Consider the following 63685-nt stretch of genomic DNA (forward strand, 5'->3'; position numbering starts at 1 on the left):
TACTGCTGTAAAATCTTCAGTAGTTTGATTGTCACGGTCATTGGTTTTTGAGTTGTTGAAGAAGCATTGTTTCTGGTTAAAGTCGCAGGAACCCTAATGTAGTGTCTGAAGTGGGGGGGTTTATGAGAGGACTATTGGCCAATGTTATTATCATTTATTAAGTACACTTCAATACATATTTTGTTAAGGTCCCAAATTGTCTTCTAGAGCTAGTAAGCCCAGATATTGTCTAAAAGTAGGACACTGAGTATTGAATTTATTCCACATGACATCAACTAATAGAGCAGAACACACACACACGCGCACAAACACACACAGCCAGAACTAGGTCTTCGATTCCAGCTGAATGATCCCAGAGCAGTGATAGATGAATGGTTTGAATTGAGGTCCAGTGTTAAGTCAGTGCTTGGCCACGTGCAGTGACACAGAAAATATGTCATTCTAGTAGCCGTTTGTTCTGTTTGTCCTTACCTCCCCCTCCTACCGAAGGGCTGTAGGGGCCCGCTGCCCCTGAATGTGATGGGCTGATCATAACACGAAAGGCCAATTCCTATTCCTGTAATGTCCACTATCATCCGTAATACATAACGTTGTTTAGGTCTTGTTCTTACAAACGGTTGATTTACAGTGCAACCACTTCCTTTGCCTGAAGCATGAATCATTCACAGGTTCCTCCGCTGGGTAAACCATCATCATCGTCAAACAAAAAGATGATGGATCGGTGGGTGGATGGGGGGTGAGGTGAAGATGTAGATGGCTGTGGTGGCTGTGTCCGTCTTTATGCAGCCTGTCAGTGTGTCTGGTGATGTGACCGCAGCCAGTTCCTCTGAACAGAAGCCATTGTGCTGCTGCAGAGTGTGAGACTGGGAGAGGAGCTCGCTCTCACAGGCACATTTGCACAAAAAGGGAATGCAGCTTGAAAGGCTGTGCAGCGGTATTGAAGTGTGTGAGAAAAAGGGCATGGGGTTCACCGTTTGTGACACTGTGTGGTTCAACGCAGTTTTATGGTTATGTGTTGAGTGTGGGCTGCTGGCTTTGGGAGATAGGAGAAGATGGAGTCCCTATTTTTAGTGTTTTTTGCTTTTGTGTCATCAACACGTGTGTTTTTATGTGGTTATGCAGGCAGGCTTGCAATGCTTTACAATTTGTTCAAATCACTCTGATCCCAAACCATCATGCATACAAGCATCAGTGTCGTGTGCAGCGACGTTGATCATCATAGCAACACGATACTGTATTATGGTAGATTAATTAATGCTTCAAACCAGGAAGAATACATTAGAAAATCAATTAATTTGGTGTAATCAGCTGTACTGATGCATGCATAGGCTTCAAACGCTCAAGCACTCAGTTTTTTGTCTCGTGCCATCACAAGGAAACTGGCAAACTCGTGTAGAAAGCATGTATTTGAAAAGTCAGCTTTCTAAGAACGTTGACTTTAAATGTTGTCTTTGTTTGTGTGGCACATTGCAAAATCTTTATGTCCTGGGGACTCGCGCTGTGAAAATGTTCCATTGTTCAGTAGCTGACGGCAACAGAAGAAGAAATGGTGGTACAAGGTTTCTGCGGGGCACAGATGAAGACTGACAGAGTAGAAATGGCCACACAGAAACAAATGGACGCACACAAACGATGGTGAGCAAACACGACAGACTCCAACCCCCACCCCTCCTGACCCTCACCCTTCATTTCCATTTCTATGGTTCGCTCCCATCAGCAGAGGGGCTGCTGCGGCACTGTGACACCCGGTGAATGAACTGTTGGAGCCCACTCGTCTTACCCATTCCTGAACCCATCGACAGGCTTATATAACAGGCCCACTTTCATACCCACTGCTAATAGCATCAACATTGTGGCCATTCAAGCAGCAAAATGGAAAGATAGGAGTAATACAGACAACAAGATGGGAGAGAAAAACAGAGGGGAGAGGAGAGAGATATAACTGAAATGTGCTGGAGAATCAGAGGAAAATAAGGTGTTGGTTTGAGAGATAGTGTCACGTTGAGTATATGGAGACGAAGAAGTCCACCTGCGTACTGAAGAGGAGAGGGAAGACAAGGGGAAGAAGCAGAGTTACTGGGAGGAATGGTTGTAAGTAGAGGAGATAAAGAAAGGAAAGCAAACTCTTCTGAGAAATGTTCTTTTCATCTAACGCAGTAAGTCTGTTTAGTCATCTCTAAGGAAAGCCAGCAGTGTCCAAACAAACACAATAACTACAGGGGTTTCCCCAAAGCATGGGAACTCCCATTGGAGAATTCGGATTAAAACATTTTACAAATCAAATTATGAAAATCAGGCAAACAAAAGTATAGATACAAAAGATTAAAAAACACAAGATAAAAAGACAATTATACATATTGTAGAAAACAAGACATAAGTCTGTATAAAAGCTTCTTTAAAAAGATGATTTTTGAAAAGGAATTTAAAGTTGTTTCTGATTCTGTTTCCTGACATAAGCTGACAACTGAAATGATGACTGAGCATATCATGTTTACGTTTTTCACCCCTACTATTTTTTGCGAACAGTAGGATATGAAGTTAGGGATAAGCATGTCTGCTGCACAGATGTGACCTGAAAATAGCAAAGTACATAGTAGTGCCGTCCCAATATCAGATTTACAACACAAATATATAATTATATCATTTACATTCACCCTTTACTTTGTTTTGTGTGAACTGAAAGAAACCAAAATGATTTAAGAGTTGCTCGTTTGTTTTGTAGTTGTTATAATTACCATGTGTATTTTTGAACATGATGGAGGGTGGAGGTTGTGGTGTTCACATTTACAGTAAATGAGCCACTTTAACATCCATACAGGAACAGAAGGATTTATTAACGAACTAACACTTCTAATGGAAAACACTGTACTCACACTGATTAGCCTAATTAACTTATTGGCAAAGTTTGCTTATGTCAATTTGTTGTTTGTTTGTTATAGATTAGGTCACGCCCAGATGTGCAGGAGCTGCGCCAGTGGCAGAAAGAACTGAGAGAGAACCGTGACATCGCCAAAACTGTCGCGCAGTTCTGGGCCCAACGAGAGAGCCGAGGTAAGAGCGAACACACACACACACACAAACACACACACACTCACACGGTATCACTGAATGCCAGGCTCTCAGGCAACACAATACTATTGATCTTTTATTTTCCCATGGTGCCAAACAGCTGTTGATAGGCAGGCAGGATGCCAGAACACGTCAGAATCCACACAGACAGGCTTTAAAGCAATAGATATTACCCCATACAGCACTATACACAGTATACACAGTATACACAGTATACACAGACACGTATATCAGCTGGTGCACAGTACAGTCTCAAGCACTCGCACGTATAAACTGCAGATACAGTATTCATCCAAACGAGACTTTGAAGTTAAAGCAGAGCGATAAGGAGAGCAGTGACACAGAGAGAGAGAATGAGGGCAGAGAATAAGAAGGAGACGGGGAGAGTGAGTCGCAGAAAGACTGAGAAGATTGAAAGTGAAGTAGAGAAAAGCAAATGTCTGCAGGGCGCAGGGTGTGTGTGAGTGATGGAGAGATAGAGGATACAGGACATGTGAAGAATTAGAGGAGATACAGACAGAGCAAAGAGGGATCAAGATGAAGACAGAGATGTGGTGTGTGTGTGTGTGTGTGTGTGTGTGTGTGTGTGTGTGTGTGTGTGTGTGTGTGTGTGTGTGTGTGTGTGTGTGTGTGTGTGTGTGTGGGTGTGTGTGTGTGGTGTGTGTGTGTGTGTGTGTGTGTGTGTGTGTGTGTGTGTGTGTGGTGTGTGTGTGTGTGTGTGTGTGTGTGTGTGTGTGTGTGTGTGTGTGTGTGTGTGTGTGTGTGTGTGTGTGTGTGTGTGTGTGTGTGTGTGTGTGTGTGTGTGTGTGTGTGTGTGTGTGTGTGGTATGCACACATGAAGGACAAAGCAGAGCAGCTGAGAATGCAGGCCCATGTCCAGTTTGACTGAAGAGTGATTTATCTTTGACCTTGTATACACACACACACACAAACACACACTTTGGTACACTGTACACATGATTGCCATCAGAAAGTCCTCCTCCTGATTCTTGAGGTTAACAGATACTGTTTTGATGCTGATTTTAGCTCGAAGGATGGCATTGTGGGTCAAGCACTTGGAAATATCTTAACAACTATTGGATGGATGTGATTAAATGTTTTTGCCTCAAGCACCACAATGAGGTTTGATTTATGACTAACACCGGCAAAAGGAATGACATTTCCCTCAGCTGTACTTTGTGGTTTGTGCTAATTAGCTAATGTTAACATACTCCGCTTAAAGGATGAACATGGTCAACGTTATACCTCTTAAACATGAATATACTGTATAAGCATATAATGCTAGCATTAGCATTGCTAACATGTTTTCCACACATGCCATCTATTGTAACAATGTAACTCCATGTGTTCTGAAAGTGCATGAAAACTAGTTAGCAAGTGGACTTCTCCAGCCGAGCAATTACACTATGAGAGGGAGCAGAGTGGCTCAAACAGCAAAGTTGTGGGCCATACAAACCAACACACATATTGAAAAACAACAAACTCCATGTAGAGTTGTAAACTTGTTTTATCTTACTTTTGTTACATGACATAGAAACTTAATTAATTTCCGATAGGTAAGTTATGTTACAAACATACTTGTTTAAACCCAAACCCTGATCTTTTTGTTTATCTGACCAAGTAGTATTGCTGCCAAAACTCTGCACTTCACTGCAACGCTCGAGAATGGGAATGCACAAAAAATAACAATATAAGGTAATAGTTGTAAGATATCACACGACCAGTTGTATGAGGAATTGTGATGTAAACCGAGTGGGACTGTACTCTGGTGTTAATACTTTGAGAGTTTGCCACTACCAGAAACAACGTTCACACTAAAGTTGTTATATGACTCGTGCATCCAAAAATATTTATTAAGGGTGCTTCAAATGAATGTGCATACAGCCTAGAGGATGATGAACAGACACTCCAACCTGCACACTAACGCCATGTGTCGCTATCAGCACCTCTGTTTTTGTCACCCACAAACAATGACACCGCCATAAACACAGGTTTCTTCCACGCTGACACATTCCTCACAACAAAGGCGCTCTCTGCACTGCTGCGCTGTGCTGCTGCCGCTTACTGAGCTATGTCCTGCTGCACCACTGCTGCTGACCTTACATTTTTGCAGGGGGCCTGGGGATGTTTGTGTTTGTAAGAGAATGTATGAGTTGAAAAGAGAGTCTGCCCAGACCGTCGTGAACAGAACTGATCCCTTCAACAGAATCTGAAATGGATGAGAGAAAGAAATAGAAATGTGTGAGCTAGCGGAGGAATTTGGTGCTGAAGTTGCAGTTTGTTTGCTGGTTTTGCCTGTTGTTGTTTGTAATGATGCAAGCACTACCCCTCAGCACTGAGATGATATGACCCATGTTTGGGATGGAGGCTGTGGTACATGGGGGGTGAGTGAGTGAGTGAGAGAATTATTTACTGTATAGATGTTCTTTAAGTCGATATAGCAACAGCTGCACTCGTCTCATTTGACCCGAGGAGACCAGCAAGCGATACCTCTTCTGTCATTTCACATTTCACAGTCTGTAATCAGAATTAGTCAGAGACAGAAAGGAAAACAAAAGGGGGAAAGAGCAAAGTAACCCAGAGAGCAGACACATGGTGAGACCTCAAGGTCGGAGGTCACGGCTCATTGGGCAGGTGCAGCTCTCAACAACTCATGAATCACTGAATGACTGTCCTTGACTTGAAGCCTGACGTACCATCAGTCCTAGCTAACAGAGTTGTTAGCTAGCAGAGTATTTAGCCAGCCTCTGAAATCCCCTTTTTACCTCTTGGTAAAAGTTATAATTTCAAGGTCCCCTATTAAACTATTTTTCATCAATATATTATAGCTCTCAGATATATACAAAACATGTCTCTGAAGTGTTTTGCTCAAAATACCAAACAGATCATGCATTGTAGCATCCCATAATCCTCTCTGTTTCAGCCCTGTTTCAAAAGTGCTGATTCTCTGTCTGTTACTATAGATGAAAATAAGGAGCCACTCCCAACGCCCCTCTGCGAGATATTTGGTTAAAAAAAACACAATGATCCAGTAGGAGGAGATTCAGGTGATAAGGGGGGGGGGGGTTACCTTGTTGGTTATTGGCTAATGGTTACATAAGACAAAAAACCTTTATGACATCATAAAGTGGCTAAAATCTGATCAGCTCATTTTCAGACAGGTTTTTAATGGATCAGGACAAAAAGTGAGCGAATCTTTTTTCCTGAAACGTTCAGAATCTCTTTGCACAGAGGGGACACATGTTTATTTATAAAAGACATGAAAAAGTGGATTTTGCATAACAGGTTAATGTTAATAATAATAAAATTACAGTTATATTAATGTTCCAGTTACATTTTACCTTTGCATTTTTCAGTAACTAATATTTGTTATGCCTTCACACACCAGAGTATTGTACTTAATAAAGAAAAGAGGCTTACAGTACAATTAGATTTCTAAAAATAGTGGTGTAAACCATTCATGATGCTATTAAGCCGTGATATAAGCACAGTGCAGAGCGGCGGCCATTAGCGCGACCAGTTGGGAACTTGGAGAGACTCGCATGCACTCTTCTTATGGGCTGCACACTCGCAACGTCAATGTAAACAAAGCACAATAACTCAAAATACCCCACACACAGGTAGCCATTGCTCCACGGTGTCTTTACATGTGTTTATGGAACCTTTAAGGATGCATTTCTTCTTTGTCTCCAGTTGGCTCTGCAATGACAAATCTTCCGGGAAGCCCCCAGCCCGGCGACTCAGATGTGTCCATCCAGGTGGTTTCCCCCACCCCGCAGAGCACCGTGGTCCACACCCCCACCCCCCAGATGACCCCTGATGGCATCGAGTGGCTGACCCCCAGCCTGCGCGGTGCGGAGAAGATGGCCTCCTCAACAGTGACCGATTTCCTGGCTGTGTCCATGCATGGTGAAAAATCCCTGACTGCACCTCCCTTTAACTAGAAACATGAACAACGTGGACTGGTGGCATTGTTAACTGAAATGATTAGCTCTGTGAACAAGGCTTTCCTGGTGATTAAAAGCTATAAACCTCTGTTAGGCTGACGTCAAACCGAGCGAAGTGATCATTGAAACAAGCCATTAAAAAACGACTGTAACCAATTGGACACACTGTGCAGAGATTTATGGTCAGAGGTTCGTGTCTAATTAGTTGATTGCTTTCATTGCCTTTTCGATGGATCACTTCCATTCACAAGTTGTTTTAACAGATTAACCACATGTAGTACGGTTCACATATTATTACGGTCGGGAGAGAAGTCTCTTGTAACAGACTTCATATTGTGTCCCAGCACCTCTAGCTGATAGCTCACTGGAAGATAATCACATAGCATTTCCTTGACTTGTCATTTCCTTTTTCATTTGCAATACATAAAACTGCACAAAAGAAGTTATAGCGTTTCCATTCAAGCCAGGAATTGAGGCCAGAGTGAAAGGTGAGTCAGTGTTTAGAGCAGCACTTTTCTATCCTGTTTATCAGGAAAGGAAATGACCCTGTCAGGGAAACGGAGAATAAAAAAAAGAGGGTGGGCGATTGACAGTTGTCGTACAGAGCAGATAGTCCTTACTGTTTCACAAGCAATAATTGCCCTGTTTTTTATCTCCTGACACACCTCTAACACCTCTGGTTTTAATTAGTTTATTTGTTTTTCTAGATGTAGCTAAAGGTTAAACATTTAGCATTTTGCCACTGATGACGCCATCACCTTTAGCAGACCTTTTTTATCCCTGGTAGCATTCAAACGCCATCTTAAATGTCACATATGAGCCATGGAAAGTTCATGAAATCCGATTAGAATAAAAATTCAGGATGAAAAAGACTGCTGCTCAACTGCATTTTTTAAATCTCCTTCATGGCAACTTAAAAGGCATTTTTTGACACACATCAGGAGGAGACATTATAATCTGATGAGTGAACAAAGTGCACTCCTGGCATATTTCCATCATGCACCTGAGAGGATACTTGTGGCTTCCCCTCCAGTGTCTCTGCAGAGCAGCGAGGCGGTGACCTCCTGATGGACGGATTTCCTGACCATCCCAGTCACTGATGCACACCGCCTCACACCGAGGCATGAGGAGGGTCATGTATCTCCCTCTGCAGGTATGTGGATGCCTGGGAGACAGCTGCCTCTGGGTAAAGTGATAAAACAGTCCATTTCATTCTGGGGTTATCTGATAGTGCAGCCAGCTCCAAGGAGTCTGGCAGCACTTTGCCCGACTGAAACTGGATCACACAGCAGCAGGAGGGATCGGGCACCAGACTGTCAGAGCCTGGAAACAACTGAAAACAACTGGCTCCGGGCTGCCATTTCTGGCTTTAGGTGGAAGCGTAGAATGAAACGTAGTTACACACAGTGTATTCCTGAGTGGGCTTAAAATGTATACACTGATTAGAGCTGCAAAGATTATTCAACTAATCAGTTGTTGGATGACAGAAAAAAATATGACTGCTTTGACAATCGATACCTGCTTTTTCTCTATTATTATAAACTAAAAACATTAAAGTTGTGCCCCAGACAGCTAAACAACGAGCTAGACCTCACTTTTAAGCCGAGGAGAGCTGCAGATTCAGGCGATGATTCGCTCTCCTCTCACATTTCAACTGGCTTATATGAAACATATTTATTATGGCAGCTTCAAAGAAAATGTTTGACATGTTTTAGGGAAATGTGTTTATTACTTACTGTTCTACTGAGAGTCAGTGATATTTTATTACTTATATTATTGAATTTTGATAACATTCGAATTGTTGACAGTGGTTTCAACTTTCTCATTTAAGCTCTAACTGTTAGTAAAAGTAAAAGTATTTCATAAATACATGACTTATCCCTTAAATATTAAACGATGACATTTATTTATTTTTAAATCTTTAAAGGACTTTTGTTTGGATGTTTCATTTATGTATGGGGGTTTTGATTTAAAAATGAATAAATACAATGTTTTTTTATGACATGGTTTATCCAACATGGAGCACTGCCAAATTCATTGACCACCTTGTTCTTTTAATAACATAAATAACACATCTTTAGCAAAAAAATGCATTTGGATTTCTTTAGAAAAAACAAATATGTGACGATTTGTTTACTGTATCACTCTCATTTGAGCTCTTTTTCCACACTGTTCATAATTATCATATATGGCAACACATAAACACCTGGAAAAGAAAAAAAAACACAACAGCCAGTTAAAAGTTAACTACAAACATGACACTTTTATTGAACTTATTTTTTTCCTGATTCAATTACAGAAACAAGTTAACTGTTTTTTTTTTCTAATTAGAGGAATCAAGTTCTATACATAGGCATGCTGCGTCACCGCACAGTCACAGCTGTGAAAACCAATATCACCCCTGTCAGCTGCCCCGCTGGAACAGTCTGAAGGCAAGACAAATCAGGAGAGGACAGGCAAGGACAAGTCAAACCCAGGATGAGTGTTCAGTGGGCTGCCCAGGGATGACAAACTTAACATATAGAGGTTTTGTGCAAATTTCACCACAGTCTATTTGATTTTAAACACAGAGACGATACCAGTCAGAAGATTCTCTTTTTTTCCCCCTCTAGACTTCAAACTAACAAGGAAGTTATTATTAGGTCCAGTAGAGATGGCATTTTGTTCCTTTTGGGGGAATCATACTATTTTGGACCATTTCCCCTGACTTTAATCTTTTTGCTTCTCAAGAGCCAGCTCTCTTTAGTGTTTAAGAAAGCACAGACATTAAATGTGTCATCTGATATACACTGAAATTATGATTGCTGTCACATGACCTTTACATAAATAGAGTTAGTATTCAAAAGTACGTCTGAGAAAGGTCTTACATGTAGAAATGGTGATAAGCATGCACAGATAGGTAGTCGACAAGTGCAAAATCTACAAAGTCACATGGTATTATTGTTTTTTTTTGTTTTTTTTGTACTCCACATTGAGTGAAAACAACAAGAACTAACACCTCCCCCCTCCGCTCTTAATGTTGAGAGTTTTATCTTGTTACTGCTGACCATCCAAAACCCTGAGGATAGTTCTTCTTCATGAGCTAAGACGCAGGGTGGGCCCGAACAGAGCCTGAAGGAGCAGGACACGCTCTCTTTGGGCATGGAGCTGGCCTGCTGGGACCAATCCCATTTTAGAATAGCCAGTGGGTAAGACCTAGCCTACAGCAGCAGTCTGGGGTGTACCCTTTGGCTTTTCCTAGTCGAGGGTTGATCTACTGTAACACCAAGGGTCACCAAATTAGATTTTTCAGCACCCTTTTTTTTATTGATTATCCTCAACATATTCATATTGCAGAATAAGTCATTGTTTACTGCATGAAGTGCCAAAAATATTCACAGCCATAGTCATTTTTCTAAAAAAAATAAGTATGTTTATATCCCTGTAACTGTTACAGTGAAGAGAGGACTTGACTGAGAATATTGCAGGAGGTACAACTGACATAAATCCCTTTATATGACAACTCATCATTTCCATGAACATTAATTAAACAAAAAATAAAGCATATCTATTTTATGGCAAAATATTTCCAAAATGCTAGCTTTTAAAAAGACACCAGCAAGAGAGAAATCAAAGCATATAGTGAAACAACAACCAAATGTATGAACAACTAAGCAAACCAGTTTTAAAAAAAATACCTCAGATAAAAAAAGGTTTGCAGTAGTCAGTTCTCAAGGGGTCACATGACACTGGTGTCTAAACTTAGGCTACAGTTATAATGTAATGAAAAGAAAAAGTAAACAAGCAAGCAAAGCTTTGCAGCACTACTATGTACACAGCGTCTCTGGTGAAGAGAGAGAGCCGGTGTCGTGATGAAGGAAAGGGCGTGAAACGAAGACTCCGGTGAAACCAGAGTCCTTCTTGGCACGGGGCTACACTCGAACTATAGCCGACCACAGGGAGACAGGAGGAGGAGGAGGAGGAGGAGACGGAGACGCTTCACCAGATAAAGAAGACAACCACATAGAGCAGAGCAGCATGGTCGCCCGCACAAACACACACAGTCAGACCAGGGAGCCATTTTCTCACACAGATCTTGCAGATGTCGCATAAACTCCCCTCGGACCGTCCTTGCTATCTCCTTCCTCCTCGCTCCCATCCCCCTTCTTCCTATTCTTATATTTGATATCTTTCTCTTTCTACCTTGAACTGTAAATCTGATCTTTCTCAGGCTCTAGGATATCTCCACACACCAGCCACAGCTCCATTTATCCCCCATCACTGACATTTTTGACATCTGCATCAGTGTTGTTCCTGTAGTTTTGTGCCACACTGGGATGTTGTGTGGAGGGATATTTAGCACCAGAAAGCAACCTTGACTTCTTGAAATTCCCCCCTGCCAAACCCGGACACTCATAAAATCATACATACGCACACATAAACACAGATAGAGGAGATTAAGTACAGGGCAACGCTTCACTTCCTCGCTCCGTTTCCTGCTAATATAAAGTGACAGTTTCTCCTGGCTGGTTCAAAAGCGCCAGTGGCCACCGGAGATGTGGGAGAGCAGCACACAGCAGTCTGACCTAGATTCAGGAAGCAGTGCCTCTCCACCAATGACTGACGCCCTCCTCGCCCAATCAGAATCCACGCTACTCCATGTAACACAGTTCAGAAGCAGCTTGCGCCCCCTCTGTTCAGGTGCTTCGGGCTGCTTTAGCCGTGAGCTTGTGTTCGGGCTTTACAGTTTGTTTCACATTTGGCAAAGTGTCCATGCAGGTGGGAGGATGAGGCAAGGGTTAGAAGAGTTACGTGTTGTATTCACAGACAGTGCAGTGAGACCGGAAACGGAGATAGAGAAGGAGGAAGAAGAAGTGTTCACTGAAGGATAACAGCCTGGAGAGGGGAGGTTTATCGGAGCGGTGGAGTTGAGATGTAGGGAATACACACACTCTTGTTCCTCTCATACACTCCACATACACACCCACAGAGGCTAAATTATTTGAAAGCAGGTGGTGCTCGAGCTGTACAGTTGCCCATGTGCTCTGTCTTAACCTACACTGTGGATGAATGGAGGACAGGGCCAAATGTTTCCACGTGAGCGCCAGCATTTTGAGGAGCAGCAGAAAAGACATCCTGACTGACAGGAAGAGAGAGAGAGAGAGAGAGCAGGAAAAGGCGCTAGATTTCACAGTTTTTCAAGGATGCTTACAGTGCTGTATAGTCTCAGTAGAGCAAATCAAAGAAAAAGAATACTGCATGTTGATATTTTCAAATCTAAGTCAGCGTGTGCGTTTTGCTACTTGCTGCCACATTTCAAGTTTCTGAACCCTTCTATGGAGATTTGTGTGCTGGAAGAGCTTTAGCTCTGTCCTCCATACCCTGCTATTTCTCAGTCTCACACACACTCATACAACAGTAAAATGGCACGCAGTCAGTGTTTAAGTCTGTACACAGAGGGAAAGGGCCCTGTAGGAATCCAATTCAACCAGTCGGGGCCCCTCATCCAGGACCCCTCCCTCCTCACCCTCTCCACCCTCCTCTTCATTTTCTACCAAACATCTTCTTTCGGATCCTCTCCCTCACCACAGCTGCCTCCCCGTGTAGGTAGGAGGGGCAGAGGGCACCTGTGGAGGGAAACATTCAGTTTGTAAATGAAACAATATTTGTAATGTATTCACAATCACATAATGCATCTTAACCCACACATGCACGCACATTTTATTCATGCTTCCACACATACTTTCCTACAAACTCGGTTTAGGCTAATTAATAGATAAGAAGACCCATACCTCTCTTAATGTTAGTATGCTGAATATAAACAGCTGGTTAGCTTAGCTTAGCTCAGCACAAAGACCAGAAACTGTGTGTGCTAGGTGTTTATTGTTACTTGTGGACAGAGCTGGGTTTTCTGTTTAAAGCTACTTTCGTGCTTTGTGCCAAGCTAGGTATTTATCTTGTCATCTAACCCAACTCAATGTAACACGATTAGACTTTTATTCACCGTGGATCCTACACTCTCTTCTATTTTATTATCTGCTTCAATCTTTTAAATGTCCATTAGATTTTTAAATTGCTACTTTAAAAGCTGGATTTCTCATTAAATATATGTTATGCCTTATGCAGAGCACTTCCCTTTTAGTAGAAAGCATGCTATATAGTTAAATAGACTTTGGAATGAATGAACGAAATGACATTTTATGCAAAGCATCTCGAGGAAAAGTCTTTGTGCTCCCTTTTGTTGCTTAAATGAGATCTGCAATCTCTAGAAATAGTGGCTTCAAATGATCTTTGAGTCAAGAGAGAGTGTTGCTTCAGCATTTTTATCCATCAGTGGTGTGTTCTGCTGTTGTCCTTCATTTATTATACCGTGACTAGAAATAAGTTCATCTGTGCCAGACATAGCGCGCATTCATCCTGCATACCGAAGAGTGTGACAGGCCGGCTGACAGTCGCATCACTCAGTGGACAAACAGCAATGTGGCTTGTTGACACACAAATGGAACCTCTCTCACACTCACCCACACACAATTCAATGTCAGATGAGTGACCATTTGTGACGAAACCGTCCATGCATGTGCTCACAAAATCCATCAAACGCAGGTGCATGGCCATGCATCCGACATTCTGATAATGCACACACACATACTCACACCTTTCCCTCATTCCTGTGCAATGAAGTACGGTCTGGAACGCACAAATGTGCATGCAGTCGTGTCGGCGTGGTCGAATGAGAGAGCGGCGTGTAAGCGGCGTGTACCTGAGACTGGGAGGATGTACTCACCGCTCCCCCGTTCAGGATCATGGTCATCTCGGTGGGTTGGTAGACATTGCTGCGGAAAGGAGCGCTGGGCCTGGGTCCCGTGTTGCTGTTGTGTGGAACTGCGGGACCCCCAGTCCTCAAGCCTGGCATGGAACAGAGGGAGAGGTGAATAGAGATAACTTACTGCGACTCACTTGAAAAAAGAGACACTTGCTGTGTAACCCTGCACCACAAATTCTTCCTCCGGTATCTTTTCTAGCCACGCAAGCAGAAATGTTCTGGTGTTCTATTACTCATTTTGGCCTACATTCAACCTACAGCCTGTCTGCACATATTACACCTGTCCTCTCTCAGATATTAGATTGTACTGTACCTGCAGCGTTCTCATCGCTGTATCCGTAGCCTTGGTTCTCCACAAACTGCCTGTGAGAGAGCGGGATGTCTTCGTCGAAGCTGGTCTCTCTCATTCGTGTTGAGTTCTGGGAGGTGTCAAAGTAATCTGGTGCAGTGGGCTGTGGAGGGGATCTCAGGCAGATGTGGGCTTCAGGAATGGCGTGGAAGATGAGCAGCAGCCAGCCCTGAGCAACCAGAGCAATGGCCAGGGCCGGGTCATTCCACTCTGGGGACCTACCCAGCCATTCAATGCCGTGCAGATAGAAGCCCACCCAGGCCACCCACAGCAGCAGCGACAGCAGGCAGGTCACCACCAGCCAGATGGCATTGCAGCGCCACTGACTTGTCTTCCCGCACAGGGCCAGGCAGGCGGCAGTGAGCGCGGCCAGAAGAAGGGCTAACACGTAGCTGCAGGCTAACGAGAAGTCCATCGGCAGGTACTCACAGGCAGGTCGTCCCTCCCTTAGCACCGTGAGAAGTAGCCACTCGGCGGCGATGATGCCCTGCACGGCGGTCAAACCCAGAGCGAGGCCTGTTAGGGCGCAGCCGCCAGGGCTCCGGCGCTCAAGGCCAATCCTGCGCAAGCGGACGCCCTGCACCAGCAAGCAGGAGAAGCAGAGGGCGAACAGGACACCCCACAGGGCCCTTTGGAGCAAACATAAAGACTCGTCCTGCTCGATCAGGTAAGCAAAGCTCAGGCCGAACAAGCCCAGGATGCCGAGCAGCAGCAGGAGGATGGGCCCGACGCCACTGCGCTTCTCAGCTTCACCGATGGTGTGTAAGCGGCACAGCAGGATCAGGGCTAGCAAGAAGGCCGTCAGCACCCCCCCAGCAGCCACTGCCTCCACCGCCACACCCCATATGGAGTCCAGGTCACAGAGGAGGGTGTATGGACGAACAAGGCCCCAGCCGCAGCCTGTTGGGAGAGCCTCAGAGTCCTCCGAGTCCTGACCGATGGCACGCTGGGCGACAGTCAGAAGAAGCAGGAGGAGGACCGGGAGGAACGCCATCTCTGAGAGACCAGAAGATAGAGGGAGACCAAGAAGGAGAGAGGAGACAAAAGAGGGGAAAGTGAAAGACAATGAGTCATTCTGGTTATAAATGTAACAGAGCTGAGCAGTCAGTCATTCCCACAGTAATCATCTGCATGCGAGTGACAATGCAGACAATCAGCCACGGCTGGGTTTAAGAAGGTAAACAATAGACTTAATGCAGGGTGGAAGCCTATACACACACACACACACACACACACACACACCACACACACACACACACACACACACACACACACACACACACACGTACACACACACGTACACACACACACTCTCACACGGGCACACACACAGAAACACACACACACACACACACACACACACACACACACACACGTACACACACACGTACACACACACACTCTCACACGGGCACACACACAGAAACACACACACATCCTGTTTCATGAGTTGTATCCGATAATCCTGTCATTTGAAAGCTTTCAACTTTTGTTGTTGAAATAAACAACATAGACATGTCAGAAATGAAGCCTAGATAAGATGCCTTCAGTTCCTTCACAGAGAAGTGAGGTTGTGTCCGAGCACCTGCAGTGCTTCTGAAGAGAGTTGCAGATGTATTATTTGTCCAGCTCAAGGCACTGACAGGGAAGCTGCAGCATCATGCATATTTGTATGAACAGAAAACAAGATACAGAGGAGGGAAGTGGTGTGTACAAGCAGTTCTACTCACTATCAGGGATCTCTTGCATGCAGCAAGGCATGAGACAGCGCATAATAAACTGCACACGAATACACAGCGCCTCAAGCACAAGAAAAAACACTTGAGTACTTTTTTTGTGTCCCGGTGTAAAAAACAGCAGCACTCGGTGAGCGAAATCAATGCTGTCTCAGTCTACTTATTCCTTTATTCATCACAACTGTCAGACAGAAGCAGCCACACAACTACACATTCCCTATTTTCATCGAGGTCTGTGCTGGGATGATCAGTGCTGCTGTTTCACCTGACAAGCTGTGTTTTTTGAGAGGTTGAGCAGTGTTTGAAGCCCCCCTTGGAGCCGCACACACATCATTTTGCCAGGTTACTGTCAACTGTCTCGCCACTACATCGCTAAGCCTTCAGAAATACTTTCCAAGTTGCCTCATACATAAGTACGTCAAACAATCTGCTCTTACAAAGAACACACACACTGTTCTAGTTGATTTATGCTTGGAGCTCTACTTTGGATTGTTTATTTCAGGTCTAGTTTTGACATTAAAAATCTCCTGGGGTCCACAAATAGACTGTACCACAATATTTACATACCACATAAAGGACACTGTAAATCCCAGGCGTCATATTCTCTCTCCTTTGCAGTAAGTCAGGGAGAGTTACATAGTCGAGACGGCAGGGGATAGGTAGATTTAAATACACACCAGCCAGAGATACAGGTCACACAGTCCTTCCAGCATGTAGTTAACTAAATGGGCCAGACAGTGAGAAAGCAACAGGCCCCTAGACACTCTGATTGATTTCATCATGAGGAAAATAGGGACAAATGTGAAAGGAATTCTGGTGACTTTGCAGCAAGTATACTAAGACCACCTGCTTTTGATTGTATGATTTGTCCGTTTTCTACTGTTAACAGAAACAGCTACAAGTCTCTTTACCAATCAAGGTTGAGCATATATTGTCATAGATTAAACTGCCCAACAGTTAAGAATGTAAAGATGAAGCGAAACAAAATAAACTACTTACTTGAACAAATGTATCATTTGTAAGTCATTTAAAACCAAATGCATTACATTTCTAGTTCTCCAACTTTTCAAAGGGAATGATTTATTGCATTGTGTGTCTTAAAGGTGGGGTAGGTAAGTTTGAGAAACCGGCTCGAGATACACTTTTTGTTATATTACATGGAATGCTCTTAACATCCCGATAGCAATGAATATCTTAAGTGCTTTGACAAAAAATCCATAAAAAAAATGTCATCTGTGGAAGCAGTAGTACTGTAAAAAGCACGAAGCCGGCCCGGCTAAAATAACTGGATGGCCTACCTGCCTGTCAGCCTTCCATCTGTGCACAAACTTATCTCGTGCCCTCATTGGTCGTGTGCGCGTTCGTGTGTGTTGGAGGAGGGGCTCTGTAAGGAAGTGGCAGATTTTTTCCGGCTGTGTATTTTCAAATTCTCGTGCACTCGAGCTGGTTTCTCCAAAATTATCTACCCCACCTTTAAGGGATAAAAGTCTGAAAAATGTTGAGGTTTTTGACAGTTGGTTAGACAAAAAAAGCATTTAAAAGGTACCACTTGATGCTAATGGCAATTATAGATTTTCTGAAGTAACACAAACCAGACAATTAATGACTAAATCGTGAAAAGTATCTGGATACGAATCCATAACTTCAATAAAAATGTGTTGCAGCCCTGTATTACATTCTTTGAAATAAGCTCAACCAACTCAAACTGTAATAATATTGTGATTATATAACTGTCACAGCCATTTTTCTGCAACGAGTAAAAGAGCTGGACCATCGGCCTCTCTTGTTTTTAAATAACATTATAAGCGAGTTAACTCTTATCTTTTATATTACATTACTTAGCATTTAGCTGACGCTTTTAACCAAAGTGGTGTATTACAATAGTGCAATAAACCATAAAGATATCTTGGATAATTTATGTTCACAGATGGGCTACGGCAATTTTCGATCCCAATTTCCTGCATCGCTGGAACTCATTTTATTTACATGCTTTTGATGCATCCGTCCTAATATTCAAATTAAACATATATTTTTAGGGCAGCGATTGTTTACAACTTGGGAAGAATCATTATTCATTTCTGTGAGACTCCAGGGGGCATAACAGTGAGATGAATGTGTGTATATATCTGTGTTTCTTGCATATTCATGTGTTTTGAGCTTTCATGTATCCTTCAGGGATTAACACTGCAAATTCCACCTCACACCTCATTACAAAAATGATTCGCTCCTTCGTTTCCTTCCGTTGTTTCAGCCTGTTATTTCCAGTCATCTCCTTTCCGCCTTTTTACATCAGCTCACTGCCGCTGGTTATTATTGGTCCACATTAACATCAATCAGTGCTTTCAGAGGGATGAGTCACCAAAACACACGCACACAAAAACACACAGAGCCTTTCACAAACACACAAACCTTTACTCTTACTTTCAGAACAGCACAAGAGCCCAAAAGCAGACACACTCATCCTGATAAATGTCATGTTGTTTTTCTCGTGATTGCCATAGTTGCGCCCTATCTCAAAATAACAGGAATACAACAAAAGGGAAAGGAGACAAAGAGATAAACCTCAACAAGTCGTGCAGACTGCTCCTCCTCTGCCTGTTGTTGTGGCACTTCTCTTGTTGTCTTCTTTGTTACACTTCCCAATGACAGGAGACACAGTGACAGGAGAGTGTGTCCTGCTCACCACTTTTTCATTCACTCACCCTCTCATCCAGTCACTCCCTCTTGGTTGCTCTTTGAGTGGGACTTGGCAGACCATGGTGAGCTGAAGGATGCACACAGAGGGCCACACGCACACTAACACATCTTACAAACATGCATGACACACAGTACATAACACACCTACAGTACACATGCCACACACACTATATGAGTCATGTGGAAAGAGAGCGAGAGAAACGGCCTTCCGCTTTGTGAAGCACAGAGGATGCGGCCGCCGTCTCATCCTCCCTCCCATCTTTCTAGACATGTTTCTCTCTCTGTCAGTCCCTCTCCATGCAGCCATTTCTGTCCTCCCCTCCATTTAAAATCTTCTATTCTGCCCGGATTTCAATGCCACCTCTTCTCTGGAGCAGCCATCGCGGTCTCATCTCTCTGCTACATTTGAAGATGTGCTGTGAAAGATGTGCTCTTTCCACATTTTCCTTCTTCTTTCACCCCCCCACCATTTAATCGCAAAACACACCCTCTTCCTTCCATTTTGGCTTCTCCTTCTTCCCTCCTTGTGCCCCTTCCTCCTCCCTCCCTCCCTCCCTCCCTCACCCTTGCCTATATTCTTGCTGTGTATCTTATGTAACTGGGGAAGGATCCAGCTCCTGCCAGCTCTGCTGCATGGCTGCTGTTTCTCAGGCATCATCTTCCTCAGTGCCAAGCAGCCTGCTGGCACCCAGAGGTCCATCTTAGTTTGATACTCCTCTGCAAGTAGCGGGGTTACATGCACTCGTGCTGCACGTGTCACATACTGGGATAATGCCTATGTGTGCTGGCTCAATTTGCATGTAAATATAACATTCTGCTAGGTTGCATGTATTATGCATCTGTGTGTGAAGCCACCCCATTCTCACACAAGGCAGAATGTGACAAGTATGCAGCATGCGTTCCTGTTACACACACAACAGGAATACAGGCGTGTGAGTGTGTGCAGCACTGCAGTCCTTCAAATCTGCTCCAGGCTGGATAGGTAGGGATGGGGGGGATGGGGGGGGGGTTTAGTGAGCCATCCTGTACAATTACCTCCTATAATTATCAGACATAGCACACAAGCAGATGCTTTCTAATTACCATGGTGATAATTGGGAGGATTATTGCATTCTGACGACTTGCTTCAATTCACGTTTTTCTTCTACTCTTGTTTAATTCAGACTACAGATGAAGAGAGTGTGTGTGCTTAGTCGGCAGGAGTGTGTAAGAGTGTGGCTGGGAACACAGCTGTTGAGGTGAGCAGGTCATTTCCAGGACCTGTGCTGGCATCTGCTTGCTAGTGACGCCATTAGAGACTCTGCATCCTCTTCTCTCACACTGACAGACCTTTCCGAGAGCACATACATTTTACATCTTACATCAGCGGCTGGGATTACATAAGGCCTCAGATATCAGTCAGGTTAAATGAACCCAGGCCGTCTGGATGTTTTGACTCACTGTATGAGATTTACTTATAAAAAGACATGCCTGTTTTATATCTGAGATCCTTGATGTAACTTATGCTTGTCTTTCTTCTTCACTGTTTCACATCTCTTGGACCAGATGGTTAGCAGGCAAATCTCTCCCTTGCTACCTTTAATGCGTGTTTCTGACGTCACCAAGTTAGCATGTAAAACGTATCCTCTAGCTAGGATGCTCATCCATAACAGATAGGCTTTCTGTTGCTCCCTTGAGTACACTGATAGGACACATGTTTTTTGTAATCGCTGAACTTGTGACTTTCCAGAAATGGCCTTCGCTAGGAGCTTCACATTGAGTGGGATCTTTCGAAATGTCAAAATAAAGTCCAAATACATCCAACGTTGGAATATTGAGAAAGATATATGGTTCAAGTTTGCGTAAATAAACTGACCTGACATCACAGCTTCAGAGCAATGCAAGGTTCCTGTGTATAAATACTTGATAACACACAAGCAGCAACTTTGATATGTTATTCTAGAACAAATAAAGGACTGCATTTAGCTTAACACCGGAGACTCATCCGATGTAATTCTACACATTAAATGCATTAACCATGTATGACATCGCATTATCTGATCCGACTTTGTTTCCTCCCCACATCTGTCATCCTCCAGAGAAACATCACCAATCCCAGATAAAAGGCAGAAAAAAAGGGTATGCAGAAGAAGAAGGAGGGGGGGGGCGAAACTGTAGACGTCAAAGTATGACGTATGAGTGTAATAAAATATTGAAAAGGAGTTAGGGAGGAGAAGTTTTAGGAATAAAAATACTTTTGGATGACAGCAGGGCTAAGAGAAAGGCATGTTGAATAGCGAGACTGAAGAAGGGGTATTCCATTGACTGCACTGGCCCCTTGGGTATCCGCATGAAGAAACTGGCAATGGAAGTATTTCCCCCAGCCTCTTCAGACACTCCCGGCCATCCTAATTAGGGCTCATTACCATGTGACTGGGCCCACAGCAAGACCATATGCAAATTGACTTATCAATTAACAGCGGCAGCGCCTTACACCCCTCCCTCTGCCCCCTTTTCTGCTTCCTACATCAACAACCAATGGTTTGATGTGAAGGCATCCCATACCTAAAAAGGCCCCCTGAAAAAGAGCCACAAACCCACAGCATCATGTGTTCTGCTTTTATGTGACGGTAATAGGCATGTTCTATTTGAGTTAAAGTGATGGGGTGAATTAGGGGGGTTGATCACAGGAGCCCAGAGAGATCCGAGTTGGTTAGAGAGCGAGATAGTAATCAGAGGAGCAGGAGAAACAAGGAACAGGCGGATGTGCAAAGGGTGAATTGGAGCAAGCCTTGTGCCTGGAGCGCGCGCGCGTGTGTGAGTATGTGCGTGCGTGCGTATCTCTGTGTTTGTGTGTGTGTGTGTGTGGAGGAGGGGTGAATGCATGAACACAAATGCTCATATGAAAGGAGAAGCAGAGAGGTTTCCATGTATGAAAATCCAGCTCATACACTCAGTTGTGTCCTGGGAAGAGGCTACACACACACACACACACACACACACACACACACACACACACACACACACACACACACACACACACACACACACACACACACACACACACACACACACACAACCCTCCAAACAAGGTACATATGGCGTCAGCCCCGAGGAGATACTGTGGCATCCTCTTTTCCCATGAGGACGCTAACTAACTTATGTAAGCTGAGCCTGAAAATAAAAAGCTCCACTCCACTGAATATTGATTAATGATGGTAAACAGAACGCTCCAAAATAGGCCTGGGAGCTTTCAGAGTATACAAATACTGAAACACTGACAGTGCTCCAGGCTCATGTATCATCTATCTATTGACCAACAGAGTCAATCCATGCATTGACTTCAATTTCCAAACAAACTTCCTTAGTCTAATTGGACTCAAGTGGCCATTTAAGTGCAATTTCTTCCCAGTTAGACAACAAGCTGTTTGTTTATGAGGCCATTGTGGGAGGGACACGTCTATAAAGAGGACACCCTTGGTTTTAGCTGACCTAAGGAACAGCCCAATGCAAACACACATTTTGAGAATGCTCTTTTTTCTTTTCTCATCTTTCAGCACACCCCCCTCTCTTAACAATACTGGCCCCATGTGAGGGTCACTGGGGGTTCCAGAAGAGTGTGTTTGTTTGAGGGAGCCTCAGTAAGACCATTGTTACTGAGGTGTGTGGGATCCAAATATAAAGAATGACATCTAACCTCTAAAATAAAGAATGCACAAGTGATTGACACTCCCAAATATCCCAATTCATTGTGGTGTGACAATGGAGGCACAGCTCTCAAAATAGACTAACGTTTTTATCCTCGTGAGAAAGATGAACCACAGCCAGCCAGGCCTTAAACATCACACAGGTCAAAGTCATCCATGTCTTTAGTAAAGCTTAACATGGCTTTGCCCTTTGAGGTCAGCACCATATGTTCCATGCCCTTTATGTAAATGTACATTTCTGCAGCATGCCCTTTGCGTGAATTTACATTTATGTCTACAATACTGCGTGTCCTTTCCTGTACACCTATGCATTTGGTGCATCGACATCGCCTTTCTCCCCAGGCAGTGATGCAACTTCGACCTCAGTGGTAATAAGCCCCGAAACAGGCTTATTGCAACACACACCGGCATTCAAATACACCGAGATCCCCCGTGGGTTCAGACAAAATAACCCTGAATATATCACGCACACGCATCTCCACAAGGATATCACTCGCACACCCCCCATTCTCATTAGTCAATGTCCTATGGTGAACAGCACGTACCTTAATCGATGTAAACAAATCCGATCGGGAACGTAGGCAGATGCACGGTTGTCAGGTTTGATGGGAGACTGGGAGGGTAAAAATGTCACATTTCGGAATGAGCTCCGCTCGCTGTGTTTGCGTATTCTCTCTCCATCCACATGGACTCGTTCGCGGTCAGCCCAGATGATTCCTCCTGCTTCAGCTTTAAAAGCAGATCAACCCCACTATTTAGCCCGTGTCTGTTGTTCTCAGAGGCAGAAATGGGCATAGACGAAAAACAAACTGGTGTCAGGATTAAACTGTCACCGAGATTTTTGATCGTTTTCCCCTAAATCCTTTGTTCAGCGGTGCGCATCTTGATCATTGACTCTGCACCAACAGAGCATTCATCAAAAAAAGAAATAAAACACAAAATGAGTCGAAATCCTGTGATTTGCAGAGACGGTGGCCCCGAACCGGCTGGATCCCCTTCCCCTGCTACTGTGGGGAATCTGCCGCTGAATGTCCGGATTGACGCTCACTGCTCCCCGACGCACGTCCCCCGACTGAATGCATCACCAAAACTGCGCTCAGCATCACGCGCGTACTGGTAATCCCTCTCCACACACACACATGCACACACACACAGATAAAGTGACAGCTCTCCGCAGCCGGCAAGGACTGCTCTGTGTCCTCTCTCCTTTTAACTGTTATATTTCCCGATAAATAATTGGCGCCTGACAGGGGGACCACCTTAATAAATGCTTTCTAAACGCACAGTAGACAGCGTTCCCATACACACACACACACACACACACACACACACACCTCCAAAATCCATGGAGTAAATGTCACTATCACAGGCCATACACAAAGTTTACATGCTACTCCTGTTTAACTCCAGTCTACGTCTCTACGATACTGTTTTTTCCCTCGTTCACTGTGTTAACATAGAAAATAAACCAGGCTGTGTCAAGGTAAACTATCGAAACTCCATTTCCGGTTGTGTCTTTCAGAATAAAATGATTTCAATAAGTTCACAGCCTGTTATTTTTAAATAATCAAACCAGTTTATTTTGAATATATTATACTAAAAGAATCTCATTTATGTAGTACTTTACAGCAAGAAACGAACCCATGATAAAAGTAACATATCATCGCATAGGAACACTTTAAAGGTCCCATGACATGGCCATTTCTACTGATCATAATTCCATTGTTAAGGTCAACTAGAATAGATTTACATTGTTCAATGTTCCAAAATCACATTGGTATCTCATACAGCATCTCTGTATAGTATGTGTATTCACTCTGTCCTAAACGGCTTATTGGAGCTCCCGCCTCCCCCCCATCCTATGAGCCCACTGTGCTCTGATTGGTCGGCTCGCCCACTCTGTTCTGATGAGTCCAGCACCACAGCAGAACATCAGTGATTATGTGTTACAATGGCGTTAGCAACCAGAAAATGACACCAGTAATGACAAACAGATGAGAATGCTGCGTGGGTCTGGGTGCCATGTTGGCGGCAATGGCGGGACGTTGTGGGCAGGGGCGTTTCCTGGACCTGGAAACATTCAGGGCTTAGTCCACAGTTCATTAAGGTACATTAAGGTACATTAAGGTACCGGGCGCTACAGTGGAATGTTCTACTGCAACACACACACACACACACACACACACACACACACACACACACACACACACACACACACACACACACACACACACACACACACACACACACACACACACACACACACACACACACACACACCAGTACACCTGCGACTGTTACAATGGAGGCTCGATAATCAGCTCACGGCATATAGGTGTAAGCAGGGGTAAAGTGCTATTTTCTATAAGTGGGGGGCGGACCTAACCTCCTCTAGGGGGGTCTGGGGGCATGTGCCCCCGGGAAGATTTATTTTTTTATTTTTAAGTTAAAAGCATCAATCTGGTGCACTTTGAGAGCAAAATTAAGAGATATGGATACATCTTTCAACACCCATATGAAACAGAACTGTAAACAGATTTACTTTTTCTTTATGGATATTTTACAAATCACTCCCCTGTGACTGTGTAATGTAAGGTAGCTTCTAGCTTCATGTCGAACACTGACAGTAAGTCAACATTTTCCAGAGAGCTTTCTTTGAAATCACCAGGTAACGCTAAAAAACACAACATTTAGATTGTATGACAAAGTGTTAATTGAATATCTCTGGCTAGCTACAGTATAGCTACTTGCTAACGGTTTAGCTTACCCGCACGATTCAAAGTAACGTCAATAACGTAGCTGTAATTTATGCTTTGCTTACATGTTCGCATAACTTGAAAGTTTACTGACATTTACAGCTTGTTTACCTGGCGCAAGTGGTGGCTCTGGGGTTGTTGTGTGAGCCACCACTTGAGAATTGCCGTCTTTTTTAAGAAAAAATGTTCTTATGTCCATCTTCAAAAACTCAGAGTCCGACTGACAGTTTAAACATTGTCACAGGATAGGTACCGCTGTCAGCCAATAAGACACGTTTATTTCCATGCAACTCTCTGGTGATTGGTCTGGTGTCTTGCCTCTGTTGCATTCACTGAACACGGGAAATTACACTCCTGCCGTCCTCTCTAGTGTCATGATGAGGTTCAGGTAAAGCACGGTTAATGTATTATATTATTGCCCCGGATGCCCAGGACAGGCGACGCGCCTGGTTGCGGGGCTCCCTGCTGCGCCCTTTGAGGCTCGCGGAGCGGACAGTGTGAGCTGGCTTACTGGTGTCATTTCCTGGTTGCTGCATGGGGTCTGCGAGACAGCGAGACAGCGCGAAACTCAGCCTGAACTCATCCTGAGCACACACAAACACTCACAGCCGAAGTAAAAACAATAAGTGTGGCTTGATATTGAGTAAGAAAAAGGTTGATAAACGCTGTGAGAATGGGTCTGCGGAGAGCATTTCTCCGCGATCCCAACTCGTCTATTACCAACGTTCACTGCATTTGATAGTGACGCCAAGGGATCCTGGTGTGTGAGGAGCTCCACGGATTGGTCCATTTGGACCAATGGGTCCATTTGGGTATGGTCACGTCACTGTACCCAGCAAGATCTCCAACGAGGCGTTCTGGGGCAGCATAGACAGGTATTTTCTGTGTTAGAGTTTTACTCAGGGTGTACTTTGAGGGTTTGTGACTTTGCAGACCGTTTACATGCATAAAAAGCTACATAACAAGGGGACGGGTAATAACCGGAAAAGCATGACATGGGACCTTTAAGAGACGGTTTTCAACAGACCCTATTTTTAAATTGCAGAACTAATTCTTAAAATTATGTTTATGGAAAGAATGTTTTCAAAACAGGAAGGTAACAAAAAGAACAGGCAAAGAACTGTATTTAGCATTTGAATTCAATACTATTTAAATGTGCCTCTCATTTACAGACACACTGATGACAGTCTAACCATGTGTTACTTACTCAACAGAAGTCAGTAGGAGCCAGGGATTGAGCCACATACCCAATCAAAGGAGGGCCTATGCCTACTGCTGAGCTGCAGGAGGAACAGGCTTATAGGATGAGGTTTTCACAACGACCCGTATTGTTTTCCTATTTGGGCAACAATCTGTTTAAGTCTACTCACAAATCCATTACCCCTTTTCATTTTATTAAACAACACTCTTATTTTGAAAGTAACTGAGCCCCTTTTTCGGGTTCACTCTGGTTATCCCTGACTGATTGACACAGCCACAAACTGCTGTGGTGCTTATTATCTCTCCCTCTAGTCACATGCTTGTCGCCTCAGCTGCTCCAATCCATCTCCCAGGGAGGCTTTCAATGGTGAAACCCCCACTACCCCAACCCCCAACCGGGCTTCCATATTGCCTTCATGGTAATGCCTGATGTGAGCCAGTGAAAGTAATCTGTAGCATAGTTTTCAATAGGTTTTAGGTCCATAAATGCAACCAATTTAGTGTTGGAAAAGGATGGCAGCCATGACACCTCTGACCAGGTGGCTATAATGATGCTAGTCAAAAATATTATCAGACAATGTAGATGCAACCCCCCCCCCCCCCTTGTCCATTCTGATTTCATTTTGTGTGATTGCAAATAATCCAGTGATTATTGGTACTTTACTGTGTACATTTTAATTGTGAGAAGCTACATGCTGCTGTAATGTTTGGGGGACGCTGGAAACCAAAAACTGAAATCCTCACTCTCATTAGGGTTGCCCCCTCTTTGCCCCCTTATTGCCTCTTTTTCCCCCACTTTCCCTTTCACACACATAAATACATGCAAAGTGAGATGACATGCTGGCTCTGGGCAGTAAGGAGGCGTATCATATGGAGTGGCAGCTGAGGATGTGAGACTAATCTGACAGGTGCAGGCTGAGAGAGTGACAGCATGGGAAGAGGAGGAGGGGTCTCTATACTCCACACAGGACCATTTAAGAGATTAACGGCTCTCATTTATGAGCAGACAGGCTCAGGAAATACATCATCAATACCATCAATTTTCATATCATCTGTGTTATCAGCAGTGAGAGATCGTTACACAATCACACAAGTAATCCCAGTAAAGAGATTAGGAAGAACACCTTGTGAGTAGAGGTAAAAATTGTTACTGAATTTGAAGAAAGTGGAGCTTTTCTGACTTTAAAACAATTCAAGATTTTGGGGAATGAGCTTTTTTCTTTCTTGCCGGTAAGATAAGTAGATTGATACCGTCCTCATTTCTGTTGAGGAAATATTTAGCTGGAGCCAGAAATCAGTTAGCTTAGCAAATAGACTGTAAGGAGAGGGAAACAGCTAGTTTGCTCAGTCCAAAGGTTCACAAAATAAGCCTACCACCAAGTCTAAATGCCACTTATTAAAATGGTATACCCCTGTTGATTAATCCTTATAAAAAACATCAATTTGCATATATTGGCAGGGCACAGTAACTTGTGGTCTCTATCGGGTTGCCTGGCAGCCAGCTGAAACTCAAGATTTTACATAATTCAGTAGAAATCTGTAAATTAAACAAACCAGATGTAACATGTATTATTGAGCGCTGGAGGTGCAGGGTGGCCGTTTCCAGTCTTCATGCTAAATTAAGCTGCTCTACCGCACAAATGTGAGATTGGTGTCAATCTTCTCATCTAACTAACAGAAAAAGCATATTTCCCAAATTGTCAAACTATTCCATGCACATACAGTATATAACACAATCCTACTACTATTGATTTTGTTCTCAGTAGAGTTCAAATCTAATAATAATGACACTAGATCAGAACTTTGTTGAAGTTTGATTACCAACACTGAACTGGGAAAATGTTACTTACTTAAACGATTATTTCCTGGGCCCCTTTTAGCTTTACTTGTTATATAATTGATGATTTCTGTGATTGTAATTAACGTGACTGTGTGTGATCAACTGTCGTGTGGTTATGTGTCGTTAGTTTTATCTCTCTTGAAAAAGAGATCTTTGTCTCAATAAGACTTCCTTAAGCATAACATTAGTGTCACAACCTTAACAGTTATTCAGCCTGCAAGCTGAAACATGCGGAAACATGTGATGTGTGCTGAAACATGTCTTTGTTTTTTTAATTCAGTATTTCCATTTCAATATTACTTTGGTAAATATTATCCATGTCTATCAAGCTCTGTGGTGGAGCAGAACACTTGTAACAGATCGCTTCACTGCACGTTTCCTGTCATGTCTATGTTGATATCATCAGATAAATGCAGCAAGAGGAGAACTCCTGCTTCAGTATTTATAGAGCGTGACAAGTCACCTTTGTATCAGTTTGATGATCATGTGTGGGGCTTGGTCTCTGACTAACATAGCTTTAAAGACAGGCAGCAGACTAACTTTGGCTCTGCCTGGTGAGTAATTGTCTTTTAATGAGTAGAGCACATTCTCTTAAGGTGTCATGTGTCTACTACATAATACAACAACAGCGTCACAGCCACTCACTGTCTGCCATGTTTCCTATGCACAACATACAGTATGATGTACGTAAAGCCAATTTTTTTTTTTTAAACGTCTGTCTCCTTCCTTCAGTTTCGTTTCATGGTATTGTCTCTGTTTTTGTTCTTTCCTTCACCCATTATAACCCCCTGTTCTGCCCGGAGGTTGCCTCATCCCATTAGGACCTCGCTAGGCTCGGACACAATGAAACACAGAAGTGACGGCAGAGTGGCCGCACAGGCTGCATGCTGCATCTGTTTCCAGTGACAGGCATCAGGGTGAGAGCCTATGACCTCACAGGAAGTATTAACTATGACAGGATGCAGGTGTCCAGAATTAGCAGGAAGAGAGTCTAATTATAAAGAGCCCTTAGTATCCAGACACTCATCCCATTTAAAGCTCACTGCAATGTATCTTACAGAGGTTGAGGATGTGAAGCATTTTGGAGAAAAGTATTTAGTGTATCAATACTGAGAAATACTAGTGGGCTGTGCTGACTTGGTCATTGAGGTATGGCAAGGTGTTTAGTGAGATAATCCTAACCTAATCTGTTCATAACGCTTCCTTTTGCATATCACTGGCCACCCTAAATACTGAAAACCTGAGGTCATGACCTCTTGAAGTAACATAGCCCGGAAGGAGCGTAGATATCAAAGGTCATCTGAATGTGACCTTGTGAGGCCAATTTAAAATAACCTATATGTAGATGTGCATGCTCTATGTGTGGAAGAAAAAGACAAATGCACAGAAGCACTCTTATCTATCCACTTCAAAGACCAACACATGGACCGTAGCACACTTGTTCTCATTCAGTGGGCGTTAGAGACCTCTCTGTCAGCTCCTCAGGTTTCTCAGTGGCTCTAAACAGGATTTAACCCCTGGGAGGTCAGAGTGAGGTCAGTGGAATAAAGGCAGCTCCGGGATTTACCTTCCTACTCTGTCATCCAGTCACCGTGTCGACATGCTTAAAGGGACATATTGTTTTTAAAGCCACACTCAAGGACAGAGGTGAATAGAGGATGACATTTTTTAAAGTTATGTCAAGGGAATGCTGACCTGTCCACCACTTAAAGGTGGGGTAGGTAATTTTGGAGAAACCAGCTCGAGTGTGCTAGAATTTGAAAATACACAACCGGAAAAAATCTGCCACTTCCTTATAGAGCCCCTCCTCCAACACAGCCAGATTGTGCACAGATGGAAGGCTGACAGGCAGGTAGGCCATCCAGTTATTTTAGCCGGGCCGGCTAAAATGATTGGTCCTGCTTTTTACAGTACTACGGCTTCCACACATGACATCTTTCTATGGATTTTTTGTCAAAGCACTTAAGATATTCATTGCTATCGGGATGTTAAGAGCATTCCATGGAATATAACAAAAAGTGTATCTCGAGCCGGTTTTTCAAACTTACCTACCCCACCTTTAAGAATTATGTTTGAATATCACAAAAACTATTAAATGCATAATTGCACACACACTCATGGTCTCCAGAGGATAACGTTTTACTAACCGGAGTGATCCTCTGACTTTCCCTCTAAAATTATTTTCAGGATATTATCTTATATTTATTGTTAACTTGATGTCAATATTTTTTTTTTAAGTATCACAACACCCACCACTGCAAAACTAATATCTTTCCCATCAGCCTCGCTCTACTCTCTGCTTCTGCTGCCATCATGCTGTGTTGCCAGAAGGAGAGGGACAGATAATTCTCTCGCTATGCCAACCCAGCTGGGTTTATTCCAATGATATTCTAAATTAGCAACTGTGTTGGGTATATTTGTATTTATTAGTAACGGTTTGTTTAAGTTAGACCAGATAAAAGTACACAACACCCTTCTTAACCCTATAACGGCAAGTGTATTAGAAGATGAACAATTGATGTTGTTTTGGATTTTATTTCAATGCAAATGGCTTCTAAACATGCTGACATTAACATGAAGCGAGTAGCGCCTCACAGAGGAGCTTGCATGTCTGTGGACTCTTAGTCTTGTTAAACAACTAATAAGAGGTGAACATTTGTCCATAGCTGAGTTATATAAAAGTCCACAGCCTGTCTCTCTCTTTCTCTTGCAGCCACTTCAGCCACGTCCAGGCCCTAACCTCTCGAGGTCCTGCGTTACCTCCACCCTCCTGCACAATTACCCAACCAAGTGGAAGCTGCTCTGTCTGGCGGGGCCTGACAATGGGGTGGGTGGGGGGACTGCATCGGCCCTGTGTCAATGGAGCACTGAAAGGAGAAAAGATTGGGGACATGGATTTTGGGGAAGAGGGGATTATTGGACAAGATCATAGACGTGCCTTCACAGATACTGGAGCGCTCATTACACACATCGCACGAGACTGTCACTCCGTCAATCTGCCTTCAACAATCAGACATACCGCTCACCCCCTGCGTGGAATCAGACACCACACAGACAGTTAATCCCCCCAGAAGTCTGCCATTTGATGTTACCCCAACATACACAGACACAAATAAGCATGTATTTGCTATGCATAAGTACCAACACACACACACACACACACACACACACACACACACACACACACACACACACACACACACACACACACACACACACACACACACACACACACACACACACACACACACTCACACACAGGATGGGGAGGATTTGTAGTCACAGCATGCAACAATTTTGAGGGGTTTTGGGGGGAGTAAAGGATTATTGATTAAATAGGACACTAGCCAGATGTACCCACATGCCAGACACATTGTGGTTAAATGTATCTATTTGCAGCAATCTGGTCCAGCAATAGTATCAATTGATTTGTGTGGAGTGAAAGGTTGTGCATTGAGTGCTTTCACTTTCCGCCTTTGGTAATGGCCTCGCTAATGTTTCTCTCCGGGGCTTTTTCATTCATGTCTAATATACTGTAAGTCCATCAATCCGTCCACACAATGACTTACTTCTTTGTCAACATCACAAATCCCAGTGGTCTGGCTCTGTCTCTGCTCTTCATCTATGAGCCATTCTCCATCTCTCAACTTTCTTAACCTGTCAAATATCTCTTCCTCAGCATTTACGACACATCCTTGACTCCCTATTTGTTGGTTGGATTTATCAAACGAATGCAGTTGCTCTTTGATATTTTAGTGACACATTAAACTGATCCTCAAATCTGCTTAAGTTTACCACTCAGAGCACTTGCTATCTTTCTCCCTGTGTGTTTATGTGTGTCTGTGTATATATAAAGCTTGAGCACATAAATGGAGCTGGCAGAACCAGACCAGGAAGGAAAGAGCTCCACTCAAATTAATCTCCGCTGGACGGCCCAGTAAAGGAGCAGATCCATTTTTGGGAGCAAGGAGCCATCTCCTAGGTGAGTACCATGGCAACAGCCAACGTGGGCCCCAGCTTTCAGGGGCTGGCCTTTTCAAGCGCCCGATCAGAAGTGGCAGGCCAGGTTTTTTTGTTATGTGGCGTCTCTCTCTCTCTCTCTCTCTCTCTCTCTCTCTCTCTCTCTCTCTCTCTCTCTCTCTCTCTCTCTCTCTCTCTCTCTCTCTCTCTCTCTCTCTCTCTCTCTCTCTCTCTCTCTCTCTCTCTCTCTCTCTCTCTCTCTCTCTGGCCCATTCTTCTGCCTCTCCTTTTCTCTCCTTGTATGACACGGTCCTGGCCTTGTTCACCAGGGAGTGTGTGAGAAGACTGCAGAGGGCGAGTGTCTGTGGGGAAATGTTGCCAGACAACACAGGGGTATGTGACAGGAACAGCACGCTAAAATGGGACAAAAAAGTTTAGTTAAGATAGATGGTAAGAGCTATATATGAAACAGATGTATGAACCCTATGGAAACAGCAGATTTGGTGCCTTCATCTTGTTTGCATGAATGTTTGCAACATGTATAAACAGAAAAAGAGCCTTTGGATTTAACTGACTTCAAGATTTAAACAAAGTCATTCGGTTTGTCCATTCCTTTGAATTGATTGCCATGAAACTTAGACATTCATGGTTCCCAGACGAGGGATCAAACTGATTTTATGATCCCTGTAATGTTTATGAAGTGTCACAATGAAGTGGATATTTGTGTTTTGAGGGAAATGTCTCAACAATGGAATCTCAAAGAAATTGGTAACCATTCAAATTCACCTGAGAATAGTTTGTTACCATTCTGACATTTTCCAAAACTTACAAGACAAATAGCTATACAATCAATTATCTTCCCATGAAGCTTAAATATGTTGTGCTTGGTGCTAATTAGCAAATATGCTTAACAAAGATGCTGAACATTATGAATACGAAACCATTGGCAATAGTTCAAACAATGCTTTACATAACCTACCTTTTGAAGTTTCTAGGTTTCATTTCACTATTGCTATGTTTTACTTAGTGTGACAGTTCACTCATTTTAGATTTTTAGATTTCACTGTTGTTTTTTTAATCTTTTAGTCTGCTAATGTGTCCATGTTAATGTGTTTTTGTGTTTACCATAAAAACATCAGGAGGTAAGCACTAAATAACTCATAATATAGCAGGTCTTTTGAGCCCTATAACAACGACTTATGAAATCTAATGATATTCCCAAATGCTCAGATATGGACATTTGTGAAATTGCTACTGTATACTGTATCTTGAAGAAATGACAGACATCAGGTGTGTTGTTTGGGTTTTATTACATGTATAACATTCATAGAACAGTGATTACTTTGAGTGTTGCAAGGTGCATGTCAGTTGCTAAAAATAACATTACATAAAGATTAGTAGAAGGTATTTGCACATCACAAAACACATGCTGAATAATTCATTGCTTTTCTTGCTGCTTTAGACGATACAGAAGCTAGAGAAAGTGCTTCTCTGTTTATTTGACCAAGGCGCCACCTTGTGGATAAATGAGGACGTCAGCAGCGACACAGGGAAGCAATAGCCTAGATGTAGACTATATGGTTGCTATAGTTTTTACTTTAAGAGGTATGTAATATTAAAAGACAAAACAAAGGTTGATCTTCAAGCACTAAATTGCTTAAATCTGATTTCCTGTTTAAAGTATATAATCCCCTGCATTATCATATATTTTCATCACTAGTCACCTCCCTGTTTCCCTGACTACGCTACCTAGTTTGAACCCATGATCTTCCGCAGCCAGCCTTGGTGACGCGACACTTTCTGGAAGATGAAGCCTTGGTTGCAGTCGGCCCCTGGCGGCAGGCTGACCACCCCCGTGAGGAAGAACACGTCCCTATAGAGGGTGAGCAGGGGGCTGCCGGAGCTCATGGTGCAGTCAGCATTGGCCTGGGCAGTGGTGCAGCCCAGTTTGTTGGTCATCATTTGGGGGTACGTCTCCAGACACTTAGGCAGTCTGCCGTACACCAGCTGGTTGAAGGTGAGCGGGCCCTGGAAGGCAGTTTCCTCTTTGGGTTCTTTCCAGCCACTGACTATGGCCTGATACTCTCCCGCCAACAGGACATTCTCTGCAAAGTCTCTTTCTGGCAGACAGGCAGCAGTCACCTCCTTCTTAAAGTTGATGCGGCTTTGTAGCTCAATAACAGTCAGGTCATTTTCAGGGCGACCCTCCACATAGCGTGGGTGATGGTGAAGTTCTTTCAAATACATCGTCTGCTCTCCAGATTCATAGGTGGTGCTTCGCTTGCCTGAGGAGGGGCAGGTAAGACATTAATGATGATTATTATTGTTTGTCTTTTACGCAGTAGTAGTTCACCAGAAGCAGTAATAGTGGTAAACTAAATGCGCATGTGTTTGTCTACTCACCAACAACCACCTGGAAGGAGCTGTACTTTTTGGCGCAATGAGCTGTGGTCAAGACCATGTTCTCCTTCAGAATGACTCCGCTGCAGAAACCTGCAGATTCTGAGCTGACCAGAAGAGCCTGCCAAACAAAACAGTGACGCACAACAATGAGCCCCTGGTCTATCGTTCGTTCGTGTGTGTGTGTGTGTGTGTGTGTGTGTGTGTGTGTGTGTGTGTGTGTGTGTGTGTGTGTGTGTGTGTGTGTGTGTGTGTGTGTGTGTGTGTGTGTGTGTGTGTGTGTGTGTGTGTGTGTGTGTGTGTGTGTGTGTGTGTGTGTGTGTGTGTGTGTGTGTGTGTGTGTGTGTGTGTGCGTGTGTGTGTGTGTGTGTGTGTACCTGCCAGGGGCACTCTGTGGAACTACAGCTGAGTCCTTCAAAGTTGCTGCGAGTGTTGACGGACAGTCTGTCATCCCAGAGGTTCAGATTGTTCACCTTACCACAGGGGAATTTGCCTGAAAGAGGAATGTGAGATATGTATCTAACAACTGAAGCCATATCCTTTTTGCAGTCAAAAATAATGTCAAGATGTTTTTTGTTTTTTTATTGATACACTATTATTCACTTTTGTTTACGCTGCAAAAAATTGCATGACTTTGGCAGAGGTCTGTGCCCTCTGAGATCTCTTTATAGTTTATATATATTATTCCTTTATTTGAGCTTCAGCACTATTTCATGTCTTAGGTTTTCATTTTTATTTTATGATTTTTATTCTCACAAATACTTGTCCGAGCAATATTGGAGAGAGTTTGTGATCTAAGATTTGTATTGCCAACTACTGATACTGTCACTGGTGTGATTATGACAGTAAATAACGAGAAACGGAACAAATATTTATACTCTAGCGGAAAATAAATGCATTTCAATCTCACTTGGACACTGGAGGAAGACGTAACAAACGTACCTGCAGGGTCACACTTGTTCCTGTCTTTGTTGAGCTTCCACCCGCGGGCGCAGGAGCACTCGTAGGACGTGTAGCCTGGTTTACAGAACTGGGAGCAGCCTTTGTTCTTCTCCAGGGTGCACACAGTCTGGTCTGCATCGTGGAAACAGAAGAGGAAGGTTGCAGCACTCACACACTAACTGAAAAGAGAACTAGCAACGACAATCAGGCACAACATCCTCCTCACCGTCTTCGCAGTGGACTCCTGTGAAACCCGACTTGCAGACGCAGTCGTAGCCCCCCACGCTGTCCGAACACATGGCTCCATTCTTGCAGGGGCTCTCTGCACACTGGTCTCCATCTAAACACAAGACAGCATGCCTATGAGAAGATGTAATGTACTGCTAATGACTGTGCGGTGATGGAAAATCATTTTAACACAGCACTTACCAATGTAGACAGCCCAGAAGATGTCCTGCAGGAGAGAATACGCATGATAAGTGCACAGTGGAAGCTACACAAAGCACTTACACAGTGCACTAGAGGCAGACTTACATATAGACCAGGGGTGTCCAAACTACGGCCAGGGGAGCATTTTGAATCGGCCCTCATCAAATTCAAAAAGTATAATGGAGTATGGCCCACAAATGAAATGTGTGCTTGTCTTATATTGTACTTCTTAAATATAAATGTAAAAATATATTACACAGTAGTATTCATGTGTTAATAAGATTACTTTTCAAATACATTCAGTAAATTAAAGTTGGAAACATTTTCTAACATATCTTAGTTGATAAGTTGCCCAATGACTTATTTCCATAACAAGCTTCAACACCCTTCCTATTTCTCCTTATTATAATCAATCTTCTGTTTTAAGTGATGAGCTGCCAACACTCACAAGCATCATTTACCTACATTTGATTGATTTGAACTTATAACTGAACTTATGAGGCAATATACCTCTAGTGAGTGGCCCAGCCCTTCGTATATTTTTCTGTATGTGACCCTCGGTGAAAAAAGTTTGGACACCCCTGATATAGACAAAGCAAAGAGCAAACGCTGAGGTCGTTTGATGAGAAAGAAATGAGGAGGAAGTAAACAGCGAAGTCCTGAAACTCACCGTTCGGTACGAGTCCTGGAAGATCTTTCTGGCCTCCTCGTAGTTGCACACCTTCTCCATGCAAGCCTGCTCCAGGCTGCCGGGCTGATCCGGGCTGCCGCCGACGTTCCTCTTTTGACGGGAAATCATTGTGCTCGCCTGCTGCTTGTCCAAAAACACTGTAGGGAACAGTTATTGTCTCAGTTGGTTCCTCCAAACAGACCGAAATACACTTTGAGGATATTTTCCAGTAAAAGAGGCTGAGTAAAGCTATATATATATATATATATATATATATATATATATATATATATATATATATATATATGGGAGAAGGGGTGGGATTAAATAAGTGTAAACTTCTTCCCACCCCTTTTCGGATGTGTAATTAAGTAGATAATTTGTTTATATATAATTTAGAATCAGTAATTTCTTTGTTTATTAATTTGACACTTAAGTTTGTATAGTATAATAATTCTCGTGTTTAATTTCATCATTATTATTTATTTTTTGTATTATTGTTTTACACATTCGAAATAAATCAAATCAAATCAAGAGATCAAAGATAGGAGCATTGAAACATGGATGTATTAGGCTATATAACCATTTGGCTGAATCCAAAATACAAACATGTGACAGCCTCTTTCTATTTCATAGCATTACAGAATACATGTTTTTACCTTGGTGACCAGTTTTCTTGGTATCTGGAGCTTTCGATGGGCATCAAGTATATTTACATGTGTTTTGTTTTTTTAAATCTTCCATTAAGATGAAAGAGACAGAAAAAGAATTGAAATCTGTTAAGATTAATGAATGTCCTGCTTCCTGTTTAGAAATCATTTCCTGCTGCCCAAATATGATTATCGGACAATGTTCTCTGTTTGATTACCTGCTCTGGGATTTGGACCGTTGTGATATTAAACTAACCTAATAACCTATGAATCGAGAGAATCACCAGCAGATAAACTGATAAGATAATAATAAGTGGCTGTCCTAATGATTCAATAAACAAGACAATAATCATAGAAGAGATCAAACCTTTACTACTTAATAACATAATGTTATTGTGTATTAAAACAAGGTAGCGATAAATACATTTAGAAGTTGAAATTAGAAATCAATAGACTTAAACTAAAGCAAATACACAGCATCTCATCCAATGAGGCTCAAAGTTGTATTTGAAAAAGTCAGAAGCTGAGATAATGACATGTCATACATTCAGCATGCTGCCATCTTGACCTCCTTTTAATTCTTCACTTGTCTCTCCTCTCTCTAGAGCTCAGACTATAACATTACGAAACTCTGCGACACATCTGGCTCCAGGTTGGCCCTCTCACCTGCGTGGGGGTCCTGAACGGCAGCCATGGCCCCCGCCAGCAGGCAGAGCAGAGCGGCAGATGTGGTCGAGGAGCGCATGATGTCACCGAAGAGAGATCTGAGTCGAGTTGTCGGTGCTGCAGGATCAACGTCTTCTTCTACAAACAAGAAGAACAGATTTCAGACGAAAAGCACATGGTGATTAAAAGAGAATATAAGATGTTTTATGCTCATTATAGACTTAGAAATACCCAGGGTTCATTTAAGTTTTACTAGAAGATGATGCCCACAACTCTGGCGCTGGAATAATATTCACAAATATGCTCCAATCATTCATTAATAACAGATTTGAAGGGATGACTGGATTCATCAGCAAGGACAATAATACCAGAGCTAAATATTTTTCAGTCAAATCAACTAATAATGATACAATGGAGGATACTTATAACCGATTCAAGATTTCATAAGGGATTTGCATTCTATAATCTTTAGGATTCCCTCAAATGTCACAGCTTTGCTTATTTATCAAGTTCATTTCTTATTTATTTGTTTTCACTTATATCACAGTATATAATTAATGGTATGATTATCTATTAAGTGAATGTGTCTTGGTTTTGTAGAATGACGTTGTTCATAAAGCAACCAATATAAAAAACATACATTGAAATTCAAGTCAATTCAAACCCTAAGGAAATGTTGTTATTGAGACTAAATCATATTATTATATAATGCATTGACGAATAATGAGTAATGCTAACAAATGACCTCATTCTGTTTACATCCGTGATTGTGCATTTTTTTTTATGCAGCACCATTATCACTTGAACTGCTGTCAAATTGATGGGCTTTATAGGCTATATTATTACACATTGTAAACAATAATATAAAAAAAGAACCTTTAGGAACCCTGTTTACATTTACGGCAGAGTGCGTTTTTATCACGTTACACAGCCTTTGCTTGCTATCTGCGTAGCTCTCTGCCATTCTGATAGCATGTAGCTTGTGTGATGATGAACACAAAGAAGACTAGAAGATGTATCTCGCATCTCGTATGCTGCATTAACGGACCATGGTACTCTTTCTACAAGCTGCTAAAATGTAACAAAAACATGCAAATATTTACATGACCGTCTCTGTTTTCAGGGCCCGTCCAATATGGGTCTGCGTAACGGTCCGAAACAACAACAATACCACAACAACAGCAGCAGGGATACTCGGTACCTACCGCTCCGGACTGGATCAAAGTACCGGGGCTGTCTGGTTCCTCTCCGGTCCTGATACACACCACACCCTCCTTAAAAGGATCGGTCCTATCGATCCAAAATAACAAATGATTACCACATCCGAGCCTGCTCACTGGTTCAATGACCGTGGGGAGTGCAGTGACAAAGAGGAGCCACCAGAGGGCGCTGTGAGACAGGCGACTTTCACTGGTACAGTAAGTTAATAATAATAATAATAATAAAAACAAATAAAATACTACTACTACTTTAAATAATAATAATAATAATAATAATAATAATAATAATAATAATAATAATAATAATAATAATAATAATAATAGTACTACAACTAATAATAATAATACAAATAATCATGTCCATTTTAAGACGACTTTCACTGGTACAGTAAGTACAAGAAATAATACAAAATAATACACAAATAATACAAAAAGACTACTACTACTACAACTAATGATAATCATAATAAAACAAATACTACTATAACTAATAATAATAATAATACAAATAATCATAATCATGGTCATAATAAGAATAAGAATCATTAAAAATAAATGAATAATGAGAATAAGAATCTCAAAGATATGTTACATCTCAGGTGACAAAACATAAAATATCATTAAAAAACAATATCAACATTCTTTTTTATGTTGTTTTGTTTAAAAAGTATGTTTTAATACACTAAATATGTATTTTAATATCACTATTATTAATGACAATATAATAATTATAACAAACTTTCTGTATTAGTTCTATACAAGAGATGTAGCTCAAAATACTATACAAGAAGAAATAATAAATACAATAATTCAAATGAACAAATATAAAAGTGAAATAAAAAAAACAGAGATCATTCAAATAAAACAAATACATAACGCTTACAACTAATTAAAAAGGAAGAGGAATTACAATACCTATAATACAAAGAAACAAAACCAAAAGGCTATATGTTTGCAGCTGTCATTTTAAATGTTCAAAGTGCCCACATCTCATATTGATCTTTGCAGGGTATAATTGGTAGGGCATTATTTTTTAAACATAGTATTCAAAAAAGCTAGGCTAACTGTTTTCTTTATGCTTTAATTGTGTGTTTGTAAAGACCTAGCAGGAGAAGATCACAGAGTTTAACACAAGTCTGCAATTTAGACCGGTCCCAAACCATTAAGAGTTTAAAAAAAGGAAACAAACCAGAAAGTCTGTTATAAGATATATTGGGAGCCAGCATCGCACAAGGAACAGATAATAAGATAGAATAGAATCTAATAAAAAATGATAAGATAAGATCAGATCGGATAAAATAAGTTAAAACAGCACAAGAGCATTTATTTGCCCAAGATGCTGGATGCAGTTTTTCTTAACCGATGTGCTTATTTTTCTGACTAACCTCAATTTATTTTTTTCCTTGTGAAATAGCACATTGTACCTCCTCAGGCATATATCAGTATTAGTTCTTGTTAATCTGTGGTTTGTGGGTAAAGATATGCGTAATTGGCTGGAAAACCAGTGCTAAATGATACTACCAGGCATATGCACAGATGCATGAACAATATTTAGCACTATCACTGCTTTTTTCCTCAGCGGTGTGATCAGAATCAGGAATCCCTATGATGTGCACCCTGATCAAACAAAATTGGATGCTATCTGCTGTGATCAATACGAGAAGCCTAACTGCAAACTAACACACTCGAGTCTAGACAAAATCAAACATTGGATGACAAAATTGGGGCTCTATGCCTGTTGAGAAACTGAAAGCAGAAAGGCCATTTTTTTAGCTTTTGCATATTTATTGTCCAACTTTTTGATTAGCAATTCTTGGTCAAGGCTACGCTTTCTAAACTCAGAGTCCCTCCTCAGTGGCTTTATTTCAATAGGACTGTTTGTAAGAGCAATGTCATTTGCAGAAAGGGCCGTGGGGCTTTAGTCTCAGCTGCAGCCGTGTTAAATGTTTCCATTTCCCATGTCTAATAATAACAGAGGTTTTATCGGAGCCTGCTCGGACCAGCTGGTCCCCGGTGCTGGACCGGGGCAGAGCTGGACGGCCCGGTCCAGGGAGACTCCCCCACGGGTAGGAAGAGCGAAGGGAGAGCCTGCCCCGACATGGGCTGCAGCTACATGTAAATGATTAACACAGTGGTGATTTCCCTAGTGATTGTGGTCTGAGGTGAAATCCAAAGTTGTTGTTGCACGTGTTCATACATGTCATGTGCAACATTGTATGTTGACTGTAAGAGCATGCACTCTTTGCATGCAGGGGAGAGGAAAGCCCTGCATATCTCGACCAATCATCCATCGATCTCTTTCTACCAGTTATGTTTTATTCAACATCTTCCTCTTTTACCGTCGCCCTCTCTCCTGCTCCCATTCCTTCCAATCCTCTCATTATTCTTTGAGTGTCGGCTTCAAATTAGAGGGGGAGCAGGAAAGAAAGAGTGGCACAGCGCTCACGTGTGACCTTGCTGACCCATTCTTCATTTCCAAAGTATGCTAAACAAACAGGCATCACAGAAGGCATCTATAATTAATGTCACCTGACAATTTCTTCATACATATAACAAGCTGGTGACGTAATCTCCGGGACTCCCTGCATGTATCTCAGTTAATCTCATTGCATCTCATTACCTTCTATGCTTTTCATCATTTGTTACTATACATTGTTTACTACCATGTTAACAGCATGGCTCGAGAGATTGCAATGTCCCTTGTTTGGCGAGCACTCTAGGCTGATACATCAAGTAGTAAATATCCATAACAATTATTGGATGCATTACCATGAACATACATTAGTTGTGCCTAGATGATGAATCGTTATGACTCTGGGGAACCCCTGATCTGATGCTGCCATTACGTCTCATATAAATACGACCAAACACCAAACCAGTCACCAGCCTCAGCTGTATTGGGCCTAAAGATAGAGAACATGATAAAGATAATACCTTTTGAGCATCAGCATGTAAGCGTTGTCTTGGTTAGCATGTTAGCATGCCGAAGTTAGCTATAAGCTTTAAGCACATAAAGCTGCTACCAGTCTGCAGTCTCATAGTAAGTCTCACTTTCAGGATTCACGTCACAATATTGCTTTTTCTCAGATTTTAGGCTTAATTCAGGAAATAAAATGTATAGCTAATAAATATAATGAGCATTATACCTGCTAAACATCAGTATGTTAGCTTTGCCATTGTATGCATTAGCAGGTACATCCTCATAAAACTACTCGCATGGCTGTAGACCCTTTGTCTTTGTCTCTTTGTATCCCTATATGTTGTCATTTTGACTGTTACACCGGTTCGCCATTTTTGTGCAAGCAACATTCTGTTTAAACCACAAGTTTAAACTGTTTCAAAGCCCCATATGTATATCTGCTTTGTTCTGCTTAGTAACATAACCAAAATATCAACACTCAAAATAAACTTTGTGGCATTTGAGGAAATAACACAACTTTGGTTTTGCATGTTTGTGCATGTCCGCCTGTGATATAGTTGAATACATTGAGGATGTGAGTGTTGGGTCCCCAGATAACGTGTATAATGATGATGTAATGGGTCAATATAACACACACACACACACACACACACACACACACACACACACACACACACACACACACACACACACACACACACACACACACACACACACACACACACACACACACACACACACACACACACACACACACACACACACACACACACACACACACACACACAGTTGCTCATACACTGCACAGTTTTCCTTCTGCTAATCTCCTACATACATTACTGCAGGACGTAATGAGGTCAGCTGGAGGTAGCCTATAACCACGCTTCATAACCAACAATACATAAGAACCATCACCTGCCCTGGTTTAGTTTGCAGTCACCACATTAGACTTACACATTCAAATGTGTACTCATATGTACAGTACCTGTTGTTCTGTATTGAATCCAACAGCAAACAACAACCCACACACAACACTTCACGCCAATTTCAAAGCGCCAGAAGATTACATGTAATTGAGTTTGTGCGACAAGGACCAATGATGATGTTGTATTAAGTACTGCAGAATAGGCAGGCACTGCCCCTGTGGGGGTCTTTCACAGCTATAGTAGCTACTGTTGAAGAATCACCTTTCCCTGTCCCATATTTCTCCGTGATCAATTCATGTCAGCTGGACATATTTTATTTAACACTTAATCGCGGCGCTCCCCTCCCTGCATCCCCTGCAGCTCGTTTGTTGACATGTAGAAAAAAAGAAATAAGAGCATGTGATTGCTCCTTTACGCTCCTCTCACCTTTCCTCACTTTTTCTTCACTATCCTCTCATTCAAGAGGCATTCAGCAGAAGAAGGCCAGCCATTGTTGGACTGCTCCTGTAATCATTCTTCTTTTCATACGGTGACCTCCATCCGAAGTGATGCCATAATTGGATCTCAAGGAAAGGTTTTCAGATTGTTCTGCTTCTCTTTTGTGATCGCCAGTATTTTAACTTGTGAGTTTTCTTTCAAAAAATCTTCTCTCTTCTCTTTTTCTTTGTGTCTTTAATCCTGTCTGCCATCAGGTCCTTGTCACTACCTGCATGCTCTACCTTTTAAATGATAAACCGTATCGCACTCAGACAGCAGAGCAGAGTGTGGTTGTGTTTCCTCGGTGGTGTGCGTAGGCCTTGATTGTGCTGAAGAGGCACAGAGAGAGCAGAGACACAGCAATGATGGACATGATTTTTCACCATACTCATGCCAAAGCTGCTCTGGTGTCCACTTCCTGCACATGTGGCAACTCCTAAAAGCCCAGAGGAGTCTGCAAATTGTTGATAGCAATGATAGTGACAATATGTATCCGCACGTCTGACTACATATCAAGAAAAATATATAAAATTGACATGTTTTTCGTGTCATGTCTATGATTGCACAGTGGTTCATGTGGAGAAAGATGAAGGCAAAAGGACTGAATTGGTTTTTAGGGCATGAATGTGAGAGCTGAGAAAAACACCTCTGTAGCAGTATGACGTGTGGATATAAATCGATGGTGGAAGTCATTTACCATATACTTTGAAGCTCTTGCTAGCATGATAACGTTATTACTTGATGGACAAGTTTCCAATATAGCATTATCGTGTTTCCTGTTTTTATTAAAAGATGCATTTCTCAGTACAATGCAAGGAATCATTGAGTTTGATTTAAAGTAAGTGTTTAGTAAGCTACATAATACTCATCAAGTAATTTCCTACTGATATAATTAGCTGCCTACTCCACATTAAGACTGTTCAAGTTGGATGAAGCAGAATATACTGTATCGTATTTTTTGACCAAAGTAAGTCTGTCATAAGCAATATCAGACTTGTGCTGTGAGTAATACATTTAATCTGTCAGAGGGGGGCGACTTCCCATGGCGAAAAAAAACCTTAAATGTTAAAGTGTTCACTCTTCCTCCGCAGTAATGACAGTAGCACTTGAGAGCAGAAAACATAAATCAGCGACCTGACAAGACAAGTACACACACCTTAAATGGCTTTAATCTGGCATATCCTATTATTTGATGTTGTTGACTGTTCAACCGACTAAACAAACACTTGTAAGACTTCCCTTTGGAGTGTGTCATAATTGTTTTATTATTCTGTAGACCTTCAAAAGCAATTCATACAAAAGGGTCCCATAACTCCTCTCCATTGTACTGTGTATTTGTCTGCTACGTTGCCTTCATTAGGGCAGTAAAAGCGATGATGCAGCAGAAACCGTTAGAGGGATAACACAGTCCATTAATTCGATGTTTATTAACTTTATGGTTATGTTCACGATGGTGTGCATATATAGAATGATAAATTCCACTTTTCACAATAAACAACCAAGGCATTTATTGGAAATGACTGACTGATAAACCACAGAAGAGGGTCTTTCTTTAGAAGCACTGTGTGTTTTTTCAGTGTCAGCCTTCTGCTCATTAGCACATTATAACTAGAGATTCAGACACGTTCACACTGCATGGCAAATTAGATTTGGTCCCAACCCCCACTCCCACTCCCACGTCAAACCCACAGATCACATACTGTGTACTGTAACGTTTAGGAAATGCAAATAGGATTGTTTGGATACTGCTTGTCCACTCATTATTGAACACATTATTACATCAACAACAATCATGAGGTTACAGAATATAAAAAGAAATAAAGAGATGTGCAATATTGGCAGTATGACAAACACTATCATTTTCCACAGTCCATTTATCTTTTCTTGTCTGCAACAGTTTTACTATCTCTTTGTATTTCCTGGGCCTCAAACAGGAACCCCTCTTTCTCTCCATGAGCCTCCGTCAGCTCCCAGCCTCCGTCTCTCTCCTTCACTTTCTAATCTTCAGCATACCCTTGCTCTCCCTCCCTCCCTCCCTCCATCCCTCCCTCCCTCCCTCCCTCTTTCCTCCTCCTCCTCCTTCTCCTGCTGCTCTCTCGACTCGCTCTCATTCCCCCTCACTCACACACTCAGGCAGCATCCTCCCCTCTCCACTTCTACCTTCATACTCACCTCTCTGCTTCTCTCGCCTCCTTTCTCTCCGTCACCTACTAACACATTTCATCTCTGGCATCTCCCAGTCTGTTGTCTCCCCTATACCATCACACACACTCAACCCAGGCGTGCACACACTCATGCTGATTGGCACCCAAGGACAGAGCACCCTCTCTCCCCATCCCGGCGACCAGGCGGTTTGCTTGTGTGGCCAGCCGGCTTCTTGACACTGAGCTCAGCTGAGGAAGAGGACAAAAGAAGAGGCCATGGAGCACAGCCACATCTTCCCTGTTTTTTCCCCAAATGACAGCAGTTGGAGCCCAGAGCAGCATCCCTCTGAGTTCGCCCAGGGGTGCCCTCTCGGACCACTGCCTGTCATCTACTACAGCGTCCTGCTCTGCCTCGGCCTGCCGGGTAAGAGATGTGCGCACAGTGTGTGTTTGATGTCTGTGTCTAATCACATGCACGTCTCATTCTGTGTTCATTTGCTCCCCAGCGGGATGCAAGAGTCACGCTTTGCATCTTGATATGATGTGTACTTGTCTGCCGGTTTGAGTTGTGCACAGCTGCAAAAAGTCTCACACACACAGACACATGCACACACTGTTGATTTGTCATCCTGACCTTGTGGCAATCACTTGTGCATGCACACTTATTTTGTGTGTGTTTGTCTGTGCTTTGCCTGTCCGTTTGGTGTTGGTTTTGTACATGTGTCTTTTTTTAGGTGGAAATAGTCAAGCACCACTTAAAGAAATTGTGCAAAGCGTAATTCAATCTGATTATTAACCTTTAAAACAGCACCTTTTCTGTTAGGCTGCAGTGGTTCTGGCGATGGGTGCATGACAGAGTGTGTCTGTAATGACTCAGGCTTGACCTCGGGGACAAGTGTGTGTTACGTATGGCTCATCTTGATGACCTGCATTAATGACACTTCCTTGTTGCGTCCTTACCATTGACTGATTAGTCCATTCACGGTCACTGTCGGACTCATTTACTGCCTCTCTCCCACTGCGTGATCTATGAGCGCTGACCTGCTCTCACACAGGGAAGCAAAGAGGTGTGTGCATACATGTGTGTATTTGAATGTGTGTGTGTTTCAGAGAGAGAGAGAGGCAGGAAACAGAGGTCAGATAAAAGAGGAAAAGTGTGAATGTCTATCAGAGGTATGGGGTTCAGTGAGGTTAGAAACATCCACCCTGCTTCAGCACTAAAATGCTTCAGGTGCATCCAGTGTTTTACTATTCATCCTGATTCTGATAAATACATCTAATGACTTTTATTGTCTTATTTGTGCTAATACATTACATTAACGTAAGCTCTGCACCTCTCCTCTCGACTCGGAGTGAGATGTTATTTTGTCCTGGTTTAGAACAAATCTGCAATGCATAATGAAAAGCTTTAGGACGCCAAGACTGCAGTTGCTCCACAAGATTTGCAGCCTTGTAAAAGTAAAAGTCTGTCGTTGTGATTAAATCTAGTCTAATTAATTATCCTGGTTGACAAATTAAGTCTTGCACATCATTTAATTGTTTTCTTGCCTCGAAAGTTGTATCTGTTTCTGCAGCTGAAGTCATCTTTACAAATGCGATTTAGGTTGCTAATCACTAAATAACACTAGCCTGGGAGTGTAATGCAATCTTACGTCTGAAATAATAGTTGAGTGCAGCAGGCTGATATTTCGCAGCAGCCGAGATCGACTTATTTAATCATGGTGACGTTCCACTCAAGCCGAATCATAAATGTTTCATGAGTGCAGCATGTGGGAGGAGTAGTGGTGTGACCTAAGGACTCACACATACAGTATTTAACACTCTCAAAGCATTTGGAGCTGTTACCCTTGATTATCAGACAGTTTTCATTAGTTATTTAAAAGCAACAGGGCTTCAGAAGGTCATCCTCATGTCTGTAAGATTCTTGCAGACTTTGACCTTTAAGCTGCAGACACAGAGGGGGGTCACTTCGAGAGCACAAATGTGAGGGTGAAAAGCGTGAAGATTGAAGGTGATGCGAAAAGGGATTGCGTTAAGTTAATTGGTGGGAAGTGTGTGACCTAGGGAAATGATCAACCGACATCTCAGGTTGAACAGAATGGAGTATGGGGAGGACAAGGACACCAAGAAGAAGAAGAAGAAGAAGAAGAAGAGCGGAGTTAAAAAAAATAGATTAATAACAGCAGAGGCAGTGAAGTAGCACCTCTGAGCCCGAGTGGAGGAGACGACAGCGCTGAGACGAATTGCCACATTTTTAATTAATTGCTAACTCGCTCTCTCTCTGCTCACCACACCACACTGCTTGAGACAGAAGAGACATGTGCTGGCATAGCAAACAGAGACACGGCGGAGTTTCTGACATGCAGGGATTACAGAATTTAGGCCTGCTCTTTGTACAGTACAGTGTGTCTCAAATCACTCACATCTGAGACACTTACTGTAGAGTATGTTGAAGATGGTGAGTGATTTTGTGTGTCGTAACTGGGTGTTAAAGCTTCTCTGAATATCCGGCCTGATACAGCTGCTTTTATGCAATGTGTTTGAGTGGAGCATTTCTCAAGCAGGGAGTTCTTTATGATGCCGTTTATAGACTCTTTACCTGCCCATGTGCAATTTAAATTTTAGGTCACTGTTAATGCTTAAATATTTATTTAATTTGCCTGCCTTTAAATTACTTGCACATATTCCAATGGTTCAATGTTTGTAACATGTCTTTGCAGCAGGGCACAATGCAACTAAAAAGATTACATTTGTTCAATTCAATTACATTATATTACATTAGTATATCAGATAATCACTGTGTGCAAGCAAATCATTTGTGTTGCTTTCAAGTGCTCAGAAAATGTGCTATGTTAGGTCATTGTGAATGAGAGTTACAAATTATTAATATTTGGTCATTTAAGTTGGAAGGGACATAGAAAAGCGCTATATCATTTAAACTATTATTATTATTATGATTTGTCGGAACCAGAATATGCAAATGAATATCAACTCTCAAATGTCATTGGCTAGCTTTTCCAGTGCTTATACGTGTGAAATGAAGAGGCTCAGTTGTCATGCATAATAAACCCTTATAATAAGTGTATGTTGAATATGTGTCAACAAATGGTTGAATGGTGTCGACATGTGTGCACATTGTGCCAACAGAAATGTGCACGTGTCGCTCCTTCCCAAGCGCACAGCAACACGCAGGAGCCCACATACTTAACAGTATGTTGGTGCGTTCCTTCCCTCTTTCTTAAAGCCCCTCCATGTGTGGCTGTCGACAGTCAGCGATGTGGCACACGTGAGGGAAAATCTCCACCTACTCCAACTAATCCCTCCACCCAAAAGGGGAAATGATTGGGGATGTTCAGCGTTAACAACCCTCTGTTCCACAACACAGTGCAGGTCAGGGGTCAGCCGCTACTTAATGATGAGGTGAGGACCTGTGATATACAGTTTGGACTATTGATCTGTCAATGTGCACAGAGAGGGCAAGGTGGGATTGGAGCTTGTTAAGAGATACTATCACTCTGAAGAGTCAAGTGTTGAAATGGACGAAGAGGAAAGGATGGGAAAGCATGTGTGAAAGATAGCGAATAGTCAGTGCATCAAATGGAAAGAGGTTTCTGAGCTCTGGTTTGTCTCCAGTCTGCAGTCTGAGAAAAAAAAGAGGGGAAGGGAAGGACAGAGAAAGTGTCAGTTTGTGGTGGGGGAGACGAGCCAGGGGGGGGGGGGGGGGGGGGGGGGGGGGGGGTGGGGGGGGGGGACAGACAGACAGAGGAGGCAAGAAAGGAGGGAGGTGTTGTTTCAGGCAATAAAGCAGAGATGTTGTCGAGTGAAGTGAAATACTTTTTGTTGAACAGCTGTTAACAAAATGCTGTCACCACTGCTGAGAACCCAATTCCATGTGTTGTCTGACATTTTCTGGAAGACAATATTTGTCAATCTGAGGATAATTATGGCGCTGCTAGATCGACATTATCTTAATATATTCCTTTTTTCTTCATCTCTCATCCATTTACCCTTCTTCCCAGCTCTTCTTTACCTCATATCATATGCCCTCTTTCTCACATGTTTTTTCAAAGCTGAAATCTCATTACATTTTTTTGGAGAAGGTCCAAAAGCACATCATAATTGTTAGCATTGTTTACGAGCCCTTTGGACATGAGAAGCGGAGTTTGTCAGTCTGCAGTGTCTCATCAGCAGCAGCCTCGGTGTAAAGACAGTCGTCTCCTCCACACTGTGGCCTGTCTGTGAAATGAATGGCTGTTAGAGGTTAGCAGAGGCAGAGCACTGCAGCAGCATCAATATCCTTAGCAGCAAACCAGGGGCCTATTTCTCTCCTAATATGCCTTAATAATAATCATTAAATATCTATTTTCTTTTCCTATCCTTTTATTTTTCTCATTGTTGCTGTATATTTCTTACTTTGCACCTTTCTTTTTCTCATGAGCTTCCTCCTTTTCCTCATTAACCCTCAGATCATACCCATCAAGCTCGCAAATAAAATGTGTTGGATCGACATTATCACATTGTCATGGCATTACAGGCCTGATTTTTTATTGCAATTTAACAGCGCGAAAACAGATTTGACACTATTAGGGAGTTTGGACCTAATTCTGAACAGTTTAAAAACTGTCAGCTAAAACATTGTTTTATCTTCAATGCATGTTTGTGTGGCTTTGCAGCAGGGATTTGGTCCTGGTTTCTGTTCCGGGGAATTAAAAAAAATCTCCCTGCTTTATGTCCCGTCTGACACTTAGAGAAGACAAAAGGGAAATGGTTGTCATCAGGAACAAAGTGCATGTGACCTTTGAAGCAAGCTTTGATTTTCACCTCCTATGTTTCTCTCGTCTCTCTTCCTTTCCTCCCACTGCCTCACCCCTCTCCTTTATACCCCTCTCTGTCTCATTCTGTTTTTTTTTATCTAATCCTTTCCTTCAATTCCCTCTCAATGGCCTGTTCTCTTTTAACTCCCTGTGACCTTCTTCACACCACATGTTACATCACCTTCCATCTATTTCTTCATCCCTCTCTTCTACACTCATCTCGTCTTATCAACCTCCGGATAAGCCATCAAAGCCAAACCTCAATTTCCTCCAAATGACAAAAAAAAAAAAGCCAATTTCAATGCTCACTTTCATTGGCTCTTTAGGATATTTTTACATTTTAAATTATCCTGCGTATGTAAAAGGAGCCCCATGAGAAAGCTCAAGGACTGGTGTGCGGCACCTCGTGTCTTGCCCTGGTCTTGCCACTGGTTTCAGAGGGTTAAGACGCGTCGTTTGTCGACTGCCCGTCTCAACACGTTGCTTTAGTGGCGGGGTGAGTCAGCCTCGTTACACACCTCTGGGAGCACTCTCTGTCTTCTCTTTCCCGCTAAACAACGTCAATGGCCCTGTCCCTTGTCACATTAGGGGAGCAGCAGGGGGAAGCACAGACACAAAAGAATTCCCACACACAAATACAGAAAGGTTCACCTGTTTAAACACAAACAAACACACACACACACACACAAAAGTTCATAAGCAAATGTAGTCAGACAAACACACAGCAGCCCCATTTTCCGTCCTAGCTCTTTCTTTTTCCCCTCTCAGTTTGAGACAATTATGTTTGCCAGCAAAGATGGACTCATTTTGCATGTGTCTCCATCTGAATGTCCAGGCATGAGATGTGCATGTATCTGTACTCATGCTGTGTATGTGTTGTCCTCGAGTATCTGTTCAGAGTGTGCAGCTCTCCAACTCGTCTCTCCCCCTGCTTGGCCCCTGAGACGACAGAAAGAGCAGGAGTCAATTGTAATGAATGGGCAACCCAATGCAGACTGGCTAGAGCTAAATGGAAATGTCAAGCTCGCTACAGATCCCTTTTGTTTTGTCTGTAGAAAGCCCCATCTCAACGGGAAGCCCGAACAGAACAATACCCAGCCAGTGACAGTCAACACCTCACTGTTTCCATTTCAGTTCACCCCTCTCTGTTTAACAATATGTGGACAGAGAAAGGCGAGAATTTGGCGGGCAGAGGTACAGCAAATGAATGGAGGTGATTATATTAATGGTGGGGTACATTGTGAAGGGTTTAAAATGGACCTACGGGAAGTTTATGAACAGCTTAGCTTAACAGCAAACCTTTCCTGGAACAAAAAACACTGATAAAATCATTTGAATAAACTTGATGAGAGGCAGCAGGTGTGTGTACATTACACACTTACAGCTGTAGCAGCTTTATGAAACAACGTGTGCAAAGAGTCAATAAGAACAAGCAGTAAGCCAAAACAAAAAAGGTAATATCAATCAGCTAAACAGATGCGAAGCAAAACAGAGATTAGACCTTTGATTGTTCCTCAATACTCAATGAGTTTTATGGACACCACCAAAGCAAAAAGACACAGAAGAGCTGCAACTAACATTCATATTGTATCTTTGATAAATGTAGCCTTGCTCTCATTGACACCTAGCATGTATGTTAGCCAAAATGCAACTCAACCACCACTGTTTGGTTAGAGGTTTGGTTGTGTTATGCAGGGCCGGTCCTGACCTATTTGCTGCCCTAGGCAATACTTTAGCTGGCCCCATATTTGAAGCGCCCCTCATGGATCGATGCGCCCATAGCATTCGCCTTACGTAGCTTTAAGCTGTTAGCCTAAATCAGAGATAAGAAGAGGTCGTTTTTTTTAACTCAGCAGCCCAAATTGTTAGGTTTTTTTCATTGGCAAACGTTTATTTTCTCTTTTACTTTATTTTATTACCAAAGTTTGGTAAAACCATACTTCAAGGATGCTTGTCAGCTTGATCTTGACACGTAAAGTACATAGTGTTGGAAAATTATAATAATACAACCCAGTCTCACGGCATTTCGTGCTATAGTCACGACATTTAATCTCTTGATTCGTGTTCACCAACACGATTTTCCCCTTTTTTCCGTGTCACACGGAACGATTTTAAAAGACATTTAAAATGGTAGTGTGTTTCGTGTCTGCACCACGTCTTTTTGTCCGGTCGGGTCTTGGAAGACCGGAAAGCCGTGTGGTTCATAAAAACATGTTCTTACTCAATATCAAGCCACGATTATTGTTTTTAATTTTAAATCGTTTTTGCCGTCTGTGATGAAAAGAAATGGGGCTCAGAGCCTCAGAATACTGAAATCTGTATTTTTTAAATCTTTTTTTCCTTCTAATTTGTTATTCTTTTCTAAATAACACACTATTATTTACTCAACAATAACACACAATTATCCTTGTTTTTATTTATTTGTTTAATTCCATAATCTCTGGCTTTTTTGCTGTCCGTCAGGAACTGAATTTCAAAATAAAATAACCAGAAACAGATACACACCCACTGAACTGATTACCCAAGATCCTCAGCTATGGTTGAAGCTTGGTGATTGGATTGTTTAGCCGCAATGCACGTTGGGATATTGTGTTTATGCGATATGAAATCCGAAAAACATTAAAAAAAAATTAAAAATAATACTTTAATCCGAGTGTGCTTGCTTTTCTCTTTGGAAGTCATCACATAACGGCATTGTAATACACGGTTCGGCTGCATTAAATATTACACATCTGCCGTAGTTCCCTGATTAGAAGACTTCTGGACAAACTGGAAGAAATGCCACCGAAACTGAATATGTGACGTGGATCATAAATATATCAGCAATTAAACAACATCTTCAAACAATTTCTCTTCACATAATATGTCTCCTTGCAGTATCAATACTAATTCGGCTGACTTTTATATTTGATCCAATTGGTAGATAGGTTATATTTACACCATAACGGTGCACAGCTGATAGAAAAGGACTTGTAGTTTTTAAAAGTTATTACTGATTTTCTTTGAATATAAGAATGTAAATACTGAGTTGAGAGAATAGTCAGGGGTTTTGGGTGACACATCTATGGAATCAGAATTTCAATAGCTTACCATTAAATGACGGATATACCTTTCTGTCTGTGATGTTTTACGAATCAGATATTAAACATTAAAGAATACTTTAGGTTAAGGTCTTCTTTTAAATAAGAAAAAAGCTTTGGGGGTATCTACAGATAAATATTAAGCCTGACAAAGTACATAATGTCTAATATATTGCTTTCCTGCAGTGTGAACTATGTTGAAGCACTTATTTTAACTGATATTATACATATGAATTATACTCTTATAAGATGTATATAGATAGTATAAGAAATGTGCAGAATATGACAGTTTAATGGTGGAGGTACACACATATTGATAGATGTCTTGTAATGCACTGTTGAGGAACCTGCGACCCAAGTTTTTCATTCATTGCATAACTTCAACGTAGTTGTGTATATGATATGTTAATAAACCTTAGAAAATCTTGAAATCTTGAAAGGGATGTGCAAAATAGCCATTGGCCCAACTTTTGAGAGAGCGAAACGTCACGAAAGTATTCATGTAATCATATAATCCGTTCTTATTGTGCATCCATGGGTAAAGGTAAAACTCATAGTACTGAACACGTCACATGAACGTGCCGGGCGGCGCGGTCCCGTTGGTTAGATCCACGTTCATAATGCAGAGGAAAATAACTCTCAGAATAACGTTATTAGCACATTTTACAACTTGAGAACCGAATGTTTTTAATAAGGGCTATACAAACGTTCATACTGGGTAGTTTATTTAGTTTAAAAAAAAGTATCCAACGATTTACAGACGTCTCTTTCCCAATGTTAGTCAATGGGAAAAAGTATTTCCGGGCCCAGTGACTGATACGGAAGTGTAGTACCGCCGTTTGGTACTTCGCACTTCCTGGGGGCTTGGTGTGTATCGCAATGATGCTCGAAATGTCCCATATAGGCCTACGTCTGTTTCCTGTTACTTTATTTTGAAATTCACTTCCTGACGGACGGCAAAAAAGCCAGAGATTATAGAATTAAACAAATAAATAAAAACAAGGATAATTGTGTGTTATTGTTGAGTAAATAACAGTGTGTTATTTAGAAAAGAATAACAAATTAGAAGGAAAAAAAGATTTGAAAAAATACAGATTTCAGTAATCTGAGGCTCTGAGCCCCATTTCTTTTTTTGAGTAAGAACATGTTTTTATGAACCCCACAGCTTCCGGTCTTCCAAGACCCGACCGGACAAAAATACGTGGTGCAGGCAAACGAAATGCCGTGAGACTGGGTTGAATAATATCATTGTAATCAATATATGTTCTTTGAAATTACCACGGTTTGTTATATTTATTCCTTTATTTAAACATGTGTAATACAAATGTAAGCATATACTGTACAAAAAAGCAAGATAATTAAATTCATTATGACCGTTCATCTAAATATATACAGATTTATTCTGGGACCAGAGCTGAGCTAAAGATAAATATCTCCAATACAATTTATTCTTGAAGCACATGCAGTTAACAGGGTTATTACAGAAATCTCATAATGCTTATTATGAAGATCTTTCTCCAAGGTTAATCTAAAATACAATGTAATATGGGCCAAACTCATCAGCAGCAAGACCGATAGCGTAGGACCAATAGCTACAAAAAAAGAATCAATAAACACACCAAGATTCGACATGAAAGCAATTTAACTTGCCTGTGCAGGTCGGCCTGGTGTGAGATCCGGGGTGACTGTGATGGGGGGGGGGGGGGGGGTGTATCCAGCAGCCTACATGTACACTTATATTGGCCTGTCCAATCTTGTAAACTGCTTTGACGTGTCATTTATGTTTATTGATAGATTGTACGTAATTGATCTGTGTGTATGTGCGTGCATGGATAGACATGTGTTAATGTGTGTGTGCGTGTGTGTGTGTGTGTGTGTGTGTGTGTGTGTGTGTGTGTGTGTGTGGTGTGTGTGTGTGTGTGTGTGTGTGTGTGTGTGTGTGTGTGTGTGTGTGTGTGTGTGTGTGTGTGTGTGGTCTGTCTGTCTGTCTGTCTGTCTGTCTGTCTGTCTGTCTGTCTGTCTGTCTGTCTGTCTGTCTGTCTGTCTGTCTGTCTGTCTGTCTGTCTGTCTGTCTGTCTGTCTGTCTGTCTGTCTGTGTGTGTGTGTGTGTGTGTGTGTGTGTGTGTGTGTGTGTGTGTGTCTGTCTGTCTGTTGTGTGTGTGTGTGTGTGTGTGTGTGTGTGTGTGTGTGTGTGTGTGGTGTGTGTGTGTGTGTGTGTGTGTGTGTGTGTGTATGTGTGTGTGTGTGTGTGTGTCTTCCTTTGCAAATCTTCCAGTCTGGAAAGGACATCTTTAGTCATTATCTGGAGCCGCCTTGTAATTTGTAATCAGTTGATCGTGGTTGAGGCTGCGAAGTGTGATGTACCAGACTCCTAGCTGCCATATTTAATCCAATCCCAGATCTATTACTGTCGAGGGAGGCAGGACCACAGGACACACACACACACACACACACACACACACACACACACACACACACACACACACACACACGGTGACAGCTGCTAAGTGCATTGATGTCTCAGTGATGCTGCAATGCAATTTAATGTCAGAGGCATCTTTGTCTGATGTCTTCATGTTTTATCAGCAAGTGTTGCTTGTTGTGGATTGTTAGCAACAGTAGAGGATGGATATATTACTAAAGTACAGCATGTGAACTGAATCTCTGGATACATTGAAAAATATTTTGGCCTCTGAATTTTACACTTCATGTCACACATGCGTTAAATGTTCTTAATGTGCTGACACAATACTGTCTCCTTTATGACAAAGAAATGTCCAAATACTTAAAGGCTTATTTAGAATTAAAATCATATTCTTACTTACAAAAAACAATTTGAAAACAATCCTCATAGTATTGTTTTTAGTAATTAGATGAAAGCTATTTATTTCCAAAATGGTCAGATATTCAGGAACTAAGAATATCATCCCATATGATGATGCAAATGCAAAATCGTCCTGCTGAAAGTTTCATAAATGTATTAGGTTTGGTGAACCTCAAAGTTACACACAACAAGTGTAGGTGTTCCTTTGTTTGTTATAAAAACAGAGGGCTTCTTTTATTATTATTTTCAATTACATGATTTTATTGTACATTCAAGAAACACTACAGTGTTACAAACCAATATATTGTTAACTGTCTCCTCCAGGTTTGTGAAAGGCTCACAACCTTTAAACACAACTGTCACATGATGAAAATCACCTGGGATAATTTGCAAGGAGAGCAGGGAACTGAATAGGACAACAAAGAAAGAAGATGTATAATGAGCCAATTTAATACAGGCACCACACTGAAGCTCTGCTGCTACTGTCTGATTCAGAAAACAGAGGTCACACTTTGGAAGAAGCAGCTTTGAGATAAATCACATACAGGTACATGTTCTTTTCAGTGAAAAATGTAGGAGTAGTAGTCCTCTGTCCTTGGATATTCTGCTCTCCTGTTGCAATAAATAATAAATATTATAGGCAGGTAAAATTGTATCTGGCAAGATGGAAGAGAAGGTATGATGGTATATGTCGGGGATATGGAGTGAGATTAAAAAGCAAGAGGCAGACAGACGGGGTGTCCTTGTGCTTTGTTTTAGAAACTAAATTGCCGGCGGCAGGGTGGCAGGCAGTAGTGAACTCAGCAGATTGCCAAGACTGTGATGCTGCACGTTGCCCTCCGGTTTTTTTGTCGTGGTTTTATTATTTATTCGTGATAACAGTGTGGCCAAAGGCAGAGGCAGGTGCTGCTGGAATGACACAGCAGGTGTAGATGAAGTGGAAAAGAGCAATAACCAGAGGAGACTACACAAAAGGAGAGCTGGTTGAAAGTGGTACATACTGACTGGGGAAGATAACAGATTTTTCTTTATGCACTGAGCAGCATGAAACTGTTTGCTTGCAGCTTTTGATGGTGCTGAAAATTGTTTGTATTGTGTGCTAGTGCAGTTTCATTTGTCTGTTACCTTTAGTGTATGTCCACTGCATCTCAATTGCTTTCATGTTTTTTGCTGCCTCTTTTCAATGGCCTGTCCACTAACATTGAATTATTCTCTTTCCTTCCCTGCCCCAACCTGTGTCCACTACATTTCCAATCTTATCATACTTTCACTTCATTTCTATATTTCCTCCACCTATCTTCTTCCAATCACCTTCCCTAATCCTTCCACCACCTAGCTAACATCCTAACAGTGGTCATCCTGTCCCAGCTGGTGCTGCGTCGTCAGAAGTCCTCCTACAACTATCTCCTGGCTCTGGCAGCCGCCGACATCCTGGTCCTGCTCCTCATCGTGTTTGTCGACTTCATTTTGGAGGATTTTATTTTGGGCACGGCGCTGCCTCCATCACTAAACAATGCAGTGCAGGTTCTGGAGTTCTCCTCCATCCACACCTCCATCTGGATCACCGTGCCGCTCACCATTGACCGTTACATCGCTGTTTGCCACCCTCTGCGCTACCATACAGTCTCCTACCCAGCCCGCACACGGAGGGTGATCTTCGCTGTGTATATTGGGTGCTTGCTCTCCGCAGCGCCTTACTACTGGTGGCCTGAGCTGTGGCACAGCCTGTCCGGGGTGGGCGACGGTGATGGAGGAGGAGGAGGGGAGGGAAACGGGAGGACCGTGGTCCAGCATGTCCTGGTGTGGGCCCACTGCGCCACCGTCTACCTGCTCCCCTGCACAGTCTTCTTCTCCCTTAACGCTGTCATCGTGCGTAAGCTGCGCAGACGCCGCAGCTGCTTTCGTCTGCGTGGCTACTCTACAGGCAAAACCACTGCCATTCTCCTGGCTATAACCTCCATTTTTGCTGTTTTGTGGGCGCCACGTACCCTCATGATCCTGTACCACTTTTACTCCTCTCCTCCAGCCTCGCAGAGTGCAGGCAGATTGCTCCATGTGCTCACCGATCTGGCCAACATGCTAGCACTGCTCAACACCGGGGTCAACTTCTTCCTCTACTGCTTCATCAGCAAGCGCTTCAGGGGAATGGCAGCCAACGTGCTGCGAGCCCTGGTCCGCTGCCGGAAGCAGCAGAAGCCTTTCTACGCCAGCCACAACTTTTCCATCACAAGCAGCCCCTGGATCTCACCAGCCAACTCCCACTGCATCAAGATGTTGGTGTACCAGTACGACAAAAACGGGAAGCCCATCTGTATATCCTCTTGAGTCCTCGGCCACGGTAGCTACCCCAACCCTCAGTTGTTGGGAAGCATATTCAGACATTGTCTCCTTGGTGACAAGCTCTGCTCCCTTGGGACAAGGCTTGAAAATGTCAACACACCCGAGAGCACATAGGTTCAGTTAGCTAGCTTTGAGCGATAACAAAGCGGTTGGCTAGCAAGATGGAAACTGCAGATCCGTACTTAACAGAAAATGGCCTCTTATGTTCAAAAAAGTATTCAAAAGGCAGCAACCAGCATCAAATAACTAATGATTATTTTCTCCATGCAAAAAATTACAGCTACTGTATGACTGACTCTAGACTTACGGACTGATCAAGGGATATCAACCCCCACCTCTCACTGACTTGAATGAGCCACAGCGCAAAATAATAAACTGGCAACTATTATCTGTGAAGCTTCAAATACTAAGACATTGATTTATTTATGGACGGTCTCTGTTGCACACTGCTGCCAACGATGAGGAGCTGTGTCTTTGTCCGTTGGGAGACATTCCCAAAAAGCAGAGATTTCCAGTCAGAGTCCTGGCACTGAACATCTCACCTCGAGGGGTGACACCACTCAGGCAGAGTCATCAACGGTTCTGGCTGTGTCTCAAGCAATGTTCAAAAAGCGCTGTCATTTCCAGTTTAATATGCAGAGGAGTCTCAATGGCATGTTAATTTGGGCTACCATCAAATGAACAGCCCTACCTGACTTTTATCTTGTGTGTGCCAAGTTTATCCTAGCGGTTCAGGTCTCTCTGCTTATTGTTGGGTAAATATGTATTATTTGGTAATGGTAGACTGTTATTGTGGCTTCACATAAAAATAAGACAAAAAATATGACTTGTGCAAAGTGTCATTAAACTAGTAATCACATATCCAATATTAGGAAGAGGAAATTTCTGCTATGAGTAGATAGTCCTCTATTAACTATTAATGGTCCGTGATGACTTACTGTTAACCACTATCTGGATGAATATAATGAATGTAACAGCTGTATAACCCTTTAGCTTTTTTGAAAGACTGAGTGATAAAGAGAGAGATAGAGATGACGTAAACATCTGTACTTTTGTTTTTCCTCATCCAAGGTTTTCTGCCCCATGGTGCAGCAGTGAATTTGGTCTCAGGGCCACAGTGACACATTTTAGCTCTGCTCATTCTGCTGCTGGCTGATGGCAATTCAGTAACATTTCACATCCAAGCACAGTCACGTACATCAACTCTGTCTCAGTGCTGCCAGAGTCCTGCCCAGTAACAAACCATAAATGTTAACAAACACTAACACTCACACACACATGAAGACACTAACACACTTACACTCACATTGTGCTCTGTATTGCCCACAGAAAGAGCACATTGAGATCAATGCGCATTCATTCTGCAGACACCTTGCAGCATTAGCAGCGTTCATCTATCTAGCGAGAAAGGAGCTGAGCCAAGGGGCAGATTTCTGTTCATATCTGCCTGAAGATATGAGACACATCAGGCTTTGTTTTAATGGATATGGCTTTAAATCGGATGAATGTTATGTGCGTCTGTCAGAGCTGATAAAGCCATGCCCTTCAAACTCTTGTTCGACACTCACGTTGGAGACACTTTAGGCGGTCACTGCAGGTTGCGATTAACACAAAAAAACAAGCTGCAGCTGAAAATAAGGGCAAGAGCTTGAACGTTTTGGCTGCTTTTCAAGAAGGTTATAATAACAGTACTAACCAGCTATATTGCTGAGAGGTTGAATAATCCTGACTTAACGAGACATGTCCTTTAGAGCAAGGAGTGTTCACCCTGTTTTAACAAATTGCCAGTTTAATGATATTAGTTAAATAAGTAGGTAACTATTGTATCTTTACCATGACTGAGTGTATTTACATTTCCAACTCAGCGTCTTACTGGATGATGTCAAATAACATAGAACTATACATTTACTTTTTTAGTGTTTCTCTTGGTGCTTAAAGTGTGCGTTTAAACCCAAGTTCAACAAATGCGTTTTTCTTTTTGAAAACATGAAAATCTTTCTTTACATCTCTACCTCCCATTTCATTTGAACATGGTAGCAGTATATGGTCATATCTGATATACCAATCAAATTGCTCCTGCTACCCCTCCTGCATGCACCTCACAAGTAGGTTACATTTTGGCAAAACCTCCCGCTATGTGTAGCAATGTCAATTTTGGTAACAGATCTGAGCAGATCAATTATATCATGGACAAATTCAAAGATCAGTTTAAACTTTTTTTTTATAATCTTCCATTTCAATTCAGAGGATTTAAACACTTTTTATCCAAGTGCTGTTGGCACTATTTCTTATTCTTGGAAATGTCCAATATTCTTTCCATTTGTAGCGAACCTGTTGCCCAACTTCCTAATTCCCTCCTTTTCAGTTCAGCTATGCACTTCTTGACTGGTTCCTCCACTCTCAATTCTCATTTCTTTGTTCTTTACAAATTGATTTAATTCCAAATTACTGTGCGAATGAGGCAGCTTTAACTGCCATCTCTCTCTCTCACCTCCTTCACTCTGCAGACCCGCTGCTCATTCCTCTTTTCTCCCACTTTATGTCAAATGCTCTTGCTCAAAGTTAATTTCACAAGTGTCCTTTTTACTCGTTATCTGATAACCTTGAAGTCATACGTGGTACATCGCTCCATGAATCCTCATCAGAAAATGGATCCATGCGGGTAGGGACCTTGAGATGAAAGCGGTGTATGTCAAGCGTTATTTCATGGAGATGAACGGCCAAATGGTCGATAACTGATAATCAGTCAGTGAGCTCTTTGACTCCAGGTCCATCAAAGTCATCCTTAGCAGTGTGTTGCATTTCATTTAGGCTTTAAAATGCATGCTTTGATCCTTAATCAATACTGCATAATGATCCGACAATGATCATTAAGAAAGTTAGATAACAAGAAATTATTTAGGCTTCAGACTGAGGAACTCATGCCAGATCAATGTTGTCATGACATTCATTCTCGTGCAACCCTAACCATTGTTTCAAGCAATGTTAATGTGACATTTGTGGGAAAACCAGCGCCTCCCGGGGCCTCCTGGGAGTTACACAGGCATGCTGGGAAACCAAAGCAGATTATTTGGGGGTGTTGAAAGAGGGTCACATGCGGGTGTCTCTTCGTCTACCACGTGAGGCGCTCGGGGAGCAGGTGGGAGGTGTGTGTGTGTGAGGGGGGACCATGCCAAGTAATCATCCCTATTACATAAGAGAAAACAAGTAATGCCCAAGATCTGTGTTTTCTTCATCCAGATATAAAAAATATAACCAAACATAAATCAATCAGAGGGTGAAATTGCATTTCCTCTCTGTCTCTCTCTTTACCTGTGAGGCTCTACAGTGTGTGTGTGTGTGTGTGTGTGTGTGTGTGTGTGTGTGTGTGTGTGTGTGTGTGTGTGTGTGTGTGTGTGTGTGTGTGTGTGTGTGTGTGTGTGTGTGTGTGTGTGTGTGTGTGTGTGTGTGTGTGTGTGTGTGTGTGTGTGTGTGTGTGTGTGTGTGTGTGTGTGTGTGTGTGTGTGTGTGTGTGTGTGTGTGTGTGTGTACATAATGTCCGTCTTAAACAGAAAGAAGCTTTAAAAAGTGTTTGTGCCATAGGACCATTATGTATGTAAGATGTGTATTTATACTCAATCATGATGAATAGAATTACATGCAGCACAGCATTATAAGGATATATCCATGAATGTAAACTGAAGCTTCTGGCAATGTTATTGGTATTTTACTGATTGTGATTTTCTACTCAATTACCTGTTTTGAGTATTTACCTTTGATCCTCCATGGCAGTTTTTCTGAACTGTGTTTTTTGATTGTACTGGAGTAATTATAGGCTTGCATAATTCAGTTGTTCCTCCTAATGAATGTATTGATTGTATAAAGAGTATGTATTACTGTGCTGTGTGAAGATATGCAGAAAAGTATTGACTATTATCAATCTTATTGATTAAAGAAATAAAAAACAGTATCTCTATGGATTGAGATAGTGCTTCGATTGGGCGGTGTCTTTTTTCTACATGTGAGAAAGCACTTTTGACTTAAAGGAAAGAGAAATAAATTGGTTGAAGGGATTCTCATTTCTGAGCAACTTCCCAAGAATGTTCAGATTTCTGAGATATTCTCAGGTAGAAACGTTGTCAATTTTAACTAATTGTACAAAAAAGAAGACAATGTTCAAATGGTACTTTTGCAAATAAACATTAGTCCCAGCATGTGAACTGGACAAAAAACCTAAAGCAAGTGTAAATTGAAGTGTATATAAATAACTATGTTTTAATTAATAAGGTGATAATAAATTATAATATGTATTTGTGATTTGAAGTTCTCTTACAAGGAATATATTTCCTAACTACAAATGTATTCCTTATATAAATAAAACTTCCTTGAAAATTAAGAGAACACACTTTTTGATAAATTATTCCAACCACAGCTGAACAAAATATGAATATGACCTAACATCTCTGGCAGAATTTCTCTCCTGCTGACATTTAGAAAAACTGATCCAAATCCAACAGTTTGCACAGCACAAAAACAATGTGAGCTGCATGGCAGAGTGTTTGCCTCCAATTTATAACGGGAATGAAAATCGATAGAAAATCACTGAGAATCAACATCAGCACAGTGACCTGACTTTTAAGCATCCAAAACACACTGCTGAGCACAAACAGCAGTGCTGGCTACGTGGCAACAGTGTGTGTTGTGTGAGTGTGTGTGTCGACAGCTATGTTACATTTCAAGAAGATTAAGTGAGAAACGGTGCTGTGTTGATCTACAGCACCAACTGTAGAGCTGTAACAATCTAAGTGCTAATCACAAGTTCAGAGATAAAAGAGGGAGTCAGCCGTGTGTGTGTGTGTGTGTGTGTGTGTGTGTGTGTGTGTGTGTGTGTGTGTGTGTGTGTGTGTGTGTGTGTGTGTGTGTGTGTGTGTGTGTGTGTGTGACTAATTCAAGTCTTTTTTTTTTTATCTTTTTTTTTTATTGAGTCAGCCACAATGAGTTACATATATTATACGGTCTATATTTGCCCTCACCCCCCCCCCCCCCCTCCCGGTCCTAGCTAGTAAAGTAAATAAATACATATATAGGTAAAAATAAAGTAATGTAAAAGATAATTTAAAAAAAATTAATAGATAAGGAAATAAAGAATAATAACAATAATA

At 42.1% G+C, this 63685-nt stretch overlaps 4 protein-coding genes across 7 annotated transcripts in view; 2 read left to right on the forward strand and 2 right to left on the reverse strand.

Moving 5' to 3' along the window:
- The window catches only part of iqck (IQ motif containing K), a 12432-nt gene extending 5275 nt beyond the window's left edge, over positions 1–7157 (forward strand). Inside the window, exons 8-9 of the mRNA XM_034143832.1 lie at positions 2940–3051; positions 6763–7157. Of these exons, the coding sequence (XP_033999723.1) occupies positions 2940–3051; positions 6763–7013 (363 nt within the window). The 3' untranslated portion in view covers positions 7014–7157. The remainder of the gene's footprint in view (positions 1–2939; positions 3052–6762) is intronic.
- Positions 7158–9252: 2095 nt separating this feature from the next.
- On the reverse strand, positions 9253–23681 carry gprc5ba (G protein-coupled receptor, class C, group 5, member Ba). Of its 2 annotated transcripts, none has more exons than XM_034143605.1 (4): positions 22832–23681; positions 14132–15163; positions 13756–13901; positions 9253–12622 (listed from the first exon to the last, which is right to left on the reverse strand). In XM_034143605.1, the coding sequence occupies exons 2-4, from the start codon at positions 15159–15161 to the stop codon at positions 12578–12580; spliced, it is 1221 nt and encodes a 406-aa protein (XP_033999496.1). In that variant the 5' UTR covers positions 15162–15163; positions 22832–23681; the 3' UTR covers positions 9253–12577. The 2 variants fall into 2 exon arrangements, with proteins under 2 accessions (XP_033999496.1, XP_033999497.1); XM_034143606.1 differs by having other exon boundaries at positions 13780–13901; positions 22832–23679.
- Positions 23682–33333: 9652 nt separating this feature from the next.
- proza (protein Z, vitamin K-dependent plasma glycoprotein a) lies at positions 33334–39164 on the reverse strand. Of its 2 annotated transcripts, none has more exons than XM_034143302.1 (9): positions 39005–39164; positions 37800–37937; positions 36484–36641; positions 35814–35838; positions 35611–35724; positions 35385–35516; positions 34820–34935; positions 34446–34563; positions 33334–34327 (listed from the first exon to the last, which is right to left on the reverse strand). In XM_034143302.1, exons 2-9 carry the CDS (start codon positions 37876–37878, stop codon positions 33792–33794), a joined length of 1278 nt encoding a protein of 425 aa, XP_033999193.1. In that variant the 5' UTR covers positions 37879–37937; positions 39005–39164; the 3' UTR covers positions 33334–33791. The 2 variants fall into 2 exon arrangements, with proteins under 2 accessions (XP_033999193.1, XP_033999195.1); XM_034143304.1 differs by lacking the exon at positions 39005–39164 and adding an exon at positions 38903–38981.
- Positions 39165–45533: 6369 nt separating this feature from the next.
- gpr139 (G protein-coupled receptor 139) lies at positions 45534–58867 on the forward strand. Of its 2 annotated transcripts, XM_034143723.1 has the most exons (3): positions 45757–45910; positions 47384–47386; positions 57541–58867. In XM_034143723.1, exons 1-3 carry the CDS (start codon positions 45763–45765, stop codon positions 58527–58529), a joined length of 1140 nt encoding a protein of 379 aa, XP_033999614.1. In that variant the 5' UTR covers positions 45757–45762; the 3' UTR covers positions 58530–58867. The 2 variants fall into 2 exon arrangements, with proteins under 2 accessions (XP_033999613.1, XP_033999614.1); XM_034143722.1 differs by lacking the exon at positions 47384–47386 and having other exon boundaries at positions 45534–45910.
- The last annotated feature ends 4818 nt before the right edge of the window (positions 58868–63685 follow it).

The sequence above is a fragment of the Trematomus bernacchii genome, unplaced genomic scaffold, assembly GCF_902827165.1.
Source record: "Trematomus bernacchii unplaced genomic scaffold, fTreBer1.1, whole genome shotgun sequence".
Taxonomy (NCBI): Eukaryota; Metazoa; Chordata; class Actinopteri; order Perciformes; family Nototheniidae; genus Trematomus; species Trematomus bernacchii.

Excerpts from the sequence above, each read along its gene's own strand:
- gprc5ba (XM_034143605.1), bottom strand. The coding sequence starts at position 15,161 with ATGGCGTTCCTCCCGGTCCTCCTCCTGCTTCTTCTGACTGTCGCCCAG. Across the intron at positions 13,902-14,131 it reads CAGCGATGAGAACGCTGCAG|GCTTGAGGACTGGGGGTCCC; the intron begins GTACAGTACAAT and ends GTTCCATGCCAG. Across the intron at positions 12,623-13,755 it reads GTACATCCTCCCAGTCTCAG|GTGCCCTCTGCCCCTCCTAC; the intron begins GTACACGCCGCT and ends TTCCCTCCACAG.
- proza (XM_034143302.1), bottom strand. The coding sequence starts at position 37,878 with ATGCGCTCCTCGACCACATCTGCCGCTCTGCTCTGCCTGCTGGCGGGG. Across the intron at positions 34,564-34,819 it reads CCACAGAGTGCCCCTGGCAG|GCTCTTCTGGTCAGCTCAGA; the intron begins GTACACACACAC and ends TTTGTTTGGCAG. Across the intron at positions 34,328-34,445 it reads CTCCTTCCAGGTGGTTGTTG|GCAAGCGAAGCACCACCTAT; the intron begins GTGAGTAGACAA and ends GCCCCTCCTCAG.
- gpr139 (XM_034143723.1), top strand. The coding sequence starts at position 45,763 with ATGGAGCACAGCCACATCTTCCCTGTTTTTTCCCCAAATGACAGCAGT.